Source organism: Nicotiana tabacum, chromosome 18 (assembly GCF_000715075.1).
Source record: "Nicotiana tabacum cultivar K326 chromosome 18, ASM71507v2, whole genome shotgun sequence".
NCBI lineage: Eukaryota > Viridiplantae > Streptophyta > Magnoliopsida > Solanales > Solanaceae > Nicotiana > Nicotiana tabacum.
In genome coordinates, this window is record NC_134097.1 from 97,836,975 (window position 1) to 97,909,063 (window position 72,089).

At 39.0% G+C, this 72,089-nt stretch overlaps 1 protein-coding gene across 1 annotated transcript; it reads right to left on the reverse strand.

Annotated features, from left to right (window-relative positions):
* Window positions 1-31,169: 31,169 nt before the first annotated feature.
* On the reverse strand, window positions 31,170-32,637 carry LOC107819566 (F-box/FBD/LRR-repeat protein At1g13570-like). The gene is made up of 3 exons (XM_075236258.1): window positions 31,804-32,637; window positions 31,559-31,717; window positions 31,170-31,517 (listed from the first exon to the last, which is right to left on the reverse strand). The coding sequence occupies exons 1-3, from the start codon at window positions 32,635-32,637 to the stop codon at window positions 31,170-31,172; spliced, it is 1,341 nt and encodes a 446-aa protein (XP_075092359.1).
* Between the last annotated feature and the right edge of the window lie 39,452 nt (window positions 32,638-72,089).

Genomic DNA, 72,089 nt, shown 5'->3' on the forward strand with positions numbered 1-72,089 from the left:
CCAAAACACAATTTTAATGATAAAAATAAAGACAAATTCATGGAATATATTTAATTCTAGTTGAAGAATACTTACCCAATCGAATTTCTTGAAAAAACCACTAAAAATCGCTAAGAACCGAGCTCTAGAAGTCAAAATATGATGAAAATGGTGTAACCCTCGATTTTGGAATATATTCTGTCTGCCCAGGTGTTTGTTCATTGTGATCGCAGGAGAAGTGATACGATCACATAGAAGAAATAGCTACTGGCCCAAAATGTCATATGCGATCGTGGGCAAATCAATGCAATCGCATAGAAGAAAAATGTTGCTGTCCAAATTTGTGCTATGCTATCACGAACAAATCAATGCAATCACATAGAAGGAAAATGCTGCTATCCAAATTTGTGCTATGCTATCGCGGACAAATCAGTGCAATCGCATAGAAGGAAAATGTTGTTGTCCAAATTTGTGTTATGCTATCGCGGACAAATCAATGCAATCGCATAGAAGGAAAATGCTGCTGTCCAAATTTGTGTTATGCGATATCGAACAAATCAATGCGATTGCATAGAAGGAAAATATGGCAGTTTAACATTGTACTATGCGAACGCGCGGCTACGCCTATGCGATCGCATAGAAGGAAATACCAGATAGCAGAACATCAGTCCAAACACAGGAAAAAATGACCCGTAGCCCATCCGACACACACTCGAGGCTCCCGGGGCCCCATCTAATTACACAAACAAGTCATATAACCTAACACGGACTCGCTCGAGGTTTCAAATCACATAAAACAATACAAAAACAACGAATCAAACCAAAAATCAAACTTATGAATTTCCAAATCTTCAAATATCAAATCTCATGCCAAAACCTATCAATTCAACTCGGAATAACGCCAAATTTTGCAGACAAATCCAAAATGACATAACGGAGCTACTGCAACTCTCAAAATCGCATTCCGACCTCGATATCACAAAAGTCAACTATGGGTCAAACTTCTCCATTTTCCAAACTTCAACTTTTCCAACTTTCGCCGAAATGCCTCAATTTACCCTACGAACCTCCAAATCTGAATCCGGACACGTGCCTAAGTCCAAAATCACCATACGAAGCTGTTGGAATCATCAAAAATTCATTTCGGGGCCGTTTACTCAAAAGTCCAATTCCGGTCAAATTCTCACCGTTCAAACTTCCAAAACTAGATTCATTCTTCCAATTTGACTCTAAATAATCCATTAACTGAATTCAACCATGTACGCAAGTCGACACTCATATTATGAAGTTGTTCAGACCGTGCACCGCTGAACGAAGCTTAAATTCTCATAACGACTGGTTGGGTCGTTACATCCTCCCCCTCTTAAAACCAACGTTCATCCTCGAACGTGCCAAGATTTGCCTTGAGTACTCAAGTCATTGAATGCACACTTCCAACATACACCCGCGGGTGATCCAACGTCACCCCAATTCACATAAGCTTGACGACACCATCTCAACTAAAATTTAGCCTTTCTAGCAATACCAATAAGCCTTAGAACCAGAATTCTCACCTTCCATCCATTTCCAAAAGACCCGATTCTAAATCCATACCCGGTATCAGTCTCAACCAGCTGCATCAGTTTATACCAACACCCATATAGTACAACCTTACAACACAAAACCTCACATATAGGCCCACAGTAATAATTCTGATCACAATATTCACCCGAAATCAAATTTAGCACCTGCCATAAGCCTCATATTCAATAGGAACCCATTTCAAACCTCCAAAACACTGGCGATGATAAAATAACCACGAAAGCCACATAACTAAACACCTGAATCACCAAATCTCAGCTAATACTAACGGGCACACACCCCACAAGCTAAAACTCAAGAAGCACAGAACGAAAATGACTGAATATGGGAAGGGAAACACATAAGGGAACTATCAAACAAGCAAGACAAGCACAAATTTTCTATCAACACTAATCTACAAAATAATCTAACAAGAAAGAATTAAAGCATATAAAATAATCACAAGGATCTCATACTGATATAACTCCCACCGTGGTACACACCCTGGTCTCAACACATCAAAACACATGAAATCACAAGGGTCCTGCCCTCCACTCTAAATCACAAGTAGGGTGTACATCAAACCAGCTGAAACCTTTCACTAGATTAGTTCTGTCAACAAGATTACAATACGTACTGGCTCCCACACTGGTGGAGCATAAAAATCACAGGTCGTACCTAAAAATACTCAGAAATCACATCAAACCTACCGAAATGGACAACAGGAATTTACTACTAGTCTCATAACTCTCGACAATGGCTAGAAACAGACGATAGACACGGCTATCACTCATAGAACCTCTCAACAGGGTAATCACATAAACAAAGTGCTAATCATGAAACGCACCCATAAATGGAATAACAAATAGGGGAACTCACCCCGATAAGCATAACTGTAATGAACTACAGATAGTGCTCCTCTATAACAAACCGAAATCATACCTGAATAACATTCAGCTGGCGCGGCAGCCTCAAGCCTACTATATGAAACACATCAACGAGTCGGGCCTCCCCCTCTTGGGCGCCCTCTACTCGCCTGAATACCTCGCTGTGACACATCGGCCCGAAGTCTGGGACAATCTCTCACCATATGGCTAGTATCTCCACACTCAAAGCACCCTCTCTACTGACGAGGTTGTGGGAACTGTGTGGTACAGGTACCCCGAGACCCATGAACGCCTGAGTTACTATGCAAAGCCTAAAGCGCAAACTGAACTGGCTGACCCACAAAACCTCTACCATGACGTACCCTGCCTCCAAAATAAGGACCAACAGATCTCCCCAGTCTACCAGGCCTCCTCGCCTCCTCAAACTCTCTCTCCTGATCTCGTCTGCCCTCTCTCTCATGGCCCCGCCTGTCCTCTCTCTCCCTAGCATGCATACCATCTATCCTGCTAGCAATGCTCACCACCTGCTGATAAGAAATATCTATCTCCAAATCACAAGCCATGATAGACCTGATGTTGGGAATAATTCCCTCAATAAACCGGCGAACCCTCTCGCGAACAGTAGAAACCAAGGCTGGGGCATGTCTAGCCAAGCTGGTGTAACGGACAGCATACTCCGAGACAGTCATAGTACCCTGGCGCAAATGCTCAAACTTTGTGCGTCATGCATCCCTAAGGCTCTGAGGACAAACTCTATCAGGAACATATCTGAAAACTTGGTCCAAGTCAGTGAAGTTGCCTCATTCGAACTGTCTAACACATAGGTGCGCCACCACTCATAGGCGACTCCTCGAAGCTGGAAGGAAGTGAAAGAAACCTTACTCGATTCTGATATACCCATAGTACGGAGGATACGGTGACACTCCTCCAGAATTCTCAACGCATCATCTGATGTTAAACCACTGAATACAAGAGGCTTGTACTTCTTGAACCACTCAAGACTCAGCTGCTCATCCTCGAAAGTCGTTGCCCTATCCTCGGGCTGAACTGGCACTGCAGGCGGCACATGAATAATCTCGGGGACCTGCTCCACATACACTCGCTGCTCATGAGTGCGAGCGGCGGGAGTATATGCTCCTCCCCGGGCCTGAGATGTGACTGTAGCAAGGGGAAGCAACCCTGCATGAGCCAAAGTGGTGTACATGCTCATGAACTGCACAAGAGTCTCCTGAAGAGCTAGAGTAGTAGTAGCAGTAGGCGTATCAAGTGCCTGAACTCCAGTTGGAACTGCTGGTGGTACCTCGGTGGTAGCTCGTCCGGGTGCTCGGGCCGCACCACGTGCGCGTCCTCAGCCTCTACCCCGGCCACGGCCTCTGACGGCTGCAGTAGGGGGTGCGGGTGCCTGATCATCTCGGGTAGCACGTGTCCTCGCCATCTATGAGAGAATAGAAGACAGAGGTTTAGGATTGTGATGTCAAAAATCTCGCATGACAGGGAAATCATATGAAGTGGAATTTTCCTAACGGTTACATAGCCTCTCGCAGATAAGTACAGACGTATCCGTACCGATCCGCGAGACTCTAATAAACCAGCTTGTGATTCATGACTCCTATCAACCTAAAGCTTTGATACCAACTTGTCACGACCCCGGTTCGCCCTCCGTGCACCATCGTGATGGCACCTAGTCTCTACGACTAGGTAAGCCTAACAATGCGGAATATAAACAATAATTACAGAACAAATAATTAAAACTCGAAATAGTAAAATGAAAAAGTGTTTAAGGTGCCGCTCGGCACATACAATAACAACTCTCGAAGCTAACAACAATTCCCAAAACCCGGAATCTCATGAATCACAAGCTAAGAGATACATAAGAAGCTCTAACTCCGGAAATTTCTAAACAAAGGAACATTACTGAAGGGCTATACTTTTTACAGAAATATAGAAAGGGACACCTCAGTCTGCAGACGCGGCAGATATACCTTGAAGTCTCTACAGAAGTGCCTCGCCTCAAGGATGATAAGACTGAGTGGAAGTACCTGGATCTACACAACAAAAATGTGTAGAAGAGTAGTATGAGCACACCACAGCGGTGCCTAGTAAGTATCAAGACTAACCACGGTGGAGTGGTGATGAGGAACAATCAGAACACCTACCGGTCCAATAAAACTATACAATATAGGAACAACAGGACATGATGTATATATAAAAACTACAAAAAGGCTAACAATACTACAAACACAATAAGGGAAGAAAACAACAAGTAACAACGAAAATACTAAGAATAATGACATAGAAGAGCGAGCAAAAACACAACCCAAATCCTAAAGTCACAATATAGTAAAGGTAAGCAATAACTCAGATCCTACGACAGTGTTCACATCAAGCCATTACAGCTCATGTGTCCTAGTACCTGAAATCTAACACTTGGCATCTTGTGCCCCCATCAACCCCATGGTCATGCTGACAACTTACTTGCTAACTAGGGCCATTCTCACATATATAATAAGTAAACGAGGGTGTACATCTATACTCAGCAAAATCAGGAGGACTTCATATCCAATAGGTGTGTTCAACTATGTGTATACTTGTGCAAGTGCTTTAACATAGTTCCTACCAGCTAATAAGCGTAAGGAAAAGAACGGACAACACGTAAGATGTTTCCTCATAAATTCCACGAGTTAAAGCTCATATAGGTAAGCGTACCACAACACAATATTAAACAACAAGAATGCCCCTAGGGCATCACAAATCCTCACAATCAATCCCTGACATAGCCCACCTTGTCTCGCCACGTGTGCAAATAATAACATAATAAGTGCCCGCCTTGTTTCGCCACACGTGCATCATAATGTTCCCACCTTGTCTCGCCATATGCGCAAACCACATATAAGCATATATACATATCCTGCCTTGTCACGCCGCATGTGCAATATATCAATAGTAACAATAGCATGCCAAAAACCTTGTACAACCCCTCAACAACAATTTGTACGGCAGAGACCTCGTGCACAACAAAACAACAACCGCATGGTAGAGATCTCGTGCACCAACACAACCAGTACAACAACAACAGTGACAGTAATACAAAATATAGCGAGTGAATCCACTCCAAAACTTCAAATCGCAAGGAATCAGTACAACCAGTTCATAAGAATAGCCATAGTAAGAAAAAAATGAAAGGCATAAAGGGAAAAGTTCAACGAAAGGGGAAACTAACAAGTAGTGACGATCCCACAATAAACAAATCAGTACAAGGAAGACAACACGAATCTAGTAGTCCCAAATAAAAGCAAGTCGACAAGGATATAGGTCATCTAAACTCCGTTTAAGGATAGGAAGTTACGAGTGTGAGCACATGATTTTTGCCTCACGAAAAACTACTCCAAAATAAATCAAAAATAAAATAAATTTCTTTTACTGTGCAATTTTTGAATTTTTGCGTGATGTTTGTTAAAAATTTGTCTTATATCCGTAAATGTTTACTTTGTCATAACAAAATGAAAATAAAATAAAAATATATGTTTCATGCATATCTAGGATTTAATTATGCATTTAATAATTGATTCAAAATAAAATCACAAAAAATATGCATTTAATTTTTATTTTTCGTCATATTAATTGTGTCATTGTGTGATTAATGTTTTATCTACGTGTTAATGGTTATTAAAAGGTAATTAGTATTATTGTAATGATAATTTTTTTGTTTTTATAATTTTGATTAGGATTTTATTAATTAAGAATAAATTTAGGAAATAAAAAAATAGGTTGAAAACATAAAAAATATCGGACCTGGATTAAAATCCAGGCCCAAACCAAGTTACCCCCCCCCCCCCCACAGCCCAAATCAAACGAGCCCAGGTCCGGTCCAGTCCAAAGGAGTCAAAACGACAGCGTTTGGTCATAGTTTATCATGGACCGTTGGATCAAATCCAACCAACGGATGAGATCTCATCATCCTAACCCATAATCCTTACCCGATCCAATACCCGGTTCAACCTGTCCCCCCAAACTTAAGCCAAACGACACCGTTTAGTTAAGTGAATAAATCCTGGCCTTCCATTCTGCTAGATCTAACGGTCAGAATCAACCCACCCCGTCCCTATATAAGGCCAAACCCCTACCCCGGCCCCCTAACTAAACACCCCCTCCTCTCACTGTTCATCATCGTCCTCAGACCCACCCGTAACCCTAGCCGCCCTAACATCCCATCGCCTGAAACCCGGCAGCAACAACGCCGTCGGTCACCAAAATAACACCCTAGACTCCTCACCACTTCCTCTACACAGATCTGACCTTAGTTTCCTTCGAATCAGACCCCAACTCTTCGAATATTAAATCGAAGGTGGGTCTGAAAACTCAAACCTTTCCAATGGCTTCCAAAATAACACCACAGCATCCCCTAGCCTACCTCGTTATGGATCTAGTGTTGGTTTGGTTCGAATCCCCTCAGAAGAAGATTCGAATGAAACCTAACCCTACTCAGATTCCTCCCAAATTAACACCAAATGACCTTTAGGCTTCCCTCACCCTTGTGCCATCTTTGATTTCCCTCGAATCTACCCAGAAGTGTTCGGATTTAAAATCCAAGATGTGAAACCCTAAATTTTCCAATCTTGGCATCTTTTTCACTTCAGACGAAAGATTGAGGTTTAATCGACCTTAGTCAAAGTATTTTCAGTAGAAAATACTTCGACTAAGGCTTGTTTGATTTCAAAAAAGCCCGAACCCAAGTTGAGTTTGAGTCCGGTTGAATTTGAAGGTTCAGAGGTAATTTTTCTGTTTTCTTATGTGTATTCTACATGTATTCTATGTTTGTTTCATTAGTCTGATTAATTTTTCATAATTTTCTAGTCAATTCTGTTATACTGTCTCATACCCGTCTATATGATCAAAATATGAAACTGTTTCTGTTGGTTGTGATTATTTACAATGTGAGTAATCGACTCGATTAAGTTCGTCGATTAGTTATATTATGAATTCTCATTTATGATAATGCTGATTGAAAACAGTCTGTTTCTATTGTTTTAGACTGATTATGGACCAATGTTGTAAATAGTCAACTGATTAATACTCATCAATTAAATCATGTTTGTTTACAAATCAGTAAATTCAAATGAATGTTGTGTACATATATTGTTTTCTGAACAGTGAGTTTCAGGGCATTGTCAGTATATTGACAATGTTCCTGTATCTGTTTGATCCTAACTCAATGTTGAAGTTCTGTTTAAATTGTTATGTTGAATTCAGTGTGATTTTACAAATGTTGATTAGATGTAATTGTGTTAGAAGGTTACATTCTTAGTTAGGATTCAGCCCAAAGCTTTAGGATTGGTTGTAGCTGTCTTAAATCAGATTAATAATCAGGTTTGAACAGATTTTAAAAATCTGTATTGTTAGATTTTAAGTTTGACAGCAGTAATAATAGCAATCACAGTAGGATTTTTGAGGGTATTTCTGGGACAGAATAGTGAGGGTAATATGATAGCATAGTGGGCTGAAAGTGGAATGTTAATGGCTATAGTTTAAGATAATAATGGGGAACAAAGGGTAATGGGGCTGCTTAAAATCAGGATAGGATCATTTAATTTATTCAAAAGCAGTTTTTAATGGAACTTTTTGATTTTAAAAAGAAGAAGAGGGTCCAAGAAGCACTAAAAGGAAATAGGACAGACTTGTATAAGTACAGGGACTGACTTGAGGGAGTTTGGAGACAGAAAGGAAAGAGAGAAAGAAAAAATCTGATCTGGAGGACAGATTTTAAAACTGAAGAGAGGAAAAATCAAAAAGAAATTAGAAGAAAAGATCAGATTTTAAGAAGGAATTGGAGAGGAAGAGAAATCAGTTTTCAGACAAAGATTTTAGGACTACCAGTCTTCAGTGAGAGTTTTTTTTTTTTTAGAGAGGGAAAAGATAAATTTGAGTGTGGAAAATCAAGCAAAAAATCAAACAGAAAAATCAGAAATGGGAATTTGAAACAGAAAAGAAACTGAAATCTGAAATATTGTTCTTTCGTTGAATCTGTTCAAATTTATTTGATTCCATTGTTCAGTTAAAATCTGAAGCCTCTTTAAAAATACTGTTACTGTGCATCTGGGTTCCTCGGGTCTTATTATTGCTCAAATCTGTGGAAGTACTGATATTCTACCAGTATTTTGTTACTGCTGCAACTGCTGAAATTTACTTCTTCTACCTTCATTTCCAGGTACTTATCTTTTAAATTCTATGTTGGAAAGAGATTCAGCATGACAAATCAATGAAGCTTGAATTGCAATTCTGTTTTCCATTTGTCCAAATTCATTAGTTTAAATTTCATTTTTTGTTTCATGTTAATTCAATTTGATAGCTATGAGTTAATTGTCTTATTTTGAAATTCGTATAAAGCTTTGTAATAATGTTAGACATTCCGAAATCTCATTAGTTTAGTCATATTTGAACTGTCAAGGTAGGGAACATGGCGTAAGGTTGGCCATTATTTAAATTTTATAGTGTTGTTAGCTAAGTAAAGAATAATGTAGAAATATCAAGAAGCTACATTACTAACTTCTGTTGTTAGATAAGGTTAAGATGGTATTGGTGGTATTTTTATAGATGTGTGTATAACCATTGGCGAAAGGTGATATAATATAGTTTGTTACGATGTTTACAACATACAGTTAGGTTGCATGTAAGGCAATATTATTGAATCAATTTTTATATAATTCCCTTTCTTATCCACTTGATGCTTATCTACCACCGTAAACAAATTAATTAAAATAATTTCGCCTATTAGATTAAAAATAAGTATATGAGAATGAGATGAGATGTATAAACAAAACTGCAATATTTTTTATCAACGGTAAGTAGAAATAGAATTTGCATTAAATCAAAGTAATGAAAATTCTTCAAAAATATTCCCTTTATAAATCATTTTTAGTTTTATATGCAATACATTTTTGGGTGTACATATAGATTGTATTTACAAGAAAAAATGGTATTCTTAATCATACTTTGATTATTTTACTCCTAATTCTTTGAATGGCTCGGAAGAAATATAATCGGCTGGAAACATTTAATAGATTGTGAATTCTTTTCAAAGAATTTAAGGGCCTCTAAAATGGGAGTTCTCATGATTTTCACATAAAAAATGTATGAATATAATAAACAATTTGTAGAAAATCCATAATACCATTACAAATATTTTGCGCGATTAGGGATGCGTTAGCGTACCCTGATTATATTTTTTTTAAAAGCAAATTCGGATTTTGCGTACGCGCAATTTCGAGCGAATATTTAAGAAAAGGATTTTTCCAAGGATGTTAAAATAATTTCATATAACCCGAGACGTGCAGTTCATTGTCTAAATATAAGGGTGATGACGTTCATAATTTTATTTTAAATCACGCACATATGAATTTGTAATAAAGGAAATAATATGGTCAAATTTTATTGTGTACACGTACGCGTGGCACGATCCCCGGTAATTATAAAAGGTATATAATACGAATATACGTACGCGTAATTCGTTTATATAATTGTAAACAATAAGTAAAAGCGGTAATAAAATCATGCAATAAAAACATATTTAGTAAAATCAAGATAATTAAGCCAAGAATAAAAGCAGTTAAGCGACCGTGCTAGAACCACGGAATTCAGAAATGCCTAACACCTTCTTCCGGATTAACAGAATTCCTTACTCAGGATTTCTGGTTCGCAGAATAATAAACAGAGTCATATTCTCCTCGATTCAGGGATTAAAACCGGTGACTTGGGATGCCTTAAAATTCTCAGGCGGCGACTCTGAAATAATTAAATAAATCTCGTTTCGACTGTCCTTCAATTGGAGAAAACTCCCCACGCGCCCCGCGGGCAGGGTAAAAAGGAGGTGCGACAGCTCTGGCGACTCTGCTGGGGATTATGGCGGTGTAAACTGTAACCCAGAACCATTGGTTCAGGGTTTAAAGAATTCGAGCTTAAAATATCTGTGTTAATTGGCTTTATTTACTATATGATTTTCAACTGTTTATATGCTAATATGCTAAATGATATTTTTTACCGCTTTAATATTATTTGAATTGTGAATATATACAATTGCTACGAAACCTCCTTCTTTCTGAGTCTTCTAAATTTATGGTGCACACGTGCGCGTGGCCCACCTTTCTGTTAAAGTCATACCAAATAAGACGAAGTTGGGACAAGTAACTAGGCCGGGTAGACTTTCGTGCTCCCGGTACGTTGCCCCCACTTCGGCTCAAACTGTCCGTTTGGGTAAGCCAGGTTTAGAACAATCAACCTCAGGTTTTTGACCTAGAATAACTCAGCCATGTACCGGATCCCTAGTAGGAACGTCTATTTGCATCATGTACATTTGGCCTTGGAGACTCAACACAGGGGTTGGGTCTGTCTAGGACAGGTGAACCCGAAACAAAAAGACCATCCTGATGCATCCTACTTGCTACTTGTGCATTCATTTGCCTCGAACATGCTTGTTGACCAGCTTAAATGAAATCATGGTGAGAACCGAGGAATAAAATGGGTTGTTTTAAAAATTTCCAAAAAATAGTTTTAAATCTTGAAATAAAGGTATTTAATAAATAAAAAATGAGTCTTGACTTTATTAAATTAAATTTCATATACAAAATGAGCACCACACAAAACCCCCCATCCACGAATACAGAAGAGTTTCTATTTCAGCTTCAAATGTGGTGGTATGATTTAGGCGAAGGTGGTCAAAAATGGGTCGTCAAGCATTTGGGAAATCTCACGGACATTATGAAAGTTAAACCCCGTGATGATTTGATTGCAGCGTTAGTAACTTTTTGGGACCCTGTTCACAATGTCTTTCGTTTCTCTGACTTCGAGCTTACTCCTACATTAGAGGAGATAGCTGGCTATGCTGGTTTTGACGGAAGTCTAAGAAATCAAAGCTTGATATTCACAAAGGCTCCTTCGGTACATCGATTCTTTGGTCTTCTGAACATCAGCAGTCAAATCAGGAAAAACAATGTCATCAATGGATGTTATTCCTTCAATTTTTTGTATTCAAGGTTCGGAAAGTCAGATGGGTTCGAAATTCATGAGAAAGGCCTTACTAACAAGCAAAACAAAGACACTTGGCAGATTCACCGTCGCTTTGCCTTCATGGTGGCTTTTCTAGGAGTCATGGTCTTCCCGAACAAAGAGCGAACAATTGATATTCGCACCGCGAAAGTTGTGCAAATCCTCACCACCAAAGAAAATCACACCCTTATCCCCATCATTCTATCAGACATTTATCGGGCTTTGACTTTATGTAAATCAGGAGCAAAAGTCTTCGAAGGATGCAAAATTTTGTTGCAAATGTGGGTGATTGAACATCTCCAACAACAGCCCAAGATCATACAGTATGGGCCAAACAATGATAATTACATTGAGAGTTATGAGGAAAGAATAAAAAATTATCAGGCTCCAGAAGGAATAGAAGCATGGGTATCTCATCTAAGGGCTTTAACGGCAAATCAGATTGAATGGACTTTGGGATGGCTCCCGATGAGGGAAGTGATACACATGTCAACCTCAAATAGTTATCTGCTACTATTGGGATTGAGAAGCATCCAGCCATATGCGCCACTAAGAGTCCTAAGACAACTAGGGAGATATCAAGTAGTTCCTGATGATGAAGATTTGAGTATGCAAGTAATCGAATTACACCCAGAAGCCACTATTCCCTAGGCTCTACTTCAGCAGATGTGGAATGGATGTCGATACTTGAAAACTGATACTCAAGTCCCAGACACTACAAAGGGTGAGATAAATCCTGGATATGCAAGGTGGTTTGAAAAACGGTCTCGCGTGGATGATGTACCTGAACCTGAGCTAAGAAGGCCAACAAAAAGACCCCATGTTCAAAACTTCAACGATAAAATCCAAGAGCGGTTGATCTGGGGAGAAAAGGAAAAAGGGTACAAAGCAACTATCCATGCCCTAAAAGAAAATCTGAGAAGCCTCAGTCTGGAGAAAGATTTGCAAGCACAGGAAGCCGAAGGCGAGAAGAAGAGTCTAGCTTGTGAGAATGAAAATCTTTATGCTCGATTCCAAAAAATGAAAAGAGTTTCTGAAACACCAAAGAGGAGCTGGAAGGATCAAAAAACCATCACCAATCTTTTTGAAAGAATGCAAGATTATGATTCCATTCTTGCAGAAAACGAAAGGGCGTTGAGCAAAGCAAAAGAAAGGATCCAACGATTAAACGAAGAAGCCAGATCTAATAAGGAACGCCAAGATAGGCAATCCGAAAAAGACAGGGCACAATTCAAGAAGGAAAAATACCATTGGATACGATCAGAAGACCAGCTTCGTGCACAACTAGAAGAGGCAAGAAGATGCAACAGAGAACATCAACAAGCAAACATCGACAGGGAAAGAGCGCATGGAAGATTAGAGCAGGCCAGACTCTGAGCTCTGTTAGAATCAGCTCTAGATAGTGAAAACCGTGTCAGAGATATAGCCACCACTCGTCAGCAGCAATTGCAGAACCAAGACCAACGTCTCCAAGATTTCAGGGCACAAATCCAGGACCTGGCAATCTACACTTCTCAAAGTTACGTAAATTGCCAAGGAATGGATTATGAAAGGTTTACAGAGCATTCACCCACTTTTGCCCGTCATCTAGCAATAGAGTTGGAAAGGATGTATCGTACGCTGGGAGGTCATCCAGGTCAAGCCCCACATTGAGCAAATAATCTAATAATCTATAACACAAATGGAAAGTGGGGCGCGTTGTGAGATGTTAAGAATTGTATCTTTTATTTTGATTTAAGTATGTGTGTTTCAAGCCATTTTCTTACAAAGTTTTCAAATGTAATGTTTGCTCATCTTTGAATAATGAATAAAAGTGTTTGCCTCATGTCCGAACTACGCAAGGTCTGATTCATGTAAGGGCATGATACGTAGGCAATCTCTATAAGATTCAACCACCACGATAAAAAATATAATAAATAAAATAAAAGTGAGTAACAATAAAAATTTCAAGAAAGCTGGGACGACACAAGCAGCCGAGCAAATGTATAATAGAAAGGGATTATTTGTCTAGGAGCATTGCATCTTAACGTGTGATTATATATGTGTTAAACTCTCAAAACTAACAAGTTTGTTCATTTTCAGAATTCAAGCAGTTAGTTTCTCTAAAGAGTATACTGGCATATCATCATTATCACACAAGATCAAAAGGACCAATACCCGAAAGTATGTCTATCCCAGATGTTGACACAGGTATGGAGCTAGAGGAGATGGATGTCGGGAAAATGAAAGAAGAGATGTTTAAACTCAAGCAGCAAATGGCTGAGATGTACCAAGCCTGGTCTACAGGACAGTTACCCCCATCTTACCCAAATAACCCTGCTCCATCAATGACCCAAACTCAGGATAATATTACCATTGAATTATCCCCAAATTTCCCCATTTACCAGCACTACCGAGGCACCACCTCTCAGACACCGCAGTCTCCACCTCCGAAACCAGTTCCATATTTTCCTCCACCTATGACTCCTGTTTTCGTAGCACCTCCCCCTGCTACATTCCACAAATCTCCTAGTGAGCCTACATTCCAGGCCCAGGACAACCAATATTACCCCCCGGAGCCTACCCTCAAAGCCTCCGAAATCCATTCAACTGCTCCTCGGTTTGATCTCCCAACCGAAATTGACAAACCAGCCAAGAATGCTGAACAAGAAGAGATGTTCAGGAAGGTCAAGAGTCTAGAACAATCGTTCAGAGACATGCGAGGATTAGGTGGGCAAGTCAGTGTAGCATACAAAGATTTGTGCTTATTCCCCAATGTACAATTACCAGTTGGCTTCAAGATGCCCAAATTTGACCTATACAACGGGCACAGCGACCCAGTAGCCCACTTAAGGGGTTTCTGCAGCAAGATGTGAGGAGCTGGGAGAAAGGATGAATTATTGATGGCTTACTTCAGTCAAAGTTTAAGCGGATCAGCTTTGGAGTGGTATACACGCCAGGACCATGGGAGATGGTACACCTGGGATGACCTAGCACAGGCATTCGCATACCATTTCCAATACAATCTGGAAATCATCCCAGATCGATTATCTTTGACGAAAATTGAGAAGAAACACAATGAAAGTTTCAGAGAGTATGGTTTCCGGTGGAGAGAACAGGCAGCACGAGTGGATCCTCCTATGAAGGAGAATGAAATGGTAGACTACTTCCTCCAAGCCTTGGAACCAACTTACTATGCCCATCTGGTTTCAGCGGTTGGGAAATCATTCAACGAAGTGGTGAAGATGGGAGGTATGGTGGAAGAAGGCCTCAAAACAAATAAAATTATGAGCTATTCAGCAATTATGGCAACTACTCAAGCCATTCAAGGTGGGGTAGGAGGAATCGGAAGAAAGAAGAGGGAGGAAGCTGCGGTAGTTGATTCAGGAATTTGGTCGGGACCCAGAGGTTCACCGCTTTACTATAATCAACAACGACCTCGCCAATTAGCTTACCACCATGATTCATCCCAACACTACTATCACCCTTCAGAGCCTCATTTTTCCATTAACCATGCTCAAACATACAATCCGCCACCTGTTCACGCCAATTGGCGTGCTCCTGCCATACCAAATTCTTACCCACGAGCCTATCCCGGACCAGGTTTCAGGCCTAGGCCAGCATTCAGGGGAGAAAGAGAACAGAAAAAAAAAACTTACACTCCATTGGGAGAGTCTTACACTAGTCTGTTCCACAGGCTGAGACAGCTAGACATGCTAAGACCAATACAATCCAAGCTACCCAATCCTCCTCCAAAGAATCTGGATTACACTATTAGCTGTGAGTATTGCTCCGGTGCACCAGGCCATGATACGGAGAAATGCTGGCATTTGAAAAATGCAATACAAGAGCTGATTGATACTAATAAAATCGAGGTTCAAACCCCGAAGCTCCCAATATCAATAGAAATCCAATGCCAGCCCATCAAGAGGCCAATATGATAGAAATCATACAAGCTGATGGGGAGACAAAGAAGCCGTCACAAACTGTCATGATGATCAAGTCTCATGAAGCCAAGCCAGATAAGCAGTTAACAGAGGAGAAGCCGGTACTTAAGCAAAACAGAAATGGTGATGAACCATCTATGATAGTCGAGGAGGGATCATCGAGCAAAGTTGCCACAAAACAAGAAAGGCCGAAAGTGATAGTACCAGGGGTTGCTAACAAACCCATTGTATTCGTGGAAGGAGCCCGTACAGATCGGGTTATTATCACACCTGTAACCCAGCTGCCAGTCATCAACAACAAAGCCATCAAATGGAACTATAAACGGGTGACTGTAATGTACAAGGGAAAAGAAGTCAAGGAAGAAGTGTGTGAGGTGCAAGGCTTGACTCTTTCGGGAAGATGTTTTACGCCCGAAGAGTTAAGAAAAACTAAAAATAATCCAACACCAATAAAGAGAGCTGTGACGGAAGAAGAGGTGGAAGAGTTTTTAAGAAAAATGAAACTCCATGATTATTCTGTTGTGGATCAATTAAAGAAGACGCCCGCTCAAATTTCATTGTTGTCATTACTGATCCATTCAGAGGAGCACCGTCTGGCTTTAATGAAAATCCTGAATGAGGCTCATGTTCCTGAAAAAATCTCTGTAAATCATTTGGGAAAAATAGCCAACAGAATCTTTGAGACAAACATAATTACATTTGCTGATGAGGAATTGCTTGTGGAAGGTACCGAGCACAACAGAGCTCTTTACCTCACCATGAAATGTGAAAACTCCGTAGTAACCCGGGTATTGGTTGATAATGGGTCAAGTGCAAACATCTGCCCTCTCTCCACTTTAAGCAAATTAAAAATTAAAGAGGAAAGGATCCAGAAGAATAGTATCTGCGTACGGGGGTTTGACGGTGGAAGCAGAGATTCATGTGGAGACATAGTGTTGGAACTAACAATAGGGCCAGTTGAATTCACAATGGAATTTCAAGTATTGGACATAACTATTTTTTACAACTTGTTGTTGGGTCGACCATAGATCCATGCTGCTAAAGCAGTCCCGTCAACACTACATCAGGCTGTCAAGTTTGAATGGGATCATCAAGAAATAGTTGTACATGGGGAAGAAAGTTTAAATGCTCGCAGCAGTGTCATTGTATCGGTCGAGGGAATAGAAAATGACCAGGGACCATGGGTATACCAAGTGTCCGATACAGTGTCGGTAGAGAAAATTCCAGAAGGAAAGTACCTTCCAAATCCAAAAATAACCTCTGCTTCAGTCATGGTAGCTTATGAAATGTTAAAGAATGGTTTTATACCCGGCAAAGGTCTGGGCTTATCTTTGCAAGGAATTATACAACCAGTATCTCTCCCCGAGAACTGGGGAACATTTGGTTTGGGATTTATACCCACTATCACCGATGTGAAAAAGGCCAGAAAGCTGAAACATAAGCATGGGATCTTCCAAAACCAGTCCCACATCTGTCAAAGTCTTTTGTCAAGACCGGTGCTAGAAATCGCCCGATAACAACAATTCCTAAATCCCGGGTCAATCCTGAGGAGGAGTTGATTGAAAGATTCGAGAAGGTGTTTGATGATGTGAATATGTTGGAAAGCGGAGAAGGGTGTAGCAACGCGGAAGTTCAATTCGTTGGGCCAGAAACAAAGCTTAATAATTGGAAAGTCAGTCCTCTCCCAATTCGCAAGGAGTCTTGGTAGTTTATTTTGATTTTCTTTCAGTTTGTTTGGGTTACTTCAGGGTTGTAATCCCAAAGCTTATCTTACAGTTTGTTTGAAGTGTGCAAAACCTTGTTATCTTTCATCATCCAATAAAAAACAGTTTCCTTTTTATTATCATTCCTGATAGTTTTCTTTTCTTTTTCTTCTTTCCTGTACAGTTCTTTTTACGCTGGCTCTAGTGATATGGCATGCATGAGGAATCCTCAGCCCAGTCGTAAAAATCAATCTAGTTCCGAAATACTAATTCAAGAAATATATTGTGATTATGAATCAGAATATGATGAAGATGAGGTTTTTGAAGAGATTAGTAAAGAGTTAATTCACTTTGAGGAAAAAATCAAACCTAATTTGAGTGATACCGAGGACATCAATATAGGGGACACGAGTAATATCCGGGAAACCAAAATAAGTGTCTATCTCGAACCAAAGATCCGAGAAGAGTTAATTAAAGCACTCATAGAATTCAAAGATGTTTTTGCATGGTCATATGACGACATGCCGGGCCTGAGCACTGATTTAGTGGTTCACAAATTGCCCACCGATCCAACGGTGCCTCCTGTCAAGCAAAGGCTGAGGAAATTCAAGCCTGATATGAGTGTGAGAATTAAGGAATAAATCACCAAACAATTGGAAGCAAAGGTCATTCGAGTCACTCGATATCCTGTTTGGTTGGCTAATATCGTTCCTGTACCAAAGAAAGACGGAAAAATTAGAGTATGCGTCGACTACCGCAATCTCAACAAAGCAAGTCCAAAGGATAATTTCCCATTACCCAATATCCATATTTTGATCGATAATTGTGCCAAGCATGATATAGGATCTTTCGTGGATTGTTATGCCGGGTATCATCCAATTCTAATGGATGAAGAAGATGCATAAAAGACGGCATTCATCACACCATGGGGAACTTATTGCTACCGGGTAATGCCTTTCGGTTTGAAGAACGCCGGAGCAACCTACATGAGAGCGATGACCATAGTGTTTCATGATATGATACACAAGGAGATTGAGGTATATGTGGACGATGTGATCATAAAATCAAAGCATCAGCCAACCACGTTGGGGACTTGAGGAAATTCTTCTTAAGACTTCGAAGGTACAACCTCAAGCTTAACCCTGCCAAATACGCATTTGGAGTTCCATCTGGAAAGTTGCTGGGATTCATAATCAGTCGGCGAGACATCGAGCTAGACCCATCAAAAATCAAAGCCATCCAAGAATTGCCACCTCCAAAGAACAAAACTGAAGTAATGAGTTTGTTGGGAAGGTTAAATTACATCAACAGGTTTATTGATCAGCTCACAACAACCTGTGAGCCAATTTTCAAATTGTTGAAAAAGGATGTTGCGGTCAAATGGACCGATGAGTGTCAAGAAGCGTTCGATAAAATAAAAGGGTACTTGTCGAACCCACCCGTGTTGGTCCCGCCAGAGCCAGGAAGACCTTTGATTCTTTACTTAACAGTTTTGGAAAATTCATTTAGTTGCGTATTGGGGCAACATGACCTCACTGGCAGAAAAGAACAGGCCATCTACTACCTTAGCAAGAAATTCACAGCTTATGAGGTTAAGTATACTCATCTGGAAAAGACATGTTGCGCCCTAACATGGGTAGCTCAAAAATTGAAACACTATTTGTCATCCTACACTACTTACCTCATTTCTCGGTTGGATCCATTGAAATACATTTTTCAAAAGCCTATGCCAACGGGAAGACTTGCAAAGTGGCAGATATTGCTCACAGAATTTGACATCATCTATGTGACTCGAACTGCAATGAAGGCTCAAGCACTGGCCGATCATTTAGCCGAAAACCCGGTCGATGAAGAATACGAGCCGTTGAAAACCTATTTTCCTGATGAAGAAACAATGCATATCGATGAGGTGGAGCGAATTGAAAACCCTGGCTGGAAACTTTTCTTTGATGGAGCCGTTAACATGAAAGGAGTCGGGATAGGAGCCGTAATCATTTCTGAAACAGGGCATCACTATCCTGTTACGGCTCAATTGCGATTTTATTTCACCAATAATATGGCTGAATATGAAGCTTGCATTTTGGGGTTAAGGCTAGCCGCAGACATGGGTATCCGAGAAATCTTAGTCATGGGAGATTTGGATCTTTTGGTACATCAAATTCAAGGAGAATGGGAAACTCGAGACTTGAAGCTCATACCATACCGACAATGTCTACGTGATCTTTGTCAGCGGTTTCAATCAGTGGAGTTCCAACATATTCCAAGAATCCATAATGAGGTTGCCGATGCATTGGCTACCCTGGCATCAATGTTTCATCATCCGGACAAAGCTTATGTAGATCCGATACATATTCGAGTCCACGATCAGCACGCTTATTGCAATATGGTCGAAGAAGAATTTGATGGTGAACCATGGTTCCACGACATCAAGGAGTATATCAGGATGGGGATATATCCCGCACAAGCCACAGGAGATCAAAAGAGGACCATTAGGCGATTGGCAAATGGATTCTTCTTAAGCGGAGGAGTTTTGTATAAAAGAACACCAGATCTTGGATTATTAAGATGCATAGATGCCAGACAAGCTACAACTGTCATGTCTGAAGTACATTCGGGAGTTTGCGGACCCCACATGAGTGGATATGTGTTGGCAAAGAAAATCCTCCGAGCTGGTTACTATTGGCTTACCATGGAGCGAGATTGTATCAGTTTTGTGCGCAAGTGTCATCAATGCCAGATACACGGAGATTTGATTCATTCTCCACCATCCGAGTTGCACACAATGTCGGCACCATGGCCCTTCGTTGCCTGGGGCATGGATGTGATTGGACCAATTGAGCCTGCAACATCTAATGGGCACAGGTTCATTCTGGTAGCCATTGATTATTTTACCAAATGGGTTGAGGCCAAGACATTCAAATCAGTGACCAAGAAAGCTGTGGTCGATTTTGTCCACTCAAATATCATATGTCGATTCGGAATCCCAAAGGTGATCATCACAGATAACGGTGCTAATCTTAACAGCAACTTAATGAAGGAAGTATGTCAACAGTTTAAGATTACGCATCGCAACTCTACCCCATATCGGCCCAAGGCGAATGGAGCAGTCGAGGCAGCCAACAAAAACATAAAGAAGATACTTCGGAAAATGGTAGAAGGTTCAAGACAATGGCACGAAAAACTACCATTTGCGTTATTGGGATACCGCACTACTGTTCGGACTTCAATAGGAGCAACTCCTTATTTGTTGGTATATGGCACTGAAGCAGTAATTCCTGCAGAAGTTGAGATTCCTTCCCTTCGGATCATCGCCGAAGCAAAGATTGATGATGATGAATGGGTCAAAACTCGTCTAGAACAGTTAAACTTGATTGATGAAAAATGATTGGCCGCAGTATGTCATGGTCAATTATATCAAAGAAGAATAGCAAGAGCATACAACAAAAAAGTGCGTCCACGGAAGTTTGAAGTGGGTCAACATGTGTTGAAACGTATTCTTCCACATCAGGTCGAGGCAAAAGGCAAATTTGCCCCGAATTGGCAAGGACCATTCATTGTGACCAGAGTATTATCGAATGGTGCACTATGCTTAACATATATTGAAGGCAAATGCATAGACATGGCGATCAATTCTGGCGCGGTAAAGAGATATTATGCATAACTTTTTGAATGTTTGTATTTAGCATTATTTCGAAGAATGGAATGACAAAGGCAATTTATTCTGCTATCCAAACACTATACCCTTTGTTTCCCCTTCGAGCCATATTTGTTTCTTTCTTACCCTCTCTTGGAATCAATGAAAATCAAATATGTAATAAAAAAAAATAAAAAAAATCATTATCATTAGTGAACTACGTTTGACCTGATTCCTCAAAGAAGGATACGTAGGCGCCTCACGGCTCGGTCATAGGGTGCACAATATACATAATGTGCACAAAAAGAAATATCAAGAGACCCCAATCAAGAAAACTGGGGCAGAAGTTGTATTGGAAATAAGAGAAATATTCCAAGAGTTGTAATTTTAAACCCATACCAAAGCTATTTAGCTTTTAATACCTTTTCCATTTCTAACCCCATACCAAAAAGACCTTTCGATCAATCTTAGAAAAATGCTGAGACAAGCAAATGAAGATGGTTCATAACACTCTGGTACAAACAAGAAAAGAAAGTAAATATGAGAGAGTCTTATAGGTGAAAACCCACACGGGCACCATAAGGCGACGGAAGTTGAGAGAAAAGTAAAATGAGAGAGTCTTATAGGTGAAAACCTTCGTAGGCACCATAGGGCGAAAAGGAAGTGAGAAATGAACAAATAAGGAAGGTTTGTCGGTGAGAACTCTTTGAGATATTACAAGTCCAACAGGTCTGTAAAATGAAAAATGAAGATGGATTACGGAAATTTTGGGGAAAACAAAAATGAGACAATTAAAAGGAAATTGATTAAAGACTGGGTTGATTAATCCAAAATGCATATCCTGATCATTGGCGCCAGTGACTCCAATCAGATAAGTCCTTTATTCCTTCGTCAACGATCATCCAAATTTGGATTTTTCTTTTTCATTCTATAATTGTCGAAATCAGCGTGTTTCGTCACTAATAATCTTACTTTTCTAAAGCTTTGAGATAAGTTTTATTCCAAACAAATGAGAAGGAATGTCAAGGTATACTACCAAGATTCAAGGTTACATGATGCAAAATAAGGCCATGAAAGGCGGGAGATAAAAATAATAAGATATGGGAGGAAGAAAAGTGAAATCAAAAGTGGATCAACAATGTCAGGAGAGACATATGATTACGGTTAAAAGGGTTTGAAGGAAAACATACAGAGGGGAATCCTATAGTCAAGGATCAATTACAAGGACAAAACAGTCTTTTTCAACCATTCCAAGGCAATAAAAAAGAGGCGAAGAGAAGCCTCACCATCGGCAAGAATACCCCAGTTAACCACCCTGCTTTAAACTAACGAAGTTTTCTTTGATTTAAAACAGGGGCAAAGACAATATTTGTGTCAGGAAATACCTGGTAAAGAATTAAAGAAGTCAGGCTTCCACCTGGAGAATGAGGACAAAGAATTGAAGAAGTCAGGCGTCCACCTGGAGAATGAGGACGAAGAATTAAAGAAGAAATCAGGCGTCCACCTGGAGAATGAGGATAAGAATCGAAGAAGTCAGGCGTCCACCTGGAGAATAAGGATAGAGAATTAAAGAAGAAATCAGGCGTCCACCTGGAGAATGAGGATGAAGAATTAAAAGAAGTCAGGTGTCCTCCTGGAGAATGAGGATAAGAATCGAAGAAGTCAGGCGTCCACCTGGAGAACGAGGACAAAGAGTTGAAGAAGTCAGGCGTCCACCTGGAGAATGAGGATGAATCCGCAGTCAGGCACCCACCTGGAGAACAAGGGAATACAATTGAAGTATTGAAGTCAAAAGCCCGTTCATATGAGAAAGGAGCACACTTAAAGAATGAGGACAAAGAATTGAAGAAGTCAGGCGTCCACCTGGAGAATGAGGACAAAGAATTGAAGAAGACAGGCGTCCACCTGGAGAATGAGGACGAAGAATTAAAAGAAGTCAGGCGTCCACCTGGAGAATGAGGATGGGAATTGAAGGATTCAGGCGTCCACCTGGAGAATGAGGATGAAAATTGAAGAAGTCAGGCGTCCACCTGGAGAATGAGGACAAAGAATTGAAGAATTCAGGCGTCCACCTGGAGAATGAAGACGAAGAATTAAAGAAGTCAGGCGTCCACCTGAAGAATGAGGATGAAAAGAATTAAAGAAGAAATCAGGCGTCCACCTGGAGAATGAGGATAAGAATCGAATAAGTCAGGCGTCCACCTGGAGAATAAGGATAGAGAATTAAAGAAGAAGTCAGGCGTCCACCTGGAGAATGAGGATGAGAAAAGAAGAAGTCAGGCGTCCACCTGGAGAATGAGGATGAGAATTAAAGAAGTCAGGCGTCCACCTGGAGAATGAGGATGAGAAAAGAAGAAGTCAGGCGTCCACCTGGAGAATGAGGATGAGAATTAAAGAAGTCAGGCGTCCACCTGGAGAATGAGGATGAGAATTAAAGAAGTCAGGCGTCCACCTGGAGAATGAGGATGAGAAAAGAAGAAGTCAGGCGTCCACCTGGAGAATGAGGATGAGAATTAAAGAAGTCAGGCGTCCACCTGGAGAATGAGGATGAGAAAAGAAGAAGTCAGGCGTCCACCTGGAGAATGAGGATGAGAATTAAAGAAGTCAGGCGTCCACCTGGAGAATGAGGATGAGAATTAAAGAAGTCAGGCGTCCACCTGGAGAATGAGGATGAGAATTAAAGAAGTCAGGCGTCCACCTGGAGAATGAGGATGAGAAAAGAAGAAGTCAGGCGTCCACCTGGAGAATGAGGATGAGAATTAAAGAAGTCAGGCGTCCACCTGGAGAATGAGGATGAGAATTAAAGAAGTCAGGCGTCCACCTGGAGAATGAGGATGAGAAAAGAATAAGTCAGGCGTCCACCTGAAGAATGAGGATGAGAATTAAAGAAGTCAGGCGTCCACCTGGAGAATGAGGATGGAGAATTGAAGAAGTCAGGCGTCCACCTGGAGAACGATGATAAGAATTAAAGAAGTCAGGCGTCCACCTGGAGAATGAGGATGAAGAAGTTAAAAAGAAGTCAGGCGTCCACCTGGAGAATGAGGATGAAGAAAGAAAAGAAGCAGTCAAGGCACCCACCTGGAGAACGAGGGAATGCAATTGAAGTGTTGAAATCAAAAGCCCGCTCATATGAAAAAGGAGCACACTTAGAATCAATAAAGCATAGGAATCCAACAAAATCCCCAGCAAGAAACAACAAGAGTCCCAAACAGATGAAAGAAATATGGGACACAATGAAAAGGAATACAGAATAAGCCAAATGCCCAAGAGTCAACAAGATATCAAGACAACAAGAAACGCAAGGGCATGATCTAGATAAGATTTTTATAATTCATATACCATAGTCTAGTTTAGCTTTTTGTATTACTTTTGAAGTAAGGTGTAATAAGGAGGTCAGCAAGCAGTAAAAACAGCACGAAGCAGCAGTAACATCACAGTCCCATGGTAGTCCCAGCTACCCAAAACTTCCCGAACTACATTGACCTGATTCCTTTATAGCCAAGGATATGTAGGAAACCTTTGAAGCAGAGGTTCGGTCAAATCTTTCAAAAAATGCTTCCCACAGAGTATTTGAACCAGCCAAAATCGCTCGTATCCGCTCACTTTATCTTTGCACGAAAACTCTTCGAGTTTCCGCACAAAGAGGGGCAGCTGTGAGCACGTGATTTTTGCCTCACGAAAAACTACTCCAAAATAAATCAAAAATAAAATAAATTTCTTTTACTGTGCAATTTTTGAATTTTTGCTTGATGTTTGTTAAAAATTTGTCTTATATCCGTAAATGTTTACTTTGTCATAACAAAATGAAAATAAAATAAAAATATATGTTTCATGCATATCTAGGATTTAATTATGCATTTAATAATTGATTCAAAATAAAATCACAAAAAATATGCATTTTTATTTTTATTTTTCGTCATATTAATTGTGTCATTGTGTGATTAATGTTTTATCTACGTATTAATGGTTATTAAAAGGTAATTAGTATTATTGTAATGATAATTTTTTTGTTTTTATAATTTTGATTAGGATTTTATTAATTAAGAATAAATTTAGGAAATAAAAAAATAGGTTGAAAACATAAAAAATATCGGACCTGGATTAAAATCCAGGCCCAAACCAAGTTACCCCCCCCCCTCACAGCCCAAATCAAACGAGCCCAGGTCCGGTCCAGTCCAAAGGAGTCAAAACGACAGCGTTTGGTCATAGTTTATCATGGACCGTTGGATCAAATCCAACCAACGGATGAGATCTCATCATCCTAACCCATAATCCTTACCCGATCCAATACCCGGTTCAACCTGTCCCCCCAAACTTAAGCCAAACGACACCGTTTAGTTAAGTGGATAAATCCTAGCCTTCCATTCTGCTAGATCTAACGGTCAGAATCAACCCACCCCGTCCCTATATAAGGCCAAACCCCTACCCCGGCCCCCCTAACTAAACACCCCCTCCTCTCACTGTTCATCATCGTCCTCAGACCCACCCCTAACCCTAGCCGCCCTAACATCCCATCGCCTGAAACCCGGCGACAACAACGCCATCGGTCACCAAAATAACACCCTAGACTCCTCACCACTTCCTCTACACAGATCTGACCTTAGTTTCCTTCGAATCAGACCCCAACTCTTCGAATATTAAATCGAAGGTGGGTCTGAAAACTCAAACCTTTCCAATGGCTTCCAAAATAACACCACAGCATCCCCTAGCCAACCTCGTTATGGATCTAGTGTTGGTTTGGTTCGAATCCCCTCAGAACTCTTCGAATCTTCTTTTGAAGATTCGAATGAAACCTAACCCTACTCAGATTCATCCCAAATTAACACCAAATGACCTTTAGGCTTCCCACACCCTTGTGCCATCTTTGGTTTCCCTCGAATCTACCTAGAAGTGTTCGGATTTAAAATCCAAGATCTGAAACCCTAAATTTTCCAATCTTGGCATCTTTTTCACTTCAGACGAAAGATTGAGGTTTAATCGACCTTAGTCAAAGTATTTTCAGTAGAAAATACTTCGACTAAGGTCTGTTTGATTTCAAAAAGCCCGAACCCAAGTTGAGTTTGAGTCCGGTTGAATTTGAAGGTTCAGAGGTAATTTTTCTGTTTTCTTATGTGTATTCTACATGTATTCTATGTTTGTTTCATTAGTCTGATTAATTTTTCATAATTTTCTAGTCAATTCTGTTATACTGTCTCATACCCGTCTATATGATCAAAATATGAAACTGTTTCTGTTGGTTGTGATTATTTACAATGTGAGTAATTGACTCGATTAAGTTCGTCGATTAGTTATATTATGAATTCTCATTTATGATAATGCTGATTGAAAACAGTCTGTTTCTATTGTTTTAGACTGATTATGGACCAATGTTGTAAATAGTCAACTGATTAATACTCGTCAATTAAATCATGTTTGTTTACAAATCAATAAATTCAAATGAATGTTGTGTACATATATTGTTTTCTGAACAGTGAGTTTCAGGGCATTGTCAGTATATTGACAATTTTCCTGTATCTGTTTGATCCTAACTCAATGTTGAAGTTCTGTTTAAATTGTTATGTTGAATTCAGTGTGATTTTACAAATGTTGATTAGATGTAATTGTGTTAGAAGGTTACATTCTTAGTTAGGATTCAGTCCAAAGCTTTAGGATTGGTTGTAGCTGTCTTAAATCAGATTAATAATCAGGTTTGAACAGATTTTAAAAATCTGTATTGTTAGATTTTAAGTTTGACAGCAGTAATAATAGCAATCACAGTAGGATTTCTGAGGGTATTTCTGGGACAGAATAGTGAGGGTAATATGATAGCATAGTGGGCTGAAAGTGGAATGTTAATGGCTATAGTTTAAGATAATAATGGGGAACAAAGGGTAATGGGGCTGCTTAAAATCAGGATAGGATCATTTAATTTATTCAAAAGCAGTTTTTAATGGAACTTTTTGATTTTAAAAAGAAGAAGAGGGTCCAAGAAGCACTAAAAGGAAATAGGACAGACTTGTATAAGTACAGGGACTGACTTGAGGGAGTTTGGAGACAGAAAGGAAAGAGAGAAAGAAAAAATCTGATCTGGAGGACAGATTTTAAAACTGAAGAGAGGAAAAATCAAAAGGAAATTAGAAGAAAAGATCAGATTTTAAGAAGGAATTGGAGAGGAAGAGAAATCAGTTTTCAGAGAAAGATTTTAGGACTACCAGTCTTCAGTGAGAGTTTTTTTTTAGAGAGGGAAAAGATAAATTTGAGTGTGGAAAATCAAGCAAAAAATCAAACAGAAAAATCAGAAATGGGAATTTGAAACAGAAAAGAAACTGAAATCTGAAATATTGTTCTTTCGTTGAATCTGTTCAAATTTATTTGATTCCATTGTTCAGTTAAAATCTGAAGCCTCTTTAAAAATACTGTTACTGTGCATCTGGGTTCCTCGGGTCTTATTATTGCTCAAATCTGTGGAAGTACTGATATTCTACCAGTATTTTGTTACTGCTGCAACTGCTGAAATTTACTTCTTCTACCTTCATTTTCAGGTACTTATCTTTTAAATTCTATGTTGGAAAGAGATTCAGTATGACAAATCAATGAAGCTTGAATTGCAATTCTGTTTTCCATTTGTCCAAATTCATTAGTTTAAATTTCATTTTTTATTTCATGTTAATTCAATTTGATAGCTATGAGTTAATTGTCTTATTTTGAAATTCGTATAAAGCTTTGTAATAATGTTAGTCATTCCGAAATCTCATTAGTTTAGTCATATTTGAACTGTCAAGGTAGGGAACATGGCGTAAGGTTGGCCATTATTTAAATTTTATAGTGTTGTTAGCTAAGTAAAGAATAATGTAGAAATATCAAGAAGCTACATTACTAACTTCTGTTGTTAGATAAGGTTAAGATGGTATTGGTGGTATTTTTATAGATGTGTGTATAACCATTGGCGAAAGGTGATATAATATAGTTTGTTACGATGTTTACAACATACAGTTAGGTTGCATGTAAGGCAATATTATTGAATCAATTTGCATAATAATTCCCTTTCTTATCCACTTGATGCTTATCTACCACCGTAAACAAATTAATTAAAATAATTTCGCCTATTAGATTAAAAATAAGTATATGAGAATGAGATGAGATGTATAAACACGAACTGCAATATTTTATATCAATGGTAAGTAGAAATAGAATTTGTATTAAATCAAAATAATGAAAATTCTTCAAAAATATTCCCTTTATAAATCATTTTTAGTTTTATATGCAATACATTTTTGGGTGTACATATAGATTGTATTTACGAGAAAAAATGGTATTCTTAATCATACTTTGATTATTTTACTCCTAATTCTTTGAATGGCTCGGAAGAATATAATTCATATGTAGAAATATAATCGGCTGGAAACATTTAATAGATTGTGAATTCTTTTCAAAGAATTTAAGGGCCTCTAAAATGGGAGTTCTCATGATTTTCACATAAAAAATGTATGAATATAATAAACAATTTGTAGAAAATCCATAATACCATTACAAATATTTTGCGCGATTAGGGATGCGTTAGCGTACCCTGATTATATTTTTTTTAAAAGCAAATTCGGATTATGCGTACGCGCAATTTCGAGCGAATATTTAAGAAAAGGATTTTTCCAAGGATGTTAAAATAATTTCATATAACCCGAGACGTGCAGTTCATTGTCTAAATATAAGGGTGATGACGTTCATAATTTTATTTTAAATCACGCACATATGAATTTGTAATAAAGGAAATAATATGGTCAAATTTTATTGTGTACACGTACGCGTGGCACGATCCCCGGTAATTATAAAAGGTATATAATACGAATATACGTACGCGTAATTCGTTTATATAATTGTAAACAATAAGTAAAAGCGGTAATAAAATCATGCAATAAAACGTATTTAGTAAAATCAAGATAATTAAGCCAAGAATAAAAGCAGTTAAGCGACCGTGCTAGAACCACGGAATTCGGAAATGCCTAACACCTTCTTCCGGATTAACAGAATTCCTTACTCAGGATTTCTGGTTCGCAGAATAACAAACAGAGTCATATTCTCCTCGATTCAGGGATTAAAACCGGTGACTTGGGACGCCTTAAAATTCCCAGGTGGCGACTCTGAAATAATTAAATAAATCTCGTTTCGACTGTCCTTCAATTGGAGAAAACTCCCCACGCGCCCCGCGGGCGCGGTAAAAAGGAGGTGCGACAACGAGAATATTCGATAGTTTCAATTAAGGGAAGATGATCTTAGCTGCACTTAAGACTAGGCGATTATAGGAGGGATGACAATAACCCTCAATAACACAGGCAGTTATGAAAAGGTAGCATGACGATAAGAGAGACGAAGTTCTTCAGTTAAATCAAATAGGATGACAATTAGGAAATAAGAGTAAATCATGAAGCAAGTAATTCCAACTAAACATGTAGAGACGAAACTAATAAGCAAGAACTTAGTCATATCAAGAATACCTCCATATGTAGTGAATATAAGAACCCTAGAAGGCCAACTATCTACAATTAAGTCCGAGTACGCACTCGTCACCTCGCATACACGGATTACAATCAGCATAGAAAACTCAATCCTAAGGAGAAGTCCCCCACACAAGGTTAGGCAAGATATTTACCTCAAAGATGACAATTCGGTACTCTAAAATGGACTTCTCGGGCGAAAAGTCCTCCGGACAGCTCAAATCCAACTATAACAAGTCCAAAACACACATAAATCGAATAAGGAACTATTCTGAATAACAAAGTTTCAATCTTTATAAAAATATAAAATTGACCTAAAAGTCGACCCCCGGGCCCGCACCTCGGAACCCATCAAATTTTACAAAATCCAATCACCCATTCCAAAATGAGTTCAACCATATAAAATTTATCCAATTCTGATACCATTTGGTCCCTCAAATTATGATTTTTCATTTGAAAATTTTCTTCAAAAACCAACTCGCCAACTCAAAACACAATTCAAATGATAAAAATAAAGACAAATTCATGGAATATATTTAATTCTAGCTGAAGAATACTTACCCAATCGAATTTCATGAAAAACCCACCAAAAATCGCCAAGAACCGAGCTCTAGAAGTTAAAATATGATGAAAATGGTGTAACCCTCGATTTTGGAATATATTCTGTCTGCCCAAGGTGTTTGTTCATTGCGATCGCGGGAGAAGTGATGCGATCGCATAGAAGAAATAGCTACTGGCCCAAAATGTCCTATGTGATCGCGGGCAAATCGATGCAATCGCATAAAAGAAAAATGTTGTTGTCCAAATTTGTGCTATGCTATCGTGAACAAATCAATGCAATCGCATAGAGGGAAAATGATGTTGTCCAAATTTGTACTATGCTATCGCGAACAAATCAATACAATCGCATAGAAGGAAGATGCTACTGTCCAAATTTGTGTTATGCTATCGCGGACAAATCAATGCAATCGCATAGAAGGAAAATATTGCTGTCCAAATTCGTGCTATGCTATCGCGGACAAATCAATGCAATCGCATAGAAGGAAAATGATGTTGTCCAAATTTGTGCTATGCGATCGCGAACGAATCAATGCAATCGCATAGAAGGAAAAAATGGCAGGTTAACATTGTACTACGCGATCGCGGCTACGCCTATGCGATCGCATAGAAGGAAATACCAGATAGCAGAATAGCAGCTCAAACATAGGGAAAAATGACCCGTAGCCCATCCGAAATACACCCGAGGCTCCCGGGACCCCATATAATTACACAAACAAGTCATATAACCTAACACAGACTCGTTCGAGGTTTCAAATCACATAAAACAACACCAAAACAACGAATCAAACCAAAAATAAAACTTATGAATTTCCAAATCTTCAAATATCAAATCTCATGCCGAAATCTATCAATTCAACTCGGAATAATGCCAAATTTTGCAGACAAGTCCAAAATGACATAACGGAGCTGTTCCAAATCTCGGAATCGCATTCCGACCCTGATATTACAAAAGTCAACTATGTGTCAAACTTCTACAGTTAGATTAATTAATATAAACCAGATACAAATTAATGTTAATCAAATTATGTAAATACTTTTTTTATATTATCAATGTATAGAATTTAGACATTTTTCCCAAGAAAACATGGTAACATTGGACACAATATTATTTCTATAATACAATACTTAATTATACGTGACTTTTTGTTATAATAAATTGTATATTGACCATTAATGATACTGTAGTAAAAAAATTAAAGACTTTGGGCCCATGAGTCCTCTGCCGAAAAAGGACTTTAGCCTAGGAACAAATGAAAATAATAAAAGAAGGAAAGAAAATAAAATATTAAATAAAATCATAAATTGTTATAAAAATAAAGACTAGAAAGTCAATAAAGTATAGAAATGCATAGCATAAAGACTAAGTACATGAATTGTTTTGACTCCCTATTTATAGAAGAAAGGAAGGTGCTTCAAGGCTGATGCTTTTGGCATATTAATTGTGTAAGAGCTGATCGAGAATAGGCGAAGACGCCAATGATTTTAGAGATCTTAGTTGCCTTCCTTTCACTAACTTCTTCATCTACATTAATGGTCATCTTCTCGAGAATAGGTGCAGACGCCACTACTAACCTTACAAACCGCAATTCCACTTTTGAACCATGGAATCTATGTATTCCTAGAGTTTGAAGGTTATTGAGTTCATCAATCCTGCAGCCTTGTCCTTTCAACTGATTTAAATCTACTTTCCTGGAACCATTCTTGATCCGACTCAACTCTAAGTAGTATAAAGAAAAACTAGTAAGATTTGCATCTCTATACTTGAAAAATAGAGTAACAACTCATGAATTCAACATCTCACCAGAAGGTTAAGTAACTTCAAATTCAGACAACTTCTAAGAATGCATAGAAGGGAACAAATTTGATCTTCATCATTAAAATCGAATAGATAAAATTCGAGATTGACCAAGTGATTGAGCATTGTTGATAGCCTCCTTGCTACATCACTAGAAGCCAAAAACTAGACAACAAAAAACCCAAAATGGCAAAATAAGAACGTTATTAGTTAGAACTATGTACGCCGTCATTCTGAGCTATGCATCTTACCTTGAGGGAGCATCCGTCCAAGATAAGTGCTCTAACTTCAGGCAAGCTGCTGAGAAGTTTTACCAAGTTCAATGCTTCATGTTGTCCGTTTTGTGAAACTTCCTGTTGTGGCATAACTGCAAAAAATTTTACCTTCCGGCAGTCTTTGAATGAAATCCATTTTATTGTGTCAATGCCACAATTGCAAAATTTTAAACATAAAAGTTCTGGGGCATATATATTCAAGTGATGAAGACCACTACACTGTGTAAACATCAGATCTAAAAGGTTTGGAACACAGAGGAAAGAAGTTGCAACATCTAATTGAAACGAGACTCGATTTAGTGAAAGGCTTTTCAGCTTTTGGAACCCTCTAAAACGGCATGGTGGCCTGAAAATGCAGTTTGAGAGATTCAAATGTTCTAGCTCTACACCGTACACAGAGGAAGGCAACTTATAAGGAGTATTGAGATGTTCTAAACACCGAAGGGTAAGATCCACAAGACCATTTCTTGACAAATGTAGCATCCATAGATCAATAACTGAGTGCTTAGAAGGATTTATTATTGAAAGATCAAGGAGAAATGTCTTAATGGGTCCATAGTGATGCAATAGTACTCTATTAATGATGTCTGTTGTGCTTGATTGCTTTCCCTTTCTGCAGAAGTCCGCAGAAATTATGAGCTTTGGATTTGAAGCCCAAATATGTCTCCACTTACTAGACAAGACACTCATTCTTGTGGCATCCTCAATAGTCATGTGCTCTTGAATTTGGTGTATGACATTAATAGGAAGATCTGTAAGTCTATCAAGTTTGTCTCTTCCATCGTGAAGTCTTTTATAGCTATTTGTCATCACGATTGTAAGTCCTGGCCATTTGAACCAACAAAATAAGCATAGAAAATGCTTCACACATCCTGCATGTGCAAATCCAACTTCATATTCTAGTCAAGAAAGTAATGTTATAGTTTTATAAGATCAATCCAGACACACGCTTATCTAGATAATCAGATGGAATATAAATATTAGATTTCAAAACAGTCATCATTCTACAAATTCCAATTTTTTTTTAATTTATTCTACCAAGTACAAAGTATGGCATGAAGAGGTTAAGAGTTGTTGAGAAAATCTATTACAACATCCTTATATAACACACATCATTATAACAATATTCTTTTTATAACAGACATTCACTATAAAGCCAAGTTTTTTTTCAGAACCGATTTTTTAAGTTATATTTTACATCTCTATAACAATTTTTTACATGTAACAACAACAACCATATTTACAGCATAATGCTCTTTATAAAATTACCCCTCTATAAGAGACATATATAATTTTTAAGATTACTAATAATAATTCTAAAAATATGCACACAAACTTTTCCATTAAACAAAGTTTCTATCTTGCATAAGATATAAGATTTGAAGATTTGCACATGATATCTTTTTCATTGGACAAATTTTAAAAAATAATTAGATAAAAAATTTAATTATTAAGCTTTTAGATTGTCTCCAAGGGAAAGCTATTGGATACCTTTATGCTGAAAATTTGGACACGAATATATCTTTGTCAATTCAAGTGTTATATCGTTATTAAGTGAATGAAATCTGCGAAACAAGTTACAATTACAAAGTTCTTCCATCAATCTTGAAAGAATTTATTTTTCTAGGTAGCTTTAAAATGTCTGTCTTAGAGTTTAAATCTTTATACATTTAGTCATGAATTTATTAATAATGTATTAGCTTTTTTCAATATTTAACTAATGAAATATGCATATATTTTAAGATTTTAAATTTGAATAATTCTTTTATCTTTTATATTTTAAAAAAAAGTAAAAATAATTTATTTTGGATAATTTTTATCTATAACAGCCAAAATATATTTAAATATCAAATGTTGTTGTAGGTGTATAACAACTATTCAATATAGAAGCCAAAAAATATCAGAACAAATGAGGGATTTTATAGAGAGGGTTGACTGTAGGTTAATGTTGTATGGTGGGTCGGGCTGGGACCAAGACCGGACCGGGCCCGCGGTCCTAACTGGCTAAACGGACCTGGCGGGCCGGTCCTGGTGTGCCGGTCCTTAATGGTGCAAAAAGCCCGAGGCGGGCCAGGTCACATAAAATAGCCCACGAGCCCGGGACCACTAAGCCCGGGACCGGCTGGCGGGCCTGGGCCGGTCTTACCGGGCGTAATGGGCCTAACGGGCCTATAACGGCTACTTTAAAAAAAAAATTAAAAATAGCAACGGTCAAAAATTAAAAAAGTAGTCGTTGGGCTGCAATTTTGACCGTTTGGAACTTTCAAAAATAGCCATTTGGCCCCCAAACTTTATATAATTACACTTTTTCCCAATTCTCAATTATAAATACCCCTTCATTCTTTCATTTTTACTCACCAATTCATCAATCTCTCTCAATCTCTCTACTATAATTGCTTATTTTATTGTTGAAATTTCGTGAAAAATTGTGAAGTTGGTGAATTGAAGTATTCAAGTCTTCAACGATTTTTAATTTTCAAGAAGTTGTTCGGCAATTCGGTAAACTCATTTCAACTCTTAAGTTTTAAGAATATATTTTTGTGTGTTTTAGTTTGCATAATTGTAATTAATATGACATCTTTGATAAAAATATTTGGTGGTAAGGGAAAAGCTAAAACTGGTGAAAGTAGTGGCCAACCTACTACATTTCCCCCGGCTCCTCGACCCAGACCTGGTAGACGTCCTGCTGCTCCTTTTATTCTTGATAGTGGTAACCCCTATTTTCAATTTTCCGATAGTCAATTTTGCCATAATGTTGCACCAGGTGAAAATTTAGATGATGAAACTATGAATGCTCTTTATCCTAATCAAACTATCTTTGAAAATGATGAGGAAAATGAGGATGAAGATGAAACCCAGCCGGATTTAGATGATACACCTACTAGTCCTTTTAATAACCCAACTGATGTACCGCCCGACCCACCTATAGAAACCCCTAGTTTTAATAGACAACCTCCTAAACGCCTAGAAACATCATTAGTTTGGAATTTTTTTACTCAAGTAAGAGAACAAAATAAGGCGAAGTGTAAAACATGTGGGAAATTACTGGCGCATAAATATACTGGAGACCGTAGCGGCACGGGTAGTTTGACTAGGCACATAAAAACACACCCTAGAGATAAAGTTAGATATTTACAAATGAAAGTGCAGCTAGAGGGGACACGTGTAGATTCTGCGGATAGCCCTTGTACAGGTTCAAATCAAGTTCAACCAGAAATTAACACTGTGACCGGATGTATTTTATATTACGATCCAAATAGAGATCGTGAAGAATTAGCAAAGATGGTTACCGTTATGTGCTTACCCTATTTTTTTGCTTCTAATCCTAGTTGGGTGCATTATATTAGAAGAGTTTTTAATCCTACTTATAAAGTTTGGCCTCGCGCAACAGTTAAGAGCGATATTTATAAATATAAACATGAATATGAATAATACTTGCAGTATTTATTTACTCATATAACTAATCGGATTTCTATTACAACTGATATTGGTAGAAGTGGTAATGATTGTGATTATCTAACTGTTACAAGTCATTGGATAGATGAGGAGTGGACAATGCAAAAATGCATTATTGCGTATAGAATAATTAATTCACATCACACAGGTAAGTTTATAGCTAACACTGTTGCAGATAATTGTAGATATTTTTGCTTTAGAGATAAAATAATGGCAATTTCTATGGATAATGCTTCTAATAACACTAGTGCTATAGGCATACTTATAACAACACTAAATCCTGCATTTAGGAATATATTCCATGTTAGATGTATTTGTCATATTTATCATTTAATTGTCGGTGATGGTATGCGAATTTTAAATTTAGAAATTGAAAAGGTTAGAAAGGCTCTTAATTGGCTTTTTTATTCAAACCGTAGAAGTAGACTTAGAGATTATTTTAAAAAATATGATGAATATGGCCTTAGAGAAAGAAAGGTTCCTAAAGCTTGCCCGACTAGATGGAATTGTATGTACGAAAGTTTAGTAGTTGCATATGAATATAGAAACCCAATTAATGCAACGTTTAATGCTCGGGTAGGTGGTGAGGATGATGATGAAATGCTTACTACTCAAGATTGGACGAATGTTAAAATTCTTATAGATTTTTTAGAACATTTTCAAATTGCTACAAATGCATTTTCTGGGCAATATTATCTGACTATTTCAAACTGTTTAGTTTATATTGCAGCACTATGTGATTTGTTTGTTGAATTTTTGGAGGGTGAGGAAATTTATCAACTTGCTATAAATGAAATGAAAGAAAAGTTTAAAAAATATTTTTTCCCTATCCCTCCTATTTATGGTGTTGCTGCAATGCTAAATCCTACAATGAAATTAGGAGGTCCTCATTTTTGGTACTCAAATATTTATAAGGCTTTAGATCTTTCAAATGAGGAATTTGCTACACTTGCAGATGCAAAAGCCTCAATTAAAATTAATGCTCAAACAATTTATAATGATTATCAACTTACCTTAGAGCATGCTAGGCCAAATGTTCCAACCCCTACTTCGTCTAGTTCACAATCGTCTAAAAGAGCTGCGGGCTTAAAAGCACTTAAATCCTGGACGGAGTTCAGGGGTTCTCAAGGTGATAATTATGATGAAACTTCACATCTAAATGAGCTTCAAGTTTATTTGTCGCAAGGACTTGAAAAGGAGAATCCAGACGGCACTTTTGATCTTTTAGAATGGTGGAAGGCAAGGGAAAAATATTTTCCGGTTCTTGCAAGGATGGATCGGGATATTTTATCTATTCAAGCTTCAACTGTTGCATCAGAGAGCGCTTTCAGTCAAGCAAGACTTCAAATAGGTGATCATAGAGCGTCTATGAGGGAGAGCTTGGAAAAATCTGTATTGTTCAGAGATTGGATCCGCTCGGAAAGAAGAAACTTTGGAATTGCGGAATCACAACCGGCGATAGATGAAGCTTATGAAGAAATGATGGCGGAACTTGCGGAAGATGCTGCTTCGCCCGGAAGTGGTGATGAACAAGCTTCTTTTCCACCACCACCAACGCAACCTCCTCCGAACCTTGAAGGATTTATGAGATTTGTTAGAGATACAATGTAGATTATGGTGTAACTTGTACTTTGGCACATCTTCTTTTAGTTTTTTCCCTTTTAATGGTGGTATTAGTACCTTGTTGTGCTCATTCCATTGGGGGGAGGAAGACTAAGAAAGATATGTCATTTTTGGTAATAAAAATTATAAGACATGCCCTTGAATATCTTTTTGCAATATTTTTTTGTCTTTAACTTGCAATTATTTATAAGCTATAATATATATACATAACATACAATATATACTACAAGAAAATATATAAGGGAATATATATACATAACATACAATATATACTACAAGAAAATATATAAGGGAATATATATACATAACATACAATATATACTACAATATATATATATATATATATATATACTACAAAACATTATAAGAAATTATATTTGGAAATATATATACATAACATACTATATATAGTATACTATATATACTACAAAACAAGATTTTTATATATAGTATATATATTATATACTATACTAGTATACTATATATACTACAAAACAACCAATGACCACCAATGGCCATATTGCACAAATAGCCATTTTTTTAATTTACAAAACTAACCTTCTCTAACACTATAAATACCCCCTCCCTCTTCTTCATTTCAATACTCAATACTCATTTCTCAATCTAAATTTCTCTCAATCTCTCAATCTCCAATTTTCAAGACTTCAAGTCTCAATCTTAATTTTCAAGTTACATCATGTCTCGTTCGGAAAGAGTGCGCTTATTTGTTTCGCACTACTATGAAGTGCTTGAAGAAAATGAAGAAGGCCAAATATTAAAGTGCAAGAATTGTGGAAGAGTCTTAAATTTTCGTTCAGGGTGTACCACAGGCATTTTAAGGAGGCATATAACGTATTGTGTTGATAGTATTTATCCGCAAATTCGTCTTTAAGATTTTTCAACAATTTGTGTTATTTTAAAATTATTAGACGTATTTATGCTTCATGTTGTACTTTCTTATTAATTTATTATGCATGGCAATTTAGTTTTACTATTGTTTTGTTATTTTACTTTTTTGTCAAGCACTTTAATAATTAGATTTCTACATATATACTACATATATATTTTTTTTATATAGTCATGATATGGTTTACAAGAAATTGCCTTAAACAAAAAAAAATTAAAAAAAAAAAGCCCGGAAATAAAAAAGCCTGTTAGGCCCGCTAAGCCCACGAGCCCGGCCTGTTTAGCCCAGGACCATATGGGCTTAGGCCCTTCACGGGATGGTTCCACCCGTTGAGCCCACGAAGCCCGGGACCGTGAGGCCCGGGACCACCAGAGCCCAGGCCCGCTAAGCCCGGGCCAGTTAAGCCCGGCCCGTTTGGCCCATTTAGGCCCGTCCCCGGCCCAGAATACAGCATTACTGTAGGTGCATAACAGACAATCGCTACAAAAGCTCAAAAAAAATAATCGGAATAAATGAAATTGTTATAGAGAAGTTTGATGGTATAAAAGAATATTTCTTAACTTGTATCCTTATCAGAGAAATCAACTAATCCATGCAATAAATCAATTTTCAAAGTAGTAAACTCTTCGATTAATTAAATTATACATGACTCAGAGTTGCGAGAAGAAAAAATCACAACAATAACATCCTTATCGAAAATGAAAACAAACAAGAAATAAAAGAAAGGAACTAACCTTACAGCGGCGAATGAGAGGGGATTCTGGAGGAGCGGGTGCTGAATAGGGTTTAGGGAGAAAGAGAGAGGAGGGCATACCGAGAATGCAATATTTTTAGGCCAAGGTATTTATAAGTAAATTTATATGATATTTGGGAAGAAAATCTACATAATAAATATTACTATACTATAATTAGTAGCTTCATAAAAATGATAATTAATATACTAAATTGGCAAAATATATAGATATACATTCAAAGTTGACACCAACTATCAGTTAGATACTTCAACATAACTAATGACTAGATAGAAACTTTTTTTGGCAAGAATATATTACCTGGACACCTAAGTTGGACAAATCACTCGCGTGACATACATTCCCAGCTGTCATGTCAAATGAACAATTGTACATTATAATTTACAAAAAATGAAAAAAATATATATAATATGTTAAAATAAATAAAAAAAGAACAACCTATTCCCAATCAGACCTCCTCGCCCCTCCCCCAACTAACTCATTGCTTGCCGACCAAATCGCTAGCAAGCTAACACGCAGACGAGGTTGAGAGGGTCTTGCGCAACCTTCGGATTATCACAAGTGCAATCTTTGACCCTTTCATCGACAATTTCTCATTTGTTCGACTACTCATGCGTGCAATTAAGTTGAGACGAGTCGTTCACAAACAGTTGTTATGAGCTCTTTTTTGTTCCGGGTCAGAAGAGGGTGCACACCTTTAGTTGCACTACTGGATTAAATAACCTTTATTTTATTTCCAAGCGAAGACTTCATCGCTACTCCACCTCATTCCACAAATTTTCTCCTTCATCGACTTCTTGCATCATCCTTAACCATCAATTTCAAAAGGAATCATATAGGTGATACTTACTAGGTAAGAATAGGCTTTAAATTTATCCGAGAGCTTTTATGAAAACTTCATTATTTTTTTTAATTATTATTATTATTATTATTATTATTATTATTATTATTATTATTATTATTATTATTATTATTATTATTATTATTATCGTTATCTTTATTGTTATTGTTGTTGCTATTGTTATTGTTGTTGTTGTTGTTGTTGTTGTTGTTGCTACTACTATTGCTACTACTACTGTTCCCTCCATTTAAAAAAAATAAACATATTACTATTTTGGGAGTCAAATAAGGTTTTTTTGACCATATTTTTTTGCAAATAGTTTTTAAATATTTTGATATTTAATTATTGTGACTTATATTACTTATTATGTAGTTTCTAAATTTGTATGCTTTATTTAAAATTAGTCAATTTGGATTTATACTCCGAAAAAGTTCAAACATATCGAAACATGGAGTATTATTTATGTATATATTTAAATACTCTTACTTTATTTGAAATTAGTCAATGATGATGTACGTTGAGCTTAAAGAAAGAAGTGAGGATTCATATTTATGATCCTAACTTCATTTGGTATTGAGTCATAATTGTTTGATGTTGTTGTTGGTAAAATAAAGGCATTATTTCTCTAGAAAAGTTTGGACTAACCCTATTAGAAAAATCAATGCCAGTACTATCATATATTCTATCTGTTTCAAAAAAATTGGCTCTATTTTCTTATTAGTGTAATGATCCGATCAGTCGTTTTGAGATTTTGTGTTTAGTTCGGTGGTTTGAGATCATGAGTAACTTCATATGGTGTATTATGACTTGCGTATATGGTAAGTTTTGGTTTTCGAGTTGTTCGGAATTGATTTGGAAGAATGATTCTTAAATAGGAATCAATAAGTTGGAAGCTTTGGGCGATTTTGAAGAGAGAAATCAAAGAGACTTCGTTGAGGTAAGGATTTTAGACCTAAAACACACTTCTATGGTAATATTTCACGGATTGGGATTGAAATTTAAGGAATTAAATGACTAAAAATGGAGGTTTAGGGCTTGAGTTTAAGAGGGCTTAAATTGAGGATTTGAGGGATCATTTGAACTCCGATTCTTATGTTTTTGATGTGTATGAACTCGTGGGGAGATGAGGAATCTAATGATGTGAAAATTTCTGAGTTTTGAGAAGTGGGCCCGGGGCTCGGGTTTTGCTAATTTCGGAATTGTTTTGTATTTTTCGATTGTTTTCACTTGGGCTTTGTTCCCTTAGTATATTATGACGTATTCGTTCTGATTTTGGATAGATTCGACGCGCATGGAGGGCGATTTGAGGGGCAAAGGCATCACGAGCTAGAGAGTAAGCCGGCTCGAGGTGAGTAATGATTGTAAATGATGTCCTGAGGGTTTGAAAATCCGGATTTGCACATCGTAGTGCTATATTGAGGTGAGACACGTGTTTGATGATAAGCGTGGGGTCCTATACTATTGGGGATTGTGACTTGGTCCGTCCCGATTGATGATTTTACCGCGTATTTGATTTTAAACTTTGTGTTGTCATCATTATTTGGGCTAAATGTCATATTTGGGCCTAGTGCCAACTATTTTAACCCTTCGGAACTATTTATTGATATTTCCTCACTGTTTTGACTTGTTACTTGAACTCAGTCATGATATTTTCCCATTGATTTACTATTCAACCATTCTTTCTCAATTTTCAAGACTTAAATGATATTTTAAATGATGTTTGGACTGAAAACACTGTTTTACTATTGCCCGAGGGGCATGTGATGAATTTTGGATTGAGTAAGGCCGAGGGCCTATATTGTGAGGAACATTGATACTGATATGAGGTCGAGGGCCCAGATTTGATGCCACGAGATGGCTTGATATTGCGCTTGGGCCGCAAGGGGGCCCTCCGGAGTCTGCACACCCCCATGAGCGCGGGTACCCATTGTGATGTGAGATTGAGCCCGAGGGGCGGAAATTGTTGATATTGTGCCCAAGGGGCGAACTTCTATGTGTTTACTTTATCTTAATTGTCTGTCAATTACCTGTTTATTTGTTGTAGAAGTATTTTATTCCACTTTTCATTGGTTTACTGCTTACAAATTACTTATTTAACTGCTTCATTATAGAATGCCTTGTGTATACGTGTTTTCTTCCTTTTATTATTTATTTATATTTATTACTCACTCGGTCGGAGTACTCACATTACTCCCTGCACCTTGCGTGCAGATCCAGGTGCCCCAGAGGCTGAGTGAGAACTTTTCAGTCGTTCAGCATTTGTCGGGGATTTCGAGGTAGCTGCATGGCGTCCGCAGCCCTGATTTCTCCCTTCTATCTTATTATTCTTCCGCATTCCTAGACTATCTATGTAGTAGGTTGTTCAGACTTGTATTAGAGGCTCTAGACTTGTGACACCAGATCAGTGTGGGCTGTGTAGTTTTTATGTCTTGTTGACTTCCACATATCTAACTTTTTGTTTTACTCACTTATTATGATAATTGGTAATTAAACCGTGTTAGCAAATAATTTATTAAAAATTAAAATGGGTTTTGGTTTGGTAGTTGGTCTGCCTTGCCTAGTAATGTGATAGGCGCCATCACGACCAGTATTTGGGGTCGTGACAAGTTGGTATCAGAGCCTAGGTTACATAGGTCTTGCGAGTCATGAGCCAGTTTAGTAGAGTCTCACGGATCGGTACAGAGACGTCTATATTTATCCTCGAGAGGCTAAGGAACCTTTAGGAAAAACTTCATATTCTTGAAACTCTTGTCATGCGAACTTGTTGATCCGAGTGCTTAACTTCTATTATTATATTCTCTCACAGATGGTGAGGACACGATCTACCAGATGGGGTGGACGACCACCAGTGCCACCAGCGTAGACCACAAGAGGCCGTGGACGCGGTCGTAGTCATGGCAGATGCAGAGCAGCAAGGGCAGCACCTGTAGACCCACTAGCTGCCCTAGCTCAGGATCAGGCTCTAGCTATGGATGCTCCAACAACACCAGTTCAGGCACCAGTTGTGCCCATCGTGATTTCGGGTCTTCAGGACGCCTTGACATAGATCTTATTAGTTTGCACAGGCCTGGCTTAGTCAGTTTCAGCCACTACAGCAGCAGCTACTTCACAGGCCGGGGAGGCAATCAGACCCCCGCTGCTCGCACACCTAAGCAGGTAGTACAGGGACTTCAGACGTCGGGGGCACCTCTAACCTAGCCGGTTGCACCAGCTCAGGAGTTTGTAGTACCAGTTATGTCGGATGATGAGCAGTATCGACTTGAGAGGTTTGGTAGACTCCAGCCTCCGACATTCAGTGAAGCAGAGGGCGAGGATGTCCAGAGTTTCTTGGATAAGTGACAGGGGATGCTTCATACAGCAGGGATTCTTGAGTCTAGCGGTGTGGCATTTACCACCTTTTAGTTCTCGAGGGATGCCTTCACTTGGTGGGAGGATTTTGAGAGGAGTAGGCCTGTTGATGTAGCACCCCTTACTTGGCAGCAGTTCTTCGTTCTCTTCTTGGAGAAGTATGTGTCGTAATTTCGCAGAGAGGAGCTGCGTAGGCAGTTTGAGTGTCTGCGTCAGGGGTAGATGACCGTGTCCTAATATGAGAGGAGGTTTTCTAAGTTGGCTCGCCATGCCATCTGGTTGTACCTGACGGATCGAGAGAGGATCAGGAGATTTATTGATGGCCTTACTTACCAGCTTCATATTTTTATGACAAGAGAGAGGGTGATAGGTGCCACCTTCAAGGAGGTGGTTGATATCGCTCGTGAGATTGAGACTGTTCGCCGTCAGGAGCGAGAGGAGAGGGAGGCCAAGAGGCCTCGAGGATCTGGCAGCTAGAGTAGTGCTCCTTCGAGGGGCCAATTTCAGCACGGTAGAGGCCGTTCTTTCAGGCCTGCTCAGTCAGCCCGCCCAGAGTATTGCGGGGCATCTTTAGGTCGTGGTTATCATGGGTCTCAGCAGGGCCAGTCATCACTCAGAGCCCTCCCAGCTTAGATTTCATCTTGTGCCCCATCAGCTCAGGGTTCTTCTATGCCAAGTGCATCTGCTAGTCACTTCGGTGTGAAGGGTTCCCTTTAGTCCCCGTCTCTAGTACCTGGGAGTTGTTATGAGTGTGGCGAGATGGGCCACCTGTGGAGGTAGTGTCCTCGTCGGGTTTCTAGTTCATCTCAGCAGAAGGGTCAAGCCCTCGACTTCTGCTCCAGTTACTTCATCACCCGCCCAGCTAGCTAGGGTAGAAGTCAGGCAGCCAAGGGTCGCCCCAGAGGGGGAGGTCGATTAGGCGGTGGCCAGGCTCGTTTCTATGCTACCCCAGGTAGGCCAAATGCTATTGCTTCAAATGCTGTCATTACAGGTATTGTTTCAGTTGCCACAGAGATGCCTCTGTATTATTTGATCTCGGTTCCACCTTTTCTTATGTGTCCTTCGTATTTTGCTCATTATTTGGGTATGCCCCGGGAGTTTCTTGCTTTACCTGTTCATGTATCTACCCCAGTGGGCAATACTGTTATTATAGACCGTGTGTACCGGTCATGTGTGGTGACTATTGGGGGTCTGGAGACCCGAGTGGATCTATTGCTATTGAGCATGGTGGATTTTGATGTCATTTTGGGCATGGATTGGTTATCTCCGTGTCATGCTATTCTGGACTGTCATGCTAAGACAGTCACTTTGGCTATGCCGGGTGTACCACGAATTTAGTGACGTGGTGTGACTGATTATGTTCCAAGTAGAATGATCTCTGTCTTGAAGGCCCAGCATATGGTTGGGAAGGGTTGCCTTTCATATCTAGTGTTTGTGAGGGATATCGGAGCTGAGACTCCCAGTATTGATTCTGTTCCAGTTGTGAGGGATTTTCCCGATATGTTTCCTGTAGACCTTCCAGGCATGCCACCGGACAAGGATATTGATTTTGGTATTGACCCGGTGCCGGTCACGCAGCCCATTTCTATTTCTCCATATCGTATGACATCAGCAGAGTTGAAGGAATTGAAGGAACAGCTTTAGGAACTCCTAGATACGGGGTTCATTCGGCCTAGTGTGTCACCTTGAGGTGTGCTGGTTCTGTTTGTGAAGAAGAAGGATGGCACAATGAGAATGTGCATTGATTATAGGCAATTAAACCAGGTAACAATTAAGAACAAGTATCCTTTGTCTCGCATTGATGACTTATTTGACCAGCTTTAGGGAGCGAGAGTGTTCTCCAAGATTGATCTCCGTTCAGGTTATCACCAGTTGAAGATCAGGGATTCAGATATTTTTAAGACAGCTTTCAAGACCTAGTATGGTCATTATAAGTTCTTGGTGATGTCTTTTGGGCTAACCAATGGCCCAGCAACGTTCTTGCATTTGATGAACAGTGTGTTCCGGCCTTATCTCGATTCGTTTGTCATAGTCTTCATTAATGATATTTTGGTGTACTCACGTAGTCAAGAGGAGCACGCAGAGCATTTGAGAGTTGTGTTGCAGAGATTGAGGGAGGAGAAATTTTATGCAAAGTTCTCCAAGTGTGAGTTTTGGCTCATCAGTGGCTTTCTTGGGGCACGTGGTGTCCAGCGAGGGTATTCAGGTTGATCCGAAGAAGATAGAGGCGGTTCAGAGTTGGCCTAGACCGTCCTCAGCCATAGAGATTCATAGTTTTCTTGGTTTGATAGACTATTATCACCGATTTGTTCAGGGATTCTCATCCATCGCATTGCCCTTGACCAAGTTGACTCAAAAGGGTGTTTCATTTGTATGGTTGGACGTGTGTGAGGAGAGCTTTCAGAAGCTCAAGACAACTTTGACAGTAGCTCCAGTATTGGTTTTGCCATCAGCTTCAGGTTCATATACCGTGTATTGTGATGCTTCGAGAGTTGGGATTAGTTATGTATTGATGCAGGAGGGTAGAGTTATTGCTTATGCTTCTCGTCAGTTAAAGCCCCATGAGAGGAACTACCCCGTTCATGATTTGGAGTTGGCTGCCATAGTTCATGCATTGAAGAATTGGAGGCATTACTTGTATGGTGTATCTTGTGAGGTGTTCAGTGATCATCGCAGCCTTCAGCATTTGTTCAAGTAAAAGGATCTTAATTTGAGGCAGCGGAGATGGTTGTAGTTGCTTAAGGATTATGATATCACTATATTGTACAATTCGAGAAAGGCCAATGTGGTGGCCAATGCTTTGAGCTAAAAGGCAGTGAGTATGGGGAGCTTGGCATATATTCCAGTTAGGGAGAGACCTCTTGCAGTTGATGTTCAGGCCTTGGCCAATCGGTTTGTGAGGTTAGATATTTCGGAGCCCAGTTGGATATTGGCTTGTGTGGTTTCTCGGTCTTCCTTATATGATCGCATTAAAGAGCGCTAGTATGATGATCCGCATTTGCTTGTCCTTAGGGACAGAGTTCAGCATGATGATGCCAAAGATATGACCATCGGTGATGATAGGGTGTTGAGGATGTAGGGCCGGATTTGTGTAACTAATGTGGATGGGCTTCGGGAGTTGATTCTGGAGGAGGCCCATAGCTCGCGATATTCCATCCATTCGGGTGCCGTGAAGATGTATCAGGATTTGAGGCAGCAGTATTGGTGGAGAAGAATGAAGAAAGATATTGTAGGGTTTGTAGCTCGGTGTCTCAATTGTCAGCAGGTGAAATATGAGCATCAAAGACCGGGTGGCTTGCTCCAGCAGATGGTTATTCCTGAGTGGAAGTGGGAGAGGATCACTATGGACTTTGTTGTTGGACTCCCACAGACTATGAAGAAGTTCGATACTATTTGGGTGATTGTGGATCGGCTGACCAAGTCCGCGCACTTCATTCCTGTGTGTACTACTTATTCTTAAGAGCGGTTGGCAGGGATTTATATTCGGGAGATTGTTCGGTTGCATGGTGTTCCGATTTCCATCATTTCAGATAGAGGTACTCGGTTTACCTCGCAGTTTTGGAGAGTCGTGCAGAGAGAGTCGGGTACTCAGGTGGAGTTGAGCACAACTTTTCATCCTCAGACGGACGGGCAGTCCGAGCGTACTATTCAGATATTGGAGGACATGTTGCGTGCTTGTGTAATCGATTTCGGAGGATCATGGGATGAGTTTCTACCACTTGCAGAGTTTGCCTACAACAGCAGTTACCAGTCGAGTATTCAGATGGCTCCATGTGAGGCTTTGTATGGGAGGCAGTGTAGATCTCCGGTTGGTTGGTTTGAGCCTGGTGAGGCTAGGCTATTGGGGACTGATTTGGTACAGGATGCTTTGGAGAAGGTGAAGGTAATTCAGGAGAAGCTTCGTACAGCGCAGTCGAGGCAAAAGAGTTATGCAGATAGGAAAGTTCGAGATGTGTCCTATATGGTTGGCGAGAAGGTTCTATTGAAGGTTTCACCCATGAAGGGTGTTATGAGATTTGGGAAGAAAGGGAAATTGAGTCCTCGGTTCATTGGGCCTTTTGAGGTGCTTCAGAGGATTGGGGAGGTGGCTTATAAGCTTGCTTTGCCACCCAACTTGTCGAGTGTGCATCCGATATTTCATGTTTCTATGCTCCGGAAGTATATTGGGGATCCGTATTATGTTTTGGACTTCATCACGGTTCAGTTGGATGATGATTTGACCTTCGATGTGGAGCTAGTAGCTATTTTGGGTCATCAGGTTCGGAAATTGAGGTCAAAGGATATAGCTTCGGTGAAAGTGCAATGGAGAGGTCGGCCTGTAGAGGAGGCTACCTGTGAGACCGAGAAGGAGATGAGGAGAAGATATCCTCACCTATTTGAGGCTTCAGGTATGTTTCTTGACTCGTTCGAGGACGGACGTTTATTTAAGTTGGAGAGGATGTGACGACCCGACCAGTCATCTCATGCTGTTTCCCCCATTTCTGCTTCTCTATGCTTTGTTATCCGTGTTTTATATGATCGGGTTAATCCGTTTGAGTTCGGAGAGGATTTGGTAAGAAATGAGACACTTAGTCTCTTTTAATAAGGATTAAGTTGGAAAATTCTATCGAATGTTGACTTATGTGTTAGAGAGCTCAGATGTGAGTTCCGATGGTTTGGTTAGCTTTGGGAGGTGATTTATGGCTTTGAAGCGTGATCGGAATTGGTTTTGGAGGTTCGGAGTAGAATTAGGCTTGAATTGGCGAAGTTGATATTTTGGCGATTTCTGGTTGATAGGTGAGATTTTGTTATAAAGGTCGGAATGGAATTTCGAGAGTTGCAGTTGCTTCGTTGTGTAATTTGGGATGTGTATGCAAAATTTCAGGTCATTCGGACGTGGTTTGGTTTAGTTTTTGATCGAAAGCATATTTCGGAAGGTTTTAGAAACTTAGGCTTGAATCCGATGTGATTTGGTATATTTGATGTTGTTTGAGGTGATTTGAGGATTGGAACAAGTTTGAATAAGGTATTGGGTCATGTTTGTGCTTTTGGTCGAGGTCCTAGGGGCCTCGGGGTGATTTCGGATGGTTAACGGGGAAGATTTGGGACTTGAGAGATTTCAAAAAATTGCTGCTTCTGGTGTTTTCGCACCTGCGGTTTGCATACCGCAGGTGCGGTGCCGCACGTGCGAGGGTGGAGGCTGCAGATGCGAAAGTTGGTTGGGCGAGCAGTTTTTGCAGAAGCGGTCAAGGTGGCCGCATCTGCGAAGCCGCAAATGCGGAATTTCTATCGCAAATGCAATTCTAGCTATTTAGTGAGGGACCACAGAAGCGGTTGTTTTGACCACATATGCGGTACCGCAAAATCGGGTTTTGGACTTCGCGATTTTTGAAGGGTTTAACCATTTTTGAGCTCGGAATTGGAAGCTTTGGGGGATTTTGAAGAGAGAAATCAAAGAGACTTCGTTGAGGTAAGAATTTTGGACCTAAAACACACTTCTATGGTAATATTTCATGGATTGGGACTGAAATTTAAGGAATTAAAGGACTAAAAATGGAGGTTTAGGGCTTGAGTTTAAGAGGGCTTAAATTGAGGATTTGAGGGGTCATTTGAACTCCAATTCTTGTGTTTTTGGTATGTATGAACTCGTGGGGAGACGAGGAATCTAATGATGTGAAAATTTCTGAGTTTCAAGAAGTGGGCCTAGGGCTCGGGTTTTGCTAATTTCGGGATTTTTGGTATTTTTTGATTGTTTTCGCTTGGGCTTTGTTCCCTTAGCATATTATGACGTATCCTTTCTGATTTTGGATAGATTTGACGCGCGTAGAGGCCGATTCGAGGGGCAAAGGCGTCACGAACTAGAGAGTTAGCCGGTTCGAGGTGAGTAATGATTGTAAATGATGTCCTGAGGGTTTGAAAACCCGGATTTGCATATCGTAATGCTATATTGAGGTGAGACACATGCTTGATGATGAGCATGGGGTCGTATACTATTGGGATTGTGACTTGGTCCGTCCCGATTGATAATTTTACTGCATATTTGATTGTAAGCTGTGTGCTATCATCATTATTTGGCCTAAATGTCATATTTGGGCCTAGTGCCAACTATTTGAACCCTTCGGGGCTATTTATTGATATTTTCTCACTGTTTTGACTTGTTACTTGAACTCAGTCATGAAATTTTCCCATTATTTTACTATTCAGCATTTTTTCTCAGTTTTCAAGACTTAAATGATATTTTAAATGATGTTTGGGCTAAAAACACTGTTTTACTATTGCCTGAGGGGCTTTTGATGATTTTTGGACTGAGTAAGACCGAGGTCCTACATTGTGAGGAACATTGATACTGATATGAGGCCGAGGGCCTGAGATACATATATTCGCCACGAGGTGGCTTGATTGATATGAGGCCAAGGGCCTAGATTTGATGCCACGAGATGACTTAATATTGCACTTGGGCCGTAAGGGGCCCCTCTGGAGTCTGCACACCCCAAGTGAGCGTGGGTACCCATTGTGATTTGAGATTGATCCTTAGGGGCAGAAATTGTTGATACTGTGCCCGAGGGGCGAACTTCTATGTGTTTACTTTATCTTAATTGTCTGTCAATTACCTGTTTATTTGTTGTAGAAGTATTTTATTCCACTTTTCATTGGTTTACTGCTTACAAATTACTTATTTAACTGCTTCATTATAGAATGTCTTGTGTATACGTGTTTTCTTACTTTCAGTCATAATTTATATTTGTTACTCACTGGGTCGGAGTACTCACATTACTCCCTGCACCTTGTGTGCAGATCCAAGTGCCCCAAAGGCCGAGTGAAAACTTTTCAGTCGTTGAGACTGCAAATATGACAAAGTCCTTCACTACCGTAATTGACTGAATGGTAGGAGTATCAGTACTAACATCTCTCACAAAGTCCAAATGCGCCAAACACCCCTTCTCAACAATTCGTTGAGACTGCAAATATGAAATAACTCTACTAGGAACATAATATAGGGAACCTCTCCACTCAACCCTAGGAAACACCGGCATCGCCAACGTCATGGTCTTAGTGTGACAATCAAGAATAGCGTGACATGTGACAACCAATCCACGCCTGGAATCACATCAACTCGACCATACTTAGCAGGAATAGATCAACCCTAGTCTCACACCCCACAATGGTAATCATAGACGGGCCGATATACACTATCCACTATAATATTATACCCCACTAGTGTAGATACATGACCAGGTACATCCAAAGAATCACGGGCCATATCACAATAATTAGCAAAGTATGATGACGAATATGAATAAGTGGAATCAGGGTGAAATAACACTAAAGCATATTTGTGGCATACGAAAACAATACATGTGATCCTTGCGTCGGAAGCAACTGCCTCTGCTCTGGCGAAAAATGTATAGCAGCATGCCTGACAACCACCTATCCATCCTCCCCCTCTTGGGAGACGTCGAACTGACTGAGCCCCACCCTAGCTAGATGTGCGGGTGGTGTAGCTGTTGGTGCGGGGTTCATAGTTTGACCTCTCTGCTGCACGAGACCTATGAGAACATGGGGAAAATACCTCCGCCCGTTGCCCAACTCCCCACACTCGTAGAAACCTCGACCTAGGGATGACTGTAGGGATTGAATCGGACCTCGAGAACCAAAATAACCGCTGGAAGAGCATGATACTAACAAATCTTGAATTGATAGAGTATGATACGATCTTTGAGCTAGGAGTGCACCAAAGGATGATTGAGCTAGACGAGCATTGTATGAGCTGTGGCTAGTTGCAGAACTATGAGAAACCTAATGAGTTTTTTGAGCGAGCCAAAATCACGACCTCATGATGTGACTGGCCTCAAGACGAGGCACTACTAAAACCACTTGAACCACAAGGCCTCTTGGCCTCCCGCTCCTCTCTCTCAAGCCTGCAAACCTTCTCCAACCTCCTAACAATCTCAACTGTCATGCCCCGAACCTGGGCCTGGATGTAACAAGGCACTCGGTGCCTGACTACAAGTGACCAAGAACCAACTGGCTGGCTGAGTCAACATGTGATATCATAACATATTAAGTGCGAAAGATAAACTAACACATACTGAAATACTAAAAGTCTAAATGATATAAATCAAAGTGCGGAAATACTAATACAATTCTGAAACACATTTATAGCCAACATAGCTTAATATGAAAAGCCTGCGACTCTGTCTAGCTGTTACTCTAGTCTATGAAGCCTATAATGAAGTACTAAAAATACTGATTGTCTGAATATACTGAAGATTGTAAGGTAATTGTAATGCCCCGAAAGAACTGGGGATCACCAAATAGTTGGTACGAGAATCTTAGCGCTCTGAATCATTAACCTGTAAATCATTACCTACATCGTAAGATGCAGGCCCCGGGCAAAAGGGATGTCAGTACATTTGAAATGCACTGTTATGTAAAGCAACTGAAAGAAAGAATTATAAATGGTGAAACTGAAACTAAACTGATAACTGAGAATTGATAATTGATAACTGAATTGAACAAAGGAAGTGAGGATATGAATACTCCCTCTTCTGAATGAAGAACAACCTGCCCAATATATATGTGCACAAGCTACGACCTCGGTCCCAATATATATGTGCACAAGCTACGGCCTCAAGTATACGTATACATAACTATGGCCTCAGGCCCAAAAATGCATAAAGCATAAACAACGATCTCAGGCCCAAACATGCATAAAGCATAAACTACGGCCTCAGGCCCAAATATGCATAAAGCATAAACTACGGCCTCAGGCCCAAACATGCATAAAGCATAAACTACGGCCTCAGGTCCAAGTATGCATAAAGCATATAAACTACGGCCTCAGGCCCAAATACAGGTGTTCAACATTCTGGAATTTAAAATTAGGAACTGAGAATCATATTGTAATATATTATAGTGAAATACTGAATCACACTAAGTTACATGATACTGGAATACTGGATCACACTAAGTTACATAATGCTGGAATACTGAATAGGACTAGACTGAGACATGTATTCTTGAATTGATTATGAACACTGAAATTTCAACTATTTATGGCATACTGAGTAATATATACTAAGACTCAAGGGCATCAAACCCAAGTCTATATTGAATATGCACTAAGCTCACAACATTCATAATGAAAGTCATGAACAAGTTATGAACCTAGAGAATAGAAGTTCTAAAACTATTCAATGAACTAGGCTAAACTCTATTTTTGAGCCAATTAGTAACGTCGTAAAAGAAACATAGTGTAGGGAGAATCATTAACGTTACCAAACATAGATAGTTATCCAGACATACCTTAACTTCCTGCTCTTGAGCATAATACAACATTCGCCAACCCTTTCAACTTTAATCTATATCAATACAAGTCAAAAGGATTCCAAATTAGCAACAATACCCATGTTTTGGTCACTTAGGCATTTTATCAAATACTTGGTGAGTATAAAGCTTCATAATCCCTATTAATGGTGTTTCTACACCCAATAACCCATTCTTTTGCTCCTAGATAAATTCTAAAGTCTCAAATGGTTATAATCAACATTATTCTTTATCACCCATAAGGTAGACAACACCCTTAACCAATAATCAATAATCAACAACCCAAACCTATAATCGTTCATGCTTTTCTATCAAACCCATCAACTCATATCTCATGAACTAGAGTCTATAATCATTAATTCAATGATAGAATCAATTAGAGGGTGAAGATATTACCTTTTTGACGTTCAATCTTCTTGAATTCGAGTTCTAGGGTTTCTTCTCTCAACAATGGTGTCCCAATCGAATATCTAATGATATGGAGGGTTTAACCATGTTAATAAGATGTTGGGAAATTAAAATTAACTTAGAATCACCATTAGAACTTACCTTATGTGGTGGAGGGACCCTTAAAGAGTTAGATCTTTTAGAGCTTTCCTTTCTAGAGCAAGTAAGTGTTTATATTTTGGGGTTGTGGGGGACGAAATAGGGCTTAAAAATGACTCCCCAAGCCTGCCATCGTGCCCTTGTAGGCCTGACCGCGGTCTCGACCGCGGTAGATAGCAGGAACAACTGCCTCACGACCACGGTCGCGGTCCGGGTGCGGTGCTTGCACACTATTCTATAAAACGTTCATAACTTTTTACACAGAGATCCATTCAAGCGCTATAATATATCATTGGAAAGCTATTTCAAAGGCCTACAAATGCTTTGAGTTTTCACAAATTCCTTATACATATTCACTAACCCCTGCTGGAAGATGGACCTTCTACAACTTAGTCGATTTTGTCAAATCTTATGCACCTCACTTTCCATCTTGATTTTTAAACAACTATTTTCACTCATACTCGTCCTGATAGGACTTAATATGTCTAAAATATCTAATTAGTACCCATTTAACAAATCCATACCTAGTCCGAATGTACAGGGTGTTACATCAACCATCAAACCTAGCATCCATCTTGGCCTCTCTAGCGAAACTGTAGCGTTGATCATAGTTGAGGCCATCAATGAACTTCCTGATCCTCTCTCTTTCTATCTATAGGAACTAACCATATCTCATGACATGCAAGATCCATAAAGCTCTTCTCGTACAAAGTCACAGTCATATATCTCTGACGTAGTTTCTAGAACTCCCTATGCAGTTCCTCTTTGCGAGTATATGGAACAAACTTATCTAAGAAGAGAACTAAGAACTCTTTCCATGTAAGTGGTGTCGCGCCAGCTAGCCTGCCTAACTCATAAGTCTGTCACCACCTGTAGGCTGCCCCTGTCAACTGAAAAGTAACAAATGCAACTCCACTGATGTCCACAATTCTTGTGGTGTGAAGAATCTGATGTCACCGATCCTAAAAACCCAAAGTGTCCTTTAAATATTCTCCACTAAACTCGAGATGATCAAGCCTCTTAAACCTCTCCAACCTCTTCTGCTCCTCATCAATCATAGGTAGACAAACCTCGACGCGAGCAGCAATAACTGGTAACACCCCTGGTGTCTAATAACTCTAAGCTAGTTGTTTCGGTGTACATGCGGCGTGAGGATGGGCTCTTCCCCCATCCTATGAGGTAGTTGGTATAACTGGTATCATACCTGGCTAAGCTAAGCTTGTGTATGCACTCAAGATCTGAGCCAAGGCCTCCTAAAGGCCTGGTATAGCAATAGGCACCGCCGGTATCTAGGTTGGTCCCACCGGCTCAGTAGTATCTGGAACCTACTCCTCAACTAGAGCAACTGGTGGCTCCACATGTGCATCTCTTGTTGTAGCATGATCCTCACCTTGGCTTCTACCTCGGCCTCATCCTCTTGCGGCCATAACTAGTGGTTTTGGTGTCTGCCTGCTTGATCCGACTACACGTGTCCTTACCATCTATGAGAGAATAGATAAGTAAAGGTTCAAACTTCGAAAATAACAAATCTGCACGACAAGAATGCAAGAAAGTGAAGTTTTCCTAACAATTCGGTAGCCTCTCGAAGATAAGTACAGACGTCTCCACACCGATCCGCAAGACTCTACTAAACTTGCTCATGACTCGTGAGACCTGGAAAAGCTAGTGCTCTAATACAAACTTGTCACAACCCAACTCCCACTAAAGTCGCGGCAACGCGTAACACTACATCATAGGCAAGCTAATAGTTTCACAATAACAATGAGCTCAATAAAATAGAGCTTAGTAATTTCAATAGCAAAAATATCATGAAATATCTGAGAAATAACGATAATACTACTACAACCATCCCAATGATCTGGTGTCAACCAGTACATGAGCATTATTGAATATCAAAATACAAGGACAAATCCTCAATACAACTGTCTAAACAATAGAATAGTAATAATAGAAGTAAATTAAATAAACTCCAAGGTCTGTGGACGACATAGAAGCTACCTCGTAGTCTCCTCAACTAGTAGCAGTGCAAAATATAGTAATCACCTGAAAGTACCTGGATCTACACATGAAGTGTAGAGTGTGATGCGTACAACCGAGCCCATGTACTCAATAAGTAACAAACCTAACCTTAGGCTGAAAACAGTGACAAGCTCGAAAATTGATAACCAACATCAATAAACAGTAACAACTCAGGATATAAAAAAATAGTATAAGTAAATAACTCAATAATATTATGTTCATCTCATTCACAAATACAAGAATTTAGAGACACTTTCCAAGTATAAAAGTTAATGCCCAACACATATAAGACATTTCATTATCAGCTAGCATAAGGAAAGACATATTTATCCCTATATGTCAATGTACATGTCAAGTCAATATCATCACAGTAAGACCATTAGGAATGACCACACTGTCACGACCCAAAATCTAATTAGTCGTGATGGCACCTAACCCTACCGCTAGATAAGACAATTAACAACTATCCAATTCTAATGAAATTTATAAGGCAATTAAATAAAAGAAAATATCTAAATCTTATACATTCCCCAAGAATTGGTAGTACAAATCATGTGCTTCTAAAATTAGAGTTTACAAAGTTGGTATGAAATAAATACATCATCTGTTCGAAATGTACATAAACAGATTTTTATTAATCTAAGTCTATCATGAACAAGAGGCAGCTACAACCAGAATGCAGGTACATTTTCCAATCCAGATCCCATCTTCAAACACAACAACATCAACAACCAACATCTGCACGTGCAAAAGTGTAAGATGAGTACAACCGACCACATGTGCTCAATAAGTAACAAACCTAACCTTAGGTTGAGAGTAGTGACGAGCTGGAACAAAGGTCGGGTCAAATGTCCAATAGCCAGCAACAGTTCATAACAACGTAAAGCAAGTAATAAAAGAAGTTCCTCATAGATAAAATGTTCAGCTAAATCATGGTTCCCGAAAATAGTTCTGCTTTTCAAATATATCACTGAAAATCCAAGTCTTTTACCGAAATTGTCAAAAATATGAGTAAGTTTAAAAACTGTAATTTTTCCCAAAAACTTTCCACGATAAATGTTTCATTTTCAAATGGCATGAAGAAAATACATCTATATGCCTATATGTCAATATGTGTGAGAAGTCATGAATGACGTGGTACCGTACAACATGAGGAAAAATGCATCTCTATGCTTGTATGTCATATGTTCATGTCAATTCCATGTACCTTTGAGATGAACTCATGTACTCACACTCTTAGAGTACTCAATCTCAGTATCTCATACTTTTCACTCATCATGTTCAATCACTTAGTACTATATATGGCCAATCCAACCTAGGGAAGATCTATCCCGGAATACATACATCAACTGAAATCAGACACTCAGTAATGAATAGGGGCCAAATCCGGACCGTGGGGAAGATCCACCCCCATGTATATAGGTACTTAATACAAGATCCATGTCCAGGGAAGATACATCCCTCAATATAATCAACCGCACTCACTAGGGATATGTGCATACTCCGGAGGGGCTCCTTCAACCCAAGTGCTATCATAAATCAGTATAACTATTGCGGTGTGCAGCCCGATCCTATACATTTCACGCATAATTGGGCCCTCGGCCTCACTCTGTCATCAATATCTCCAGTCTCTCGGGCTTACAATGTCATGATACTAACCCAAAATGATGATATGATGTGTCAATAAATAGTAACAGAGACTAAGATATGATATGCATATCAATGCGTATGACTGAGTATGTAATGCAATGAAAGAAAATAACTCAACAGCAGAAATGACCTCAATGGGTCCTAACAGGTTAAGCATGTAGCCTAGACATGGTTTCCAACAAGGATCACAGTTCAATAGCTCAAGTACGTAGAAGCTTCATGGTTACAAGTATAATCATGTAACTACACAATACCATAGAAATAACGGAGTCACAATTCACACGGTGCATGCCCACACGCCCATCACCTGGCATGTGCGTCACCTCAACACCAATCGCATAGTACGTAATTCAGGGTTTCATACCCTCAGCACCGAGTTTAGACATGTTACCTCGAACAAGCAAATTCGTATACCAAGCAAGCCAAGCGATGCTCCAAAATGCCATCACGCGGGTACCGACCTCCGAACGGCGTAAAACTAGCCAAAAGCAATTCAAGTACATCAAATAATGCCAAAGGAAACAAACCCTATTGATAAAGATTGAATCTTTAATCAAAAGCCCAAAATTGGCCAAAAAGTCAAAACCCGGGCCTGCACCTTGGAACCCAACAAAACTCACACAATCTGACAACTCACTCAATTAAGTGTCCAACCATACTAGTTTCACTCAAATCTGACTCTGAATCATCGTTCAAAACTCAAAAAATCACTTGAAGAAGTTTTAGACAAAAACCCCCCAATTTCTCTTTTGAAATCATCAACCAAATGCCAAAAGCGAAGATAGATTCATGATATAAAATAAAAAAAATGAGTAAAGAACACTTACCCTAATGTTTTCCTTGAAATTCTCCCAAAATTTGCCTCCCCGAGCTCCAAATCATTAAAAATGTCCCATTTTCAAAATTTACATCTGCTGGCCAGTTATTTACCCTATGTGATCGCGGCCAAACACCCACGATAGCAAAGCACAAAAATTTTCTAGCATTTTTTTACTCTAGGCGATCGCGGCCACTCTTCTGCCATTGCGAAGAACAAATTCCCCAACAGCCTTGTTCAACTCTTTCGGACAGCCTCTAATATAACTATCATAACTTTTTGTAAAAGACTCTAAATAACGAATGATTTAACTTTCTGAAAACTAGACACCAAGAGCTACAACTTTCTTTTTGAGATCATCTCCAAGTTCCTTAAAGATATCGAGATATAAGCTTCCGAAGTCAGGTCACTGCAATAGAAATTTCCTCTAGGTGATCGCGAAAGGCCTTCCACGATCACGATTAACTAGCCAATTTTTCCCATTTTACTCATCGCGGTCGCAACCAATTCCACGTGATCGCATAGCACACTGCTGTAGCCAAAAACCAAGAACTAAAAATATCCTAGAAATGGCCTGAAACCACCCCAAAACTCACACGAGCCACTCGAGACCCTGTCGGAACATACCAACAAGACTCAAAACATACCATGGACCTACTCGAGGCCTCAAATCACACATAACAACAATAAAATGACGAATCGCACCCGAAATCAAACTTGATGAACTTTGAACTCTTCAAATTTCATAACTCGTGCAGAAAGATAGCAAACCAACCCTGAATGAATCCAAATTTTGCACACAAGTCCCAAATGATATTACGAAGCTATTCCAATTCCCGGAACCACAATCTGAATTTGATATCAAAATGTTCACTCCCGGTCAAACTTTTCAAAAATACAACTTTCACCATTTCAAGCCAAATTCAACTACAGACCTCTAATCACAATCCGGACACCCTCCTAAGTCTAAAATCACCCAACGAAGCTAACGGGACCATTAAAAATTCAATCTGAGGTCAAATACTAAAAAGTCAAACTTGGTCAACTCTTCCAATTTAAGGCTTCTTAGTTGAGAATCATTCTTCCAAATCAATTCAGAATAACCTGAAACCCCAAATTGACGATTCACATAAGTTATAATACATCATACGGAGCTACTCATGCACTCAAATCACCAAGCGGAGTGTAAATGCTCAAAACGACCTGTCGGTTCGTTACATCCTCCCCCACTTAAACATATGTTCGTCCTCAAATGTGCCTAGAGTTATTCCAAAGCCACCAAATTGCGGTTTAACCTTGCCATACACATACTTGGGGGTGATCTCACGTCACTCTATTCCATATAGGCCTTACAATACAACATACTGAAGATCATTACTTCAACCTTAGCTTGTAAACCACAGTATCCAATTTCCAGCATCCGGAATTTACTACAAGACCCAAAATCCGCATCTACACTGTCTAAGTCTGAACAAGTTATATCAAGCCATAACCACAACCCAAGATGTAAATAACATGACATACCACACGACCCGCATACTCGTAGCAAAAGTTCCGATCATAATAGCTGCTCAAAACAACCCAATACCAGTAATAAACCTCATATCAAACAAAACCTCATTCTAAAACCTTTGTACACTACAGACGATGAAAAAACACACAAACCTCAGAACTATTCATCAAATTAACAAATCATAGGGCTCCCTCTCCTTCGACAAGAATAATAGCAAATTTCTAAGTTGATCAGCGACTTTATCCTTTCAAATATACCGCAATCAATCTGATAGCACCAATTCTAGATCTGACGACCTCATCTTATCAAATACAAGTTACTCTACTGACATGCTACACCAATATACCTTAAGCCACAAACCGTGCAATCCGTGCACCTTTACGCAATAATTCAAATATTCTCAAACATGGAAAATGACTCAAACGAGGGAACCATCCCATAAGCTCAGCAAGTACCGCCACAACAAAATGCTAAAAACCCATCACACACCTTAGAACCATAACACACAAACCTAACACAAAGGATCATACCTCAACATAACTCTGCTGCAATGCGTGACCCCATCCAAGCACTGGTCCATATGAAATACCTTAAACCACCCTGCTCAAAATCAATAACCACGCGTAATTCGACATCAAGCACCCAAAGAACCGATCATATCCATTATTGTGTTGATCCATCTGACTATCAAATTGTCTTACTTCTCCAAGTTTCTTTCGAATTACCTTCAAGTCGATACTTCTCCTCGCTCATAATACCACAATCCTCAACCAAAACTTACCACACGAGACCCTAGCATAAAGCCACATTGGCCAAGGGCCCATATACTGTTATATCCTTTCTTAAGACCCCCAAAGTACCACAACCGAGATACCTATTCTGAAGAGACCTTCTATGAGTCTAAAGTCGTTTCCTTCACCTTCCTAAATGTTGAAATGTAAAATCCATAATGATATCGAAATGACACAAGTCCCAACATCATCCAAATCAAATCTCAGATTCTAACCATAAACAAATTCGCAAAATTCGTAATTGCTACATATTAATCTTGATTCCATTAGAACATTCTCGAGAGTCATCCACTCTGGTCAAATCTCATCTACACCGCCCAAATGGGCCAAATGACCTATGCCCCATTAGCACAATAATACCCAAGGAAGTAATCAACACTTCTAAGCAACCGAGTAAGTTCCTACTCCATGCGCACTACATCTTCCTTCACAAATAACAACTCAATCATCCCATGATTCCCCTATACCCATAAAGTGTAACATAACCTGTATCCAGAAATTCCTTGCTTAATTCATCATCAAAACCAACATCTGCAATCTATAACCAATCCACAAGTATGCCTCGGACTGAAAGTGATACAACACATAACCATGCAATCAAATTGTTGATAGCAGACTCCCACATTTGGCTCAAGGCCATGGAATAAAACATCTGATAACTTACAATAACCATAAATTAGGTCTTTCTGGCTAGTGGTAGGTATACTATATACATATAGTAGGGGCTGTAACCTTCAAATCTAGGATCCGCCTCTGGGAGGAATGACAACACGTTTACCAAGATTGGCTTTTCCCTTTTTAGGGGCACGAATATGGATTTACAGTATTTGGCATTTCCTTTTATTTGCAGGAAAAGACAGGGGCAGCTCAATAAGTTTGGTGGCCTAAAGCCAAACTTTAATGTGAGGCACTTTTAACAAAAAATCATATATATTTTTAGCTGAAGTAGATTTTTCTAGCTTTTTGAGAATAAAAATATTTAAAAATTTTCGCATAAACCATTTAATCTCTCATGTGCAGTATGACTTAAGTAATAGAACATGATTCAAGAAGTTGATAACTTTGTATTAAAAGAATTTTTTGATGTTTCAATATACTTGTTGCAATGATGAAAACCTGAGGAAAAAAATAAAGCTTAAAAGTGCATTGCATGTTTTCTAATGATTAATATAATCCTTTTTTTATATAAAATATTTTACTTTTCTACTTTGAAATATTTAATATTTTCTTAAAAAGATTTGGTGCCTTACGAGAAGATTTGTGGTGGGATGGATAGCATATCTCCTTCTTTAATCGGAAGTATTCGGTTTCAATATTTGGAATGAAGAAAACCCCTTATAAGGAACAGTTCCCACTTTAATGGACTTTACACGGTACGAATTTGAATTAATCAATGTCCAAAATTAAATATCGGACATCAAATAAGAATTCAGAAATAAAAATTGGGGCCCCCAAAATTCTGGGGCCTAACGCCACCGCTTTAGTGGCTTTACCCTCCGGCCGCCCTTGGGAAAAAACAATAGACTTCTATATATTGAGGCCCTATCCTTCTCACTTAGTAGCATTCACATTATAGCATTTCATAATTAGACACCTTAGTTTTGTTTAGGGGTAGAATTGGTGAGATAATAGTGTTATCCCGTCACTTGTGTGCACCTATTTAAGAGTGAATTTTGTGAAGTTAATATCTCAATATGTTATACTTCCTTTTATATTCTCTTTTGAATAGTGGATTATTCATCTCATATGGACATAGGTCTAATCGACAGAATAACATAAATCATTGTACTTCTTTTTCATGGTTCTTTGTATGGTGTAATTTACCATTGTTGTGACTTGTGTGCACGCGTTGTTAGATTAGCAATATCCCTGGGTTACAATATGATCAGTGAAGCATAAAATATGTAACTTCCGCATGCCAACTTTGTACCTGGTAGAGTTAGTTTTATAAAAATTGGATGAGTAGAATGATGGCTGTTTTGAAATCCATCCTAAGGTCAATAGGAAATTGGTTTTTAACAGCTCATATAACCTGATAGACTTGATAGACTTACAGATTTTCCTATTAATGTCATACACCAGATTATATAGTACATGAACGCAAAAATGAGTGTCTTGTCTAGTAAGTGGAGACATGTTTGGGCTTCAAATCCAAAGCTCAGAATTTCTGCGTACTTTTGCAGAAAGAGAAAGCAGTCAGGCACAATAGCCATTATTAATAGAATTCGATTGCAGCACTATGGACCCATTAAGACATTTCTCCTTGATATTTCAATGATACATCCTTCAGAATCTAAGAAATCTGAATGCTCCTTATAAGTTGTCTTCCTGTGTGTACAGTATGGGAATAGAACAAGTGAATCTATCAAACTGTATTTTCAGGCCACCTTGCAGTTTTGGAGGTTTCCACAAGCTGAAAAGCCTTTCACTAAATCAAGTCGCCTTTGAATTAAACGTTGCAACTTCTTTTCTCTGTATACCAAACCTTGAATATCTGAGGTTTGCAATGTGTAGTGGTCTACATCACGTGAATATATTTGCCCCAAAACTTCTACGTTTAAAATTTTTATTCTGTAGCATTGACGCAATTAAATGGATTCTTATCAAGGACTGTGGGAAGTTGAAACTTTTTGCAGTTACTTTATCACATGAAGTGTCACATCACTGACAAGATGATGGAATGAACTTGGTAAAACGTCTCAGTAGCTGACCTGAAGTTAAACTACTTCTTTTGGACGGATACGTCATCAAGGTATTGAAAATTGGTATATTTTCATAGCGCAGAATGACAGCACATATATTCACAATTATTAACATTCTTCTTTTGTGTTTTTTTTTTTCTAATTTAGCTGTCTAGTTTTTGGCTTCTGGTAATGTAGCAGGAAGGCTCTCACTGAGGCTCAATGATTTGATTGTTCTCGAGTTTTATGATTTCGATTTTAATGATGAAGATCAAATTTGTTCCCTTCTATGCATTCTTAGAAGTTCTCCCAATTTGATGGTACTTAAACATGTGGTGAGTTGTTGAGTTCATGTGTTGTTACTCTTTTTCGGAGTATAGAACTGCAAATCTTACTAAGTGTTTTTTATACTAATAGCTGAGCCGGATCAAGAAATGGCTAATATGTATGTTCTGCCTTGTGATTTGCAGATTATCTTAAGACTTGAGCTACTTACACTTTAATCCTTTAATCTAGGATCATTTCATATACAGAAGCTCCTAGTAACAAAATGGTCACGAGTTTAAGGGCTGGATGACTAATTCAGAACTAGAATGTACCGAAGATGGTATCAGCAAATGGTAAATTAAAGAAGAAATTGATTTAAAGTCAACAGGTAGCGATTTTTTTACGGGGTCCTATTGTCCCCCAAAATATTTTAGAGTAGAATTATTTCCACCCTAAATGCTTATGTGATAGCGTGTGTATTTCACTAGCTCAAAGAGAGTAAGGAGAGATTTTTTTATTTAAATATATACTTTCTTACTTTTTTTTTTTTTTGGCTTTTTCTATAGTATTCCTTTCTTCTCTTCTTTACATCAGGTTCCTTCGAACACAACATACGCCGACATCTGGGCAAAAAAAAATTGTCACCGAAACAATTTTTCGCGCTAGAAAAAATGAAGTCCGCGAAATTCCGACGATCGCTTGTATTCTTTATTTTTTTTGTTTCTTTCTTTCTTTATATTTCTCTTCCTCCCACACATAAATCACACTTTCAAGAAAACTTTATACACATAAAGCAAAACACACTCAAATCTGGACCAAAAAATCTGTCATAGGAAAATATTTCCGCTTCAGAAAAAATGGAGTCCTTGAAATTCTGACGATCACCATTTTTCAGCTTATATTGTTTCTTTATTTTTCTCTTCCTCCTACACATAAATCACACTTTCAAGAAGAGTTTATACATTCATATCCAGACCAAAAAATTTCACCGGAAAAAAATATCGCGTTAGAAAAAATGGAGTCCTTGAAATTCCGACGACCATCATTTTTCAGCTTATATTCTTTCATTAGTGATATCCTCCATCTAAAAATCCTCCGCCACAATAGCCATTTAAAGGCCTCAAGCCAAGAATAGTAGAAATTGGAGTTTTAACAAGTTAGAGTTTTTATTATTTCATACTGTAAACGGTAGAAATCGGGGTTATCCGATTTCGTAGACTCGAGGGTTACTTCAAGAGCGAGATCGAAATAGACAAAAAGTGAGCCCAATGGGAGGCTTCAAAAATCAAAGTGCTCGATGAACACCGAGACAAAGTATGACAGACCTCGAGATAATACAGTTATGGTCCCATAACAGAAAGAGCAAGATTCCCGCAGTGACCTTAGGATCACGGTGTAAATTCCGAAACGGATCTCTACTGGGTGGTTAGACAGTTATATAATAAGATTCCTTACTGAAAATAGAAATGTACCTTATTTAGGGTTCCCCTATTATATAAAGGGGACCTCAATCATTTGTAACCATCATGAATCTTTGGCAAAGAATATACTCTCACGTTTTGGCTCATATTTCATCAGAATCGTCTCTTTACTTGATTGTTCTTGCTTTACTGTTCTCAATCAACCTCGAGGCCACCTTAGCTCGAGGTCAATATTGTCTTGCCCACTGGTTTGATTTTACTTATTTCCTTCATTTATACTATAGATTTCTTGGTTATTAATTAGTATTAAACTAAATCACATTTCTTTAAAATCATAAATCAAGTTTAACATGTCAAACTCACAAAACACACATGTACACAACGATGACGGCCTTGGATTTCACAGTGAAAACAACAATTTAATCGCTCCAAGAGCCGGTGTACCACCGATAAACCCTGGGGATTTGCCAAATGTGCAGCCAGTTGATGTTAGCTCCCACATTTCTCTGAATGCGGATTTAGGCACAGACCCCGGAGAAAGTGTACGTAGGGAAGCCCGATCTGGTGGCCAAGAAACACATGGTATAGGAGATGGGGGAGTCAGCCTCCAAGTAATATTCGAGATGCTTCAAGCTCAACAAGTTGCTATTGCTCAGCTTCAAAGTCAGCACAAAACTTCAAGCATAGTCAAACCAGAAAACACTCGATGTATTGAGCCGGTGCCAGAAAGATAAACCGCTGACTGCTCATGGATTGACTCCACAATTATGAGGATGCTTGAGGAACTCACCAGGAGAAAATTGAGTCCCGGGAGAAAAAGATTGAGGATAATGACAAAAACGTGGAGACTTATAACTCCTGTGTTGATCAAATACCGGGGGCTCCCCCGATTTTGAAGGGATTGAATGCCAAGAAATTCGTATAAAAGTCGTTCCCTCCGAGTGCGGCTCCGAAGCCCATCCAAAAGAAGTTTTGTATGCCCGATATACCTAAATACAACGGAACCTCTAACCCAAATGAGCACGTTACCTCTTACACATGCGTCATAAAGGGAAATGACTTGGAAGATAATGAAATCGAGTCTGTACTGCTAAAGAAGTTCGGGGAGACTCTATCGAAGGGTGCCTTAATATAGTATCATAACTTACCCCCTAATTCTATTGATTCGTTTGCTATGCTTGCAGATTCTTTTGTAAAGGCACACGCCGGAGCCATTAAAATTGCAACAAGGAAGTCGGACCTTTTCAAGGTAAGGCAGAAAAATAACGAGATGCTCAGAGAATTCGTCCTCGATTCCAAATGGAGAGAATGGATTTGCCTTCGGTCACTGATAACTGGGCTGTTCAAGCTTCACTCAAGGTCGCAACACTCGAAGTTCCATTGCTTCACGGTAGTTGAAGCAAAGTTTAATCGAGTACCCGGCTGTCACTTGGGCCGACGTATATAATCGGTATCAGTCGAAGATTAGAGTCGAGGATAAACAACTAGAGACTCCTTCGGGATCCGTTTATCCTAATAGGACCATGGATATGATCAAAAGGGATATCGATCGAGATCCGAGGTCGAATAGAGATCGATATCAACTGTATAATAGAGACCACAGAGGCATCGGTTCTGGGCAAAGCTTCGCATGAAATGAAAGGAGAAATGATCAACGTCAAAATTCATGGGGGCTTGATGTCGAGGAATATCACGTTAAATATCCAAAATCCGAATAAAGGTACGACCCCATCCCAATCTTTTCTATTTTTTCGACTAACACTTGCGGGCAATAGACAAGGATCGGCACGAAGCTTTGGATCTTAGAGCACGCATTGCACTCTTTTTCCTTCAGACTAGTTTTTGTCCCAAATGGGTTTTTCCTGTGACGTTTTTAATGAGGCAACCATTGTTCGTGTTACTTAAGAGCAATTCAACAGTGTACGAAGTTCCCTACAGTAAGCCTCGAGTACTGGAGGGCATTACCTTTGAATGTCTACTTTATGGCAAGGAAATCACTTTGTGACAGCGGGTCTCGATAGGAAAATGTTGTAAGAGTCAAACGGTCAGATGAACCATGCCCGTATAGGTCACTCGAGCCCTAAACATCAAACATGCGCGCATGTATAATCATCTAATGAGAAAAGTATTTTTCCTTGCCGATATTTCAAGCTTTTAGAAAAAAATTCCTCTTTTATACTCTTGATCTATTGTGTAAACATGCTTAAGGGCAAACAGAAATGAAATTTCGAACAACCCCAGGCCTGAGGACTGCCATAAAAAAAGAATGAAATCAAACTACTAAAATTTCGACAACATAAGACCTTAAAGGCGACCCTCATTTTTACAGACCACGGCCACCCCACTCGAGGACTGACACTTTGGGCAAGCTTGAAGTGAAATAGAAAATAAGCCCAAAGGGTGAGTTCCGAACCAAAGAGGCTACAGCCAAATTAACGCGGATCAAAGACGTCCGAAATCTGTAACAAATATAAAAGTCCAAGGGCTATCTTAACTCAAGTTCGAGAAAATCCTCACTTAGGGACTATCTATAAAGCCCAATGTCTAACTTTACTTCGAGTTTGAGAAAATCCTCACTCGGGGACTATCTATAAAGCCTAAGGGCTAACTTTACTTCGAGTTCGAGCAAGTCCTCACTCGATCATAAAAGTCTATGGGCTATCTTTACCCGAGTTCGAGCAAATCCTCACTCGGGGACTATTTATAAAGCCTAAGGGCTAACTTTACTTCGAGTTCGAGCAAGTCCTCACTCGATCATAAAAGCCCAAGGGCTATCTTAATCCGAGTTCAAGCAAATCCTCACTCGGGGAGTATCTATAAAGCCAAAGGGCTAACTTTACTTCGAGTTCGAGCAAGTCCTTACTCGATCATAAAAGTCGAAGGTCTATCTTAACCCGAGTTCGAGCAAATCCTCACTCAGGGACTATCTATAAGGCCTAAGGGCTAACTTTACTTCGAGTTCGAGCAAGTCCTTACTCGATCATAAAAGCACAGGGGCTATCTTAACCAGAGTTCGAGCAAAATCCTCACTCATGGACTATCTATAAAGCTTAAAGGCTAACTTTACTTTGAGTTCGAGCAAGTCCTCACTCGATCATAAAATCCCAAGGGCTATCTTAACCCGAGTTCGAGTAAATCCTCACTCGAGGACTATTTATAAAGCCTAAAAGCTAACTTTATTTCGAGTTCGACCAAATTCTCACTCGACTATAAAGCCTAAGGGCTAACTTTACTTCGAGTTCGAGCAAATCCTCACTTGACTATAAAGCCTAAGGGCTATTTTATTTCGAGTTTGAGCAAGTACTCACAAGACTACTAAGCCCAAGGGCTATCCGAGTTCGAGAAAATTCTCACTCTGAGACTATCTTTCGAGCCCAAGGGCCACCTCATCTCAAGTTCAAGCATGTCCTCACTTGGCCTTGAGTCCTAAGGGCTATTTTCATTTCAAGCATGCACTCACTCAAGTCCAAGGGCTACCCTACCTTATCGACTATTTAAACTAAGAACTACTCAAACTCAAGTTCAAATGGTCATTCGGGGTACGTTGATCAAATACGGTCAAGGGTAGTACTTATTATCGGTCATTACCATATCAAAACTTTGGACATTCAAAGGGAATTTTATGCTAAGACGCTTTGACCCACACAAAAGGGTAACAGATTCAGAAGCCATGGAAGGAAAAAAGGCTTTGTATAAACCTATTTACAAAGGCTATAGGTCACGATCAAGAGTTCCTCGCAAGGGCCGATCAACCTCAAGAGCAAAAAATTACGAAGAACACGAAACTTAAGCAGCACGATCCTTATCTGTAGAAGCATCTTCACCCTCAGAATCCTCTCCATCGCTGGACTCCCTAGAGTTCTCGGAGTCTTTCTTGGGAAAGGCCAGCTTTCAAACTTTTGTTTTGTTAGTCGCTTACATCACGATGATGATGTTGTACCAAATTGGGGTAAAGATCAAGGATTCAATTCGTTTCCTGTCATTATACTCCAAAAAATAAGGGGATTATCTGTATACGATACAAATTCGGGCTACCCAATTTCGAGGACTCGAGGGTTACTTCAAGAGCAAGATCGAAATAGACCATGAGTGAGCACGATGGGAGGCTTCGAAGTTCGAAGTGCTCGATGAAAAACGAGGCCAATATGACCAACCTTGAGATAATATCGTTATGGTCCCATAACAGAAAGAGCAAGATTCCCGCAATGACTTTAGTATCACGGCGTAAATTCTGGAACGGGTCTCTACTGGATGGTTAGATAGTTGTATAATAAGATTCCTTACTGAAAATAGAAATGTACCTTATCTAGGGTTTCCCTATTATATAAAAGGGACCTCAATCATTTGTAAACATCATCAATCATTATCAAAGAATATACTCTCTTACTTTTTGGCTCATATTTCATCATAATTGTCTCTTTACTTGATTGTTCTTGCTTTACCGTTCTCAACCAACCTCGAGGACACCTTAGCTCAAGGTCGATATTGTCTTGCACATTAGTTTGATTTTACTTATTTCCTTCATTTAATTCAGATTTCTTGGTTATTAATTATTATTGAACTAAACCATATATCTTTAAAACCATAAATCAAGTTTAATTGTTACTTGTATTTTCTAGGTAAACACATACATACCAAATGTTTCATCCATGAAAGAAGGAAGAAGACTATGAATTATATGTAAATCGTTTTATCTAAGAAGAGAAAAAGAGAAAGGAAAAGAAAAGAAAGAAAAGAAAAATAAGCGAAAGAATAAGAAAGAAATTATTTATAATGAAATATACATGTGTCAAGCGAGTGTAGTTCACAACCCTCTAGTAGTCAGGTTGTGGTATTTCAATGGTGAATTTTTTCTACTCGAAAGTAGTCCATGGGTAATAGGGTAAATGAAATGTGTGTAGTTAAAAATATGGTCATAGTTCATAGTACTTATGCATTTTCCTTTTTAGAAATGAAGAGAGTATGCGACAACCAAATTAAGACCTTCATATCTATATGTGCTATCGTGTATTAAAAATTATCTGATATTCTGAATCAAATAATTTATTTGACTTAGAATTGTTTGATGTTTCACTTCATTTTATTATCCTATTTGATTTTTACATACAGTGTCCACAATAGAAACAAACATATTATGTGAAAGGATTATAGTTGAAATGCACTGCATAATGAACACTTCTATTACAAAGACAAGAGATGTAACGATCCGATCGTTTTACTTTCTAAATCCCCGTTCCCCTAATTAAGAATCTCTATATGTGCTTTTATTGTTTTATGACTTGCGGGGATAGTTTTTTTAGGTTTGGAAGGGTTCGGGTTGAAATTGGAACACTTAGTTCCTTAATAGTGGCCTATACTGGTTTGACTTGAATCAATATTTTGAGTAAACGATCTCGGAACCAGGATTTAACAGTCCCAATAGGTTTGTATGATGATTTTGGACTTGGACGTGTGTTCTGATCGGATTTCGGCGCCCCGGGAGCGTTTCGGCGCTTAATGTTGAAAGATGGCGTATTGAAGGTTTTCAAGTTCTTTAAGTTTGGTTTTGAGTAGGTTTTGGTGTTATCGAAGACTGTTTGGGATTCTGAGCCTCAGAATAGTTCCATATGGTGATTTATGACTTATACACAAAATTTGGCGTCATCCGAGTTGATTTGATAGGAATCGGACGTGTGAAAGTGTTTTTAGAAGTTTTTGAGTTTCATGTCGAATTCATGCATTTTGGCATTCGATTCGTAATTCTAGATGTTATTTTTGTATTTTGATCACGCGAGTGAGTACGTAATATGCTGTTGGATGTGGCCCCGGGGTACCTCGATTCGTAACAGATTGGAATTAGACTCAGATTTGGACTTGGGGGACTGTCGGTGGCTTCAGGTCTGGTGCATTTGCACCTGTGTGGAATTGACTGCAGGTGCGAGCTTGCAGAAGCGACCCAATGATCGCATAAGCGGCTTGGAGTAGGCTGGGCAGTAGTCACAGAAGCGGAGGATTTTCAGCACATGGGAGCTCGCAGGTGCCTGGAAAGTGATTGAAGATACAGGTGAGGCCAAAAAGGCCTGGGGTCGCAGGAGCGGAAGATTCTACGCAGGTGCGAGTGCGCAGATGCGTACAATTTCCGTAGAAGCGGTGCGCAGGTACGCATGCTTCTCCGCAGAAGCGGACTTGGAACTTGGTGAGAAATGCACCTGCGATGCATTTTCCGCAGGTGCAGCATCACAGGTGCGACCCAAGGTTCGCAGAAGCGGAAACCGCTGGGCAGTGAGGCCTTTTAATCTCTGACTTATGCCATTTTTCCTCACATTTCATTTGGACTTGGGCGATTCTGAGAGCACATTTGAAGGATATTCTCATTAACATTCTAAGGTAAGTAACTCCTACCCATTTTTAAGTTAATTATGCAGATTTTAGGAAAATTAAACATGGAAAAATTGTGAAAACTTGTGGAATTTGTGAAGAACCTAGGGTTTTGGTAAATTTGAGATTTGATCACGAATTTGGGATGAAAATGGGAGAAAATAATATATTTGAGTTCAGGAGTTCATGGGTAACATTTACCTTCAAAAATTTCCTGAATCCGGGCACGTGAGCCGGGAGGTTCAATTTTAGGAATCTTTCAATTTGGGTTTGGTAATTCCTCTAAAATCTAAATTATGAACTTTTGAGCATATATTTACTAGTTTATATGACTTTTGACTAGTCTATAACGCCTAGCTCTTGTACATATGTATAGTTGGGATTATTCACTTCTGAGTTCTGCTCCAAAGGCACGCTCAGTTAAGCTAATACTGCTTACCACATAAACAAAATACAGAAATTTGATTAGAACTTAATATAGATGCTCTATCATTTACTAGAAAAGGATTATACAGCTTGTTGAAGAATGTCTATATATAAAAGGTTGTATTAATAAAGCTGAAAAGCTTCGTTTGGTTCCGTCTGCTCAATCATCTATTGTTGTTCGTTCTAGTTAGCATCCATTTGGACAACACTCGGATACATCTTCGGGAGAAATTTAAAAATAGCTAGATTTACAACCGGTCGTTCAAAAATAGCTCAGTTTTAAAAGTAATCAAAATTTAGCCACTTTTCATGTAAAGATAAATCTGAGCGAAAACACTGTTCAAAATCAGGAAAATACGCCAGTATATTATACTGGAGTTCCAGCATAAGTATGCTTGAACTCCAGCATAATATACTGGAGTTCCAGCAAGTATAATTGTCCAGTATAATATACTAGAGTTTGTAGCACCGGTGCTCCAGTCTCCAGTATATTATACTGGAATCAGCAAAGTATACCGGTCCAGCATAATATGCTGGAGTTCCTACACAGGTGCACCGAACTCCAGTATAGTATGCTGGACCGGTCTCTGTTGCAGCAAAATAGTGGCTATTTTTCATTGACTTCGTAAATGCTGGCTATTTTTGAATGACCAGTCCGAAAACTGGTTGTACCGTGCTATTTTTACTACATCTTCTAATATCCGATTTAACTCATTTGAGTCCATTATATCCCATGGGTCCAAGCCAAGCACATCTTCCGGCACCGACTGATCAAAGCTAATCAAATTCATTTGAGACATATCAGTCATATGATTAGCCACTTCAGAATATTCCACATGCGCTGAATTGTTGCACATATCAGGCTGCGACCGATCAAAATCATTTAGCATGGCTGTGGCTTCAACAGAATATTGCTCACAAGTAGTATAAGTCGCCTCTGGTTCTACTGCTACATCAACCTTGGGTACACCATCCAATATCTGATTTAATTCGTCCAATTCCCTTTCCATCCCATTGATACAAGTCATCTGGCACTGGTAGTTCTCGCATCTCAAAAGTAGTCCCTTCAGGCTTCAGCTGGTTTGTCCACACTATTATTTATCACCATTGATTCTTGATGAAAAGCTATCGTTCCGGAGTGTTACAAATTCTTGCACATATTATAATAACCCTTGCAAGTATTAGTAGCCAACAAGTCATCAAAAGAACTCGTTACCTCATCGGTTCCATCGGAATCATTATTCAACGTCGTGATTGTGGAAACTTCGGATGAACTGTTAACGTGCTTCAGCTTCTTGATGGCGCAAAGAACATAATCTCTACGTTCTCCCTCGAATTTGTGAAGAATAACCTTAGAAAGCTCGTACTCCTTCATAAGCCAATGTCCGTCTTTCTGATCTTCAACCTAAATTTTTTTATTCTTGTAAGACAAACTCGTCTTAGATCCAATATTAACCGCTGAAGATGTGTTTCCCATATTTTTGTAGTGAAGAAAAACGAAGAAGAGAAGAAATCCTTTATTTTACAAACAAATATGAAAA

Bases quoted from the DNA above. Each gene is read 5' to 3' on its own strand.
- LOC107819566 (XM_075236258.1), bottom strand. From the start codon at position 32,637: ATGACAAATAGCTATAAAAGACTTCACGATGGAAGAGACAAACTTGAT. The intron at 31,718-31,803 runs GTAAGATGCATA...TTTGTTGTCTAG, and splicing joins TGGACGGATGCTCCCTCAAG to TTTTTGGCTTCTAGTGATGT. The intron at 31,518-31,558 runs GTGAGATGTTGA...CTATTTTTCAAG, and splicing joins TGAAGTTACTTAACCTTCTG to TATAGAGATGCAAATCTTAC.